We start from the raw sequence: 69403 nt of genomic DNA, 5'->3' as shown, positions 1-69403 counted from the left end.
CAATTGGTTGAGTGTCCAACTCTTGATCTCAGCTCAGGTCTTTTTTTTTTAGATTTTATTTATTCATTTGAGAGAGCACAAGCAGGGGGAGAAGGAGAAGCAGACTCCCCACTGAGCAGGGAGCCCAACGTGGGGCTCGATCTCAGGGTCATGAGTTCAAGCCCTGCATTGGGCTTCACGCCGGCGTGGATGCTACAACAGATTGATAAAAAAGAATTCCCAACCACTTAGAATATTTTGTCAACTATAAAGGCAATGTATTCCTTACTAAAAGAGGCAGAAAAAAAAAGATTAGAGGAAATAAACTCAGTCTGATCCATCCAGGATGACTCAGTGAGCAATCCAGTATATATGTTGGAGTTTTACTTTGAATTCACTAGGGACTTCTCGAAAGGAATCGTGTGGATGTGTCCTTTCCTGCAGTGAAATTAACACACACATACACAACGTCAACTTAGCGAACTTTTCCTAAGTGTACTTAGGATTGATTCTCGTGGAAAAGAGATGTTACAGTCCTAAATTTGGGGGAAATGCTGCCTTAAACAAGGGACATGCATTTCCAGCAATACTGCAGACCTTCTCAGAGCCCTTAAAAGCCTGTGCTCACTGGGATTCTTTAGAGGAAGGGAGGAACTTGTAGTCGTTCCTAAACTAACACATCCACACTTTTCTCCGGGTCTCATGTTCTCTCAGGCCCTGATTGGGAAAGGGTTACTGAGGGCCCTCTGCCCTGCACAGGCTGTCCTGCCAGAGGGCCCGGCCAATGGCCCTCATCAGGCCCCAGCCCACTCAAACCCCACGTGTCTCCTTCCAGATCTATGAAGACTCCATCGTCCTGCAGTCAGTTTTCACCAGCGTGCGGCAGAAAATAGAGAAAGAAGATGACAGTGAGGGCGAGGAGAGCGAGGAAGAAGAGGAGGGCGAGGAGGAAGGCTCTGAGTCTGAGTGTGAGTCCCAACGGTGGGTGGTTGGGCAGACCAACATCACAGCCAGGCAGCTCCCAGCCTCCCCTGACTCGGCTTGCCATGCTCTCCCAAGCTCACGTCTTTCTTCCTTTTTCCCCCACTTTCTGGTCCCTACCCCAGCCCGCTCAGTCAAAGTGAAGATCAAGCTGGGCCGGAAGGAGAAGGCACAGGATAGGCTGAAGGGGGGCCGGCGGCGGCCGAGCCGCGGTTCGCGGGCCAAGCCGGTGGTCAGCGATGATGATAGTGAAGAGGAGCAGGAGGAGGTGAGCCCCCAGGGCCCCGGCATGGGCAGGAGCAGGTGGCCGGTGGCACTTGGGTCTTTGGAGCTCTGTCCCCATGCCAGGTCTTGGACCCTTCTGTCATGGCGTGGGGAGGGTCGGTGCTCTTAACGCCCCACTCCACAGATAGGGAAACTCAGGCTCAGGGTTGTACACGGCATAACTCCAGACCAGGTCTGTGTGGCCCTAGTGGAACCAGTGCCCTGAGACCAGTGCCGAGAGTGGGGTCAGGAGGCAGCGGGATGGAAGATGCCACCAGACAGTCCCCCATCTGTCACCCCTGAGCAGACACAGCCCCCTCTAGGAGGATTTCCAAACAATGGTGGTGGATAAACACAAAACCCAAAATCCCGTGACCTGAAATTAGCGAAACGGTGCAGAACAGATCCCGTGAATGGTGCCGTGAGTGGTGTCTGGATGTCGCCTGTCCCCCGGAGCAGGCTGCCATCCTGGTGCACGGGGAGGAACTGCAGGAGCATCAGGCCCACGGTGGACATCGGGGGCGGTAGCAGACCCGCTTGCCGCATTTAAAGAAGCTTTGCCCTCTGGCTGGGGCCTGCGTGCCCGGCCCTTCCCTGCTGCGGGAGCTGGGCAGTTGACTTAACCTCTGAGCCTCAGTTTCCACTTCCAGAAAACAGGGAGGCCCAGTGGATTTCCTGGGGCCTGGCTCCTGGCAGAACCCGTTGAGTGCCGTCTCAGGGTTGCTGTTTTTCTCATGCAGCCAGTTGCAGTAATAGCAAAATCTGGCGCTTCGGAACAAACCTGACCGTACACATGATAACCTGATGAGGACATTAATGATGTCCTGGCCAACGGAGGGGTGGCCTGTGTTACAGAGAGGAGCGTCCAGGCTGTAAAGCTCCCCATCTGCCCAGTCCGGATGCAGCAGAGCGTTTTGTGGCCCTGGCCAAGCTGTCTAAAATGTTTGTGCGGAAGAGCAAACATCCTCCATAGTCCGGAATAGCCATGGTGGTGGTGAAGCCGCAGGTCGGGGGCACAGGGCCAGGCACGCCGCGGTGGGAGGACGCAGGGAGGGCCCAGTGAGTCTCCCAGGTCCAAGGAAGAGTCCGTGTGGGCGCAGGGGCCAGGCCCTGGGAGGAGAACGGCATTGGGGCTTGGCTCACGGCGCCCCCCTGCTGCCCGCTCACCGCCAGTGAGGGCAGTTCAGCCGGCCAACATGCTCAGCGCCTCGGTAGGCCCCAGTGGGGGGCCCTCGACGGTGGGGCTGACCATGCTCTCTCCTCCTGTCCCCCTCCAGGACCGCTCAGGAAGTGGCAGCGAGGAAGACTGAGTCCCAACATTCCAGAGTCTCGACCCCGGGCCCCTGGTTCCAGAGCCGAGGCGGCGTAGCCCTTAGCAGTAACGGGTAGCAGCAGATGTAGTTTCAGCCTGGGGGTAAAAACTGTATAAACGAAAAGCTTCCATATTTATACAGCAGAGAAGATGTAGGACTGTTTGTGTCTGGCCCTGTCCTGGCGTCAGTAGCGTTTGTAACAGCATTAACTGTTGAAAACAAGAATTAGGACTCGGGGAACACGCGACACCCGGTCGTCTCCTTTCCCGGCAGTACCGTCGCGGCCGCAGTTGGGAGTCACTGTAGTTTCAGCCGTGGGTGCACGCGTGTAGCCGTCCACCCCTCGTACTGTATTCTGCGGGACAGGTCAGACCCGCTGGGGCCGGGGGCCACAGGCCCGGCGGGGGTATGTCAGTGTCACTGGATGTCAAACAGTAATAAATTAAACAGACCACAAAGCTCACGGCCTTGCCTTCTGGTGGACTCATTCCAGGCTCCCTGCGGGGTCGCCGATGCCTTAGGGGCCCCGTCCTCCTCCCGTCCCCACATCCCATAGGGTCCATTTCACAGGGGAGGACACTGAGGCCCAGGCAGAGGAAAATTCGGACCTGCCCAGTCGCCACACCCTCTGATCTCCAGATCAGGCTCTTGGCCCTGCTGGGTGCCCTTGCCATGCAGGGAGCAAGCAGCTCGCTCCCTTCCCTGCCTACAGCCGAGGCGGGGTCGGGGAGACAGTCACAGAACCAGGCTCGTGCCACACAGAGATCTGTGTTGTGGCCTGGGAACCCCGGGGCACTGTGGGAGCCCACGGGACCAAAGAGAGCTTCCAAGTCCAGAATGTACGTTGCGTTCTATAATTCGTGTCTCTTCAATAAGATCTTCTTTTCATGACTTGCCTTTGATTCTCTAAACGCTGTTTCCTGTAGTTCTAACATATTAATAACAGCTGCTTTGAAGTCCAACATCTGGACCCTCTCAGAGAAAGGGTCTATTGACTACTTTTTCCCTCTGTGTCAGTCACGCTGGTTTCTTGGTGTGCCTTGCATTTTTTTTTTTTCCGTTTAAAATGGACATTTTAGGGGTGCCTGGGTGGCTCAGTCTGTTAAGCGTCTGTCTTCGGCTCAGGTCATGATCCTGGAGTCCTGGGATCGAGTCCCGCATCGGGCTCCCCCTGCTCGACGGGGAGTCTGCTTCTCCCTCTGACCCTCCTCCCTCTCATGCTCTCTGTCTCTCATTCTCTCTCTCTCACAAATAAATAAATAAAATCTTAAAAAAAAAAAAAAAAAAGAATTGCTGCTCTACAGAAATGGAGAAGGAAAAAAACCCAAGAGCTAATTTTCTGGAAGGACAAAATGCAAAACCAACTTTGATTAAACAGAGGATATATAAAAGGCAAGTTAAAAACCTGTGTACAGGGAAACAACAACACACACATTCAGCAACTTGTATAGTTTTCATTATCGTACTTCATACAACTGTAACAAAGAATGAGCCAGCTCTGTGTACTGATACGAAAGTCTCCAAGGTATGTGTATTTCTCAAATATATATCATTTAAGATGTATAAAGATGTGTCGATACACATTAAAAAAAAAAAAGAATTACTGATCTAACTCTGTAGGGTCTGCCTCCCCCACAGCAAGTAGCTGCTGATGTCTCTGCCCAGGTTTGGGGTTTTGTTTTCAGGCTGCCTTCCTCTAGGTATCACCCTTGGGTCGGCCTAGCTTGTGACGGCCAGCGACGGCCCGGGCTTTCTGCTCAGACACCTGACTTGCTGAGGGTCCGCACCAGTGGCCCTGTGCTTAGACAGCTTGCAAGTTGGCCCTGTCTCAGCTTCCTACCCCCCCCCTTTTTTTTTTAAGATTTTATTTATCTGACAGACACAGCGAGAGAGGGAACACAAGCAGGTGGAGTGGCAGAGGGAGAAGCAGGCTTCCAGCTGAGCAGGGAGCCTGACGTGGGGCTCGATCCCAGGACCCTGGGATCATGACCTGAGCCGAAGGCAGATGCTTAACGACTGAGCCACCCAGGCGCCCCCTACCCCTCTCTTACGTTTCCTCAGCGCGCGTGCATGGCCTTCCTTTGGGCAGGTTGCATGGAACTGTGGGTGGACAGGCCTCTCTCCACCTCTCCCAAGCATGTGCACAGCCTTGCGCATGCACCCAGCTATCTGGTCCCTTGCTGATGCGTGGGGTCAGCTGTGGCTGTGTTCTCTGGGCCTTTCGACTGCTGATTAGTTCACCAGTCTGTTGCAACCAGGATCCCAATCTCAGGCTAGTTAGGAGACCTTGACCTTCCCCGTTCATTCCACCCTGAGAATCCCTCCCCTTCCCAGTATGTTGCTATTCAGTTCCAAAGAAAGTACACCCGGTCAGGCAGTGACTTTGAGGTCCTGGCCTGGCTAGAGCAGCTTTAGGCAAAAGGCACCACCATCTCTCACCACTCCTACCTGCCATCCTGATTTTCCTCAATAAACACTTTTTAATTTGTTGAATGCCTTTGATCAATCTCAAGGATCCTGAAATGGTTGTTTTTGAGAACTCTGTCTAGTTTTATTTTTGCTTTTAGGGGGTGCATTTGCCAAGATCCTCACTCCCATCAGTTTGGAAGTCCACATGTTTTAGTGGCTTTGACTTTATTTTAATAGATTCGAATTTGTTTCAATGTTTGCAGCAAATCAGCTCACCGAACCCTTGATTTCAGGATATACAGGATGAGGCCAGTTTAAAAATGAGCCCCTTGAGGGGAAAAAAAGTACCACTGGAATTTTGGTATGACAAGATATCATACGATATATGTATTTGTATGATCTAGTTCATTGGCGAATGGCAGCAAAATACAACATAATATTGAGTTACTGGACACGAGTTAATATATTTCATGCAGAATCTAGAGTTGGTGCCTCACAGTGTTGGAAAACAGGTCCTTCTGGGTTGTTGCTTTAGTATGTGCCATCCCTATATCCAAGGTCATCTCATGGCCCAAGATGGCTGCTGGTACTCCGTCTATCCATTCCACCTTTCAGCCAGCAACAAGGAGGCGAGGGGGAAGAGAGGGGCCCACGCCACCCCTTAGAGACCCAATATGGAAACTGATCCATCCCTCCCTTGTGCCCCTTGGTCACAACAGTCACGTGGCTGCACGTGGCTGCCCTGGAAGCCCAGACATGCAGCCTAGCTGCCAGTGCCTGTGTGCCCAGCTGACGTTCTGGACCTGTGACTTGCCCACTGCCTGCTTGGTGGTGGTTATCCCCAGTTCGCAGGTGAGAAAACCGGCACAGAGAAGGCAAGTAATTTGCCCTGAGGCTGCCCTGCCAGTCCTGGAGCCAATATCTATGAAGCATTGCTCACCTTCCTCCCAGGTCGGGTGGTTGTGGGTTCCAATTGTGACCCACCGCTTCTGGGCTCTGTGACCTTGGGCAGCATTCTGCACCTCTCTGAGCCCACTGGGGGATGGGACAGCAAGAGGTACTAGGGAAGGTTGTACTTTCTTCAGGCATTTCTGTATTCTCTATGGTAACAATGAAAAGGAAGATAATTTGGGTGACACCTAGGTGGCTCAGTCGGTTGAGTGGCCGACTCTCGATTTCAGCTCAGGTCATGATCCTCGGGGTCATGAGTTCGAGCTCTGCATCAGGTTCCGCACTGAGCGTGGAGTCTGCTTGAGATTCTTTCTCTCGCTCTTCCTCTGCCCCTCCCCGCACTTGTTCTCTCCCTTTCTCTCTCAAATAAATAAAATCTTAAAAAAAAAAAAGGAAGATAATTTTTAAGCAAAAAAAAAAGAAACGAAGGTAATCAATAGGAGCTGGTGTTTGGCAGGACATCCACATATGGTAACCCAGGGACACATGGACCGTGATGAGGGTGAGAGGTCAGGGCTGCAGGCCCCCTGGCCTGGCTCCCACATTGACCTTGGCCTAAGGTCATAGAACCAGCTTGGTTCTTGTGTGGACACTGGCCCCGAACCAGGCACCTCCACCAGCCTGAACTGCTGCTCCCGGTTGCAGATCCTGTGCTCCCTTCCCACCCCCAGCTGGCCTTTGCTTTCACCACCCATCTATCTGGACAGCCCTTTCCCCTCCAACTCTGCCCTCTGGTCAGTGCCTTCCTCCCCCATTTCTCCCCACATCCCTAACAGGTGGAGGACTTCATTCTTCATTCCCATTTCACAGATGACACAGGTGGGGCTCAGAGAGGTGAGGCACTTGCTCAAGGCCACAGAGATCTGAGCCCAGGTTTGGGAAAGAAGAGTCTTCAGGGGCCAGGATGGGCCCTGGGTCTAGAGGAAAGTCCTCGGCTCTAGAAGGTGAAATGGCCCCATGGAGAAGGTGGGGTGTTGAGCAATGGGGGGGGGACAGACCTCTGTGTCCCCAGGGAAGCACAAGAGGCCTCAGCAAGGCATGGTTGAGGATGTGCACGGAATGGCTCAAGGCTGGAATGTCATATGGTCAGTGTGTGATGGGAAGCCATGAAATGCCCTGACACAGCTGGGACTGGGAGGGGGGCAGTCGCGACAAGTGTAGACCCAGGGCACCTGGCTGGCTTAGGCGGTGGCCCATGTGGCTCTTGATCTTAGGGTCGTGAGTTCAAGCCCCACGTCAGGCATAGAGTTTACTTTTAAAAACAAATAGGGATGCCTGGGTGGCTCAGTTGGTTAAGCATCTGCCTTTGGCTCAGGTCATGATCCCAGGATCCTGGGATCGAGTCCCACATCGGGCTCCCTGCTCAGCGGGGAGCCTGCTTCTCCCTCTGCCTGCCACTCCCCGTGCTTATGCACACTCTCTCTCTCTCTCTGACAAATAAATAAAATCTTTAAAAAAAATAAATAAAAATAAAAACAAATAAAATTTAAAGAATAAAGATGACAGACCCCTCCTATGTGACAGATGGCCACAACAATATCTCCCATCCCAGGTTCACTTCTAGAACCTTGCAACTCCCCCATTAGATTCCACTGGATACGTTGTCTAATACTCCTTCCCTGGCTTGAGACCTGCTGGTAAGTAGAATCCAGTGGAGGTGACACTGTGTGACTGCCGATGGCGGGGGCGGGTCATACAAGGTACCACAGCTCCCACCTTGCTCGCTGGAAGACTCATTCGAAGGCACCAGCTGCCTGGAGGCTGCCATGTTGTGAGGAAGCCAACACAAGCCCATGCTGAGAGACCACCAAGACCACGTGAGCAGAGATAGCTGGCCGGCCAAGCCCCAACTTCTAAGGCTGTAGTCCCTGGCTGGGCGCACATGCCCGGCTGAGCCCTTCCCATATTCCTGGCACATTGAAACCATAAGAGGGAACGAAAATGATTGTGTTTGAAATCACTCAGCTGTGGGGAGACTTCTTATGCACCAACAGTAACTGGAACATCCTAAAACAATGTTTCAAAGGACATGGGTATAATTAACACAGAAAGATCTTTAGAACATTGTTAAAGATAGAAAAGCAACCTGCACAATGAAGTGTCCAGCGAGGTGCTATTTTGGACACACACGGGATCCTAACCATTGCCTCTGGACATGTCATTGCCACATAAATGTTTAGAGAAAGGTCCCTCAGGATACGCTCTGAACACACTGCATCCCGAACAGCTGTTAGCCCTGGGGGCAGGGGACAAGTGGATGGACCTGGGAGCTTTTCCAAGCCGGTAAGGTCCCAGACACCTCTCCATTTTAACAACTATTTCTTTCTTTCTTTTTTTTTTTTTTAAGATTTTGATTTATTTATTTAACAGGGATAGAGAGAGAGCACAAGTAGGCAGAGCGGCAGACAGAGGGAGAAGGAGAAGCAGGCTCTCCGCCGAGCAAGGAGCCCGATGCGGGGCTCGATCCCAGGACCCTGGGATCATGACCCGAGCTGAAGGCAGGCGCTTAACCGACTGAGCCACTCAGGCGCCCCAAGAACTATTTCTTAATGCCTCACCAAGGTTTAATTCAACAGAAGGTTTCTAGTTGATGTCATGGTCTCAAAGATTTCTACCGCAATGAGGCCATTCATTTCTTCTGGAGCATTGATATTTTATGAGGTGGCTAAGGCCCAAATCTTCATGTTCCTCCCACACTGGACTGCTCGTATGGCCCCCTTCACAGGTGGTCTCATTGGCCCCCAGCGGTCCAACTCAACTGTCATCACTTTCCCTGAGGCTCTACCATCCAATCTCAGCTCGGCCCATTCTCCTAAGTAACTCTTCAATCCATCCACCTCTCGCTCCGCCCAAGGCCCTCACCTTGGCCAGCCACAGCCACCATCCCTGGTGTGATCAGCTCCTCCCTGATTCTCCGCCTTCCACCCTCATTCCCTGCCAGGCTGTCCTTCCCACAGGCCCAGAGGCATCTAAACTCCCAACTCCTCAGTGCACGTGAGGCTCAGATCATCTGAGCCTGGAAACTCTCCAGCCATGATCACTCTAAACCTAAGCCACACTGAAACTTTCCACCACACAGTCGCAGACATTTTGCTCATGCGCCTCCCTCCTCCTGTAATGGTTCACCTGGCAAATCTCCTTCCTCTGAGCCTCATCTCAATTGTCGCTTTCCTGCCACTTCTCGCCTTCATTGACATTCTAGGGGAGGAAGCAGGTAGGCCCTCCTTAAGAGAATCCTAAAAAAGGTTTCTCTCCAAAGCATGTTCCCATGACGCCCATGAAGCCTTGTTGATGAGTGACCAACAGGAGGGGATGTGATAAAGATGAATATGTCAAAACTGAAAAAGAAATGGTAGCTTGTGGGGCGCCTGGCTGGCTTAGTTGGTAGAGCATGCGACTCTCAATCTCAGCGTCATGAGTTCAAGCCCCACGTTGGGCATGGAGCCTACTTAGGAAAAAAGAAAGAAATCCTAACTTGCTGAAAAACACTTTGAGAAACTAACAGAAGTTTTTTGTTTATTATTTATCTTTAGAAGCCTCACAGAGAAACAACAAAGAAATATGAGTTCGTATATGGAAATAAAGGATTTAATCCTATGAACCTCCAAGTAAATGCAAATTAAAACAGTGATGAAACACTTCATTATTACTTTTTTTATTCGTTCGCTTAGCAAATTGGCAAAGATATGGTAAATGATAACACACCATGTTGGCGAGGTGGTGTGAAGGCAGGTTGTCGTAACAGCTACGATACCTGGATATGACTTCCTAAAATGAAATTTGATAAGATGGCTTACAAATATGTATACCCTGGGGGCGCCTGGGTGGCTCATTCGTTAAGCATCTGCCTTCGGCTCAGGTCATGATCCCAGGGCCCTGGGATGGAGCCCCGCATCGGGCTCCCTGCTCCACGGGAAGCCTGCTTCTCCCTCTCCCACTACTCCCTGCTTGTGTTCCCTCTCTCGCTGTGTCTCTCTCTGTCAAATAAATAAATAAAATCTTTAAAATATATATATGTATACCCTGGGGTGCCTAGGGTGGCTCACTGGGTTAAGCGTCTGCCTTTGGCTCAGATCATGATCTCAGGGTCCTGGGATCGAGCCCCATGTGGGGCTCCCTGCTCAGCGGGGAAGCCTGTTTCTCCTTCTCCCTCTGCTCCTCCCCCCGCTCAGGCTCTCTCTCTCTCTCTCAAATAAACAAATAAAAATTTAAAAATATATATGTATACCCTTGGGGCTCCTGGGTGACTCAGTCAGTTAAGCATCTGACTCTTGATGACTCTTGATCTCGGTTCAGGTCTTGATCTCGGGGTGGGTTGTGAGTTTGAGCCCCATGTTGGGCTCCACTCTGGGCATGGAGCCTACTATAAACACACACACACCTTTTTCTCAGGAATTTCTCATAAGGAAATTATTCGAGATACAATCAGAGAACAGGTATCATTTCCATTGTTTGGGTAGGAATGAAAGTGCTAAACAAGGCAATGGCGGGGCGCCTGGCTGGCTCAGTTGGTTAAGCGACTGTCTTCGGCTCAGGTCATGATCCTGGAGTCCCGGGATCAAGTCCCGCATCGGGCTCCCTGCTCGGCGGGAAGTCTGCTTCTCCCTCTGACCCTCCCCCCTCTCATGTGCTCTCTCTCTCTCTCATTCTCTCTCTCAAATAAATAAATAAATAAAATCTTTAAAAAAAAAAAGTACTTAAACAAGGCAATGGCAACACCCATTAAGGTTCATCCAGAAGATTCTGAACAGCCATTAAACATCATATCAGGGGCATGAAAAAGGGCTTATATAGGACACAAAGAGGGGGAAATGGGCTACAAATGGTATTGATCAGTAAAATTTGAGGTAAATCTATAGACTTATTAATCGTAATGTACTAATGTACTAATGTTAATTTCCAGGCCCAATAAAGTACTATGGTTATGTAGGATTTGTAATATTACCTACCATTGGGAAAAGCTGAGGGAAGGGTCCATGGCACCTCTCTGTACTGTTTTTGTAACTTGTTTGAGTCTGTGATTATTTCAAAATAATTAGTTAGGACAGTCTGCTGTAACAAACATCCCCATTGTCTAAGGGGTTTATATCAACAAAGGGTGATTTCTTTTCTTCACACGCTACCAGGTTGTGTTACTCAGGGACCCAGGGATATGGAGGCTCTGACTTGACATGGGCTTCTGTAGTTGCCAAGTGAGGAAAATGACACTTAGAGCATCTCGCTGAAGGTGACACGTGCCCAATATCCTTAGCCCAATCAAGTCATATGGCCACTACTAGCTTCACCTGGGGACAAAAGGAGCAGTCTTTTTGGGCCTAGAACAAGTTTAGTGAGTACCACACTGTGCAGAAAATAATCCCATTTCACAAAGATTTACATTATATCTATAGATCTATCGATCGATCGATCGATCAATCGGTAGATAGTAGATGACTGGAATAAATAAATAATACATACAGTGATGACCTTGAGTAGACTGTGGATGGCTCCTCTTGGTAATTTCTAAGTTTTTCTAAGTTTTCCACTTTCTAGAGTTTTTACATTTAAGCATGTGCTATAACCCAAGATAATGACCAAAATAGATGGAATTTAGATCAACCTCAAAGGAATAGTCTTTTTTTTTTTAATCTTTTTTTTTTTTTTTAAGATTTTATTTATTTATTTGAGACAGAGAGAATGAGAGACAGAGAGCATAAGAGGGAGGAGGGTCAGAGGGAGAAGCAGACTCCCCGCCGAGCAGGGAGCCCGATGCGGGACTCGATCCCGGGACTCCAGGATCATGACCTGAGCCGAAGGCAGTCGCTTAACCAACTGAGCCACCCAGGCGCCCCTCAAAGGAATAGTCTTAAGTAGGAGATGATGAGGATGAGAATTTGAGGAAGTAACACCCTTGTTTTTCTAGCTCCAGACATTTGTGATTTCAGTTTTAATCTCAGAGACATTTTATCAAGGGGGATTCTTGTTTACAAATGACACAAACCAGCCTGGGTGGTTTACGAATCAAAAGGACAATGGGTGTTGGATTCCTAGCCTGGCTCTGGAGTCAAATTCCTGGATGTGAGAATGTGATTGGCTGATTCCAAGTCACATGCTCATGTTCTTGTGCAAGGGATGCTGGGAAAGCTAATATTTAGCCTTTAGAATTTCAAAAGTTGGGCGCCTGGGTGGCTCAGTTGGTTAAGCGACTGCCTTCGGCTCAGGTCATGATCCTGGAGTCCCGGGATCGAGTCCCACATCGGGCTCCCTGCTCAGCGAGGAGTCTGCTTCTCCTTCTGACCCTCCCCCCTCTCATGTGTTCTCTCTCATTCTCTCTCTCTCAAATAAATAAAATCTTTAAAAAAAATTAAAACATTAAAAAATTAAAAAATTAAAAAAAGAATTTCAAAAGTTGGAGGTAGGAGAGAGATCCACAAATGCAGGAATGAGGTTCAGATGCTGAATAGACAAAATAAAGTTGGGGGGAGGGGACCATAGCTTGAGAAAAGGGAGATCAGCTCTACCACCAACTTGCTACGTGACCTTGGGCAAACCCATTTCCTTCTCTGTGCCTCCATTTTTTCGTCTCTTTGTTAAAGGGGGCCTGAGTGATTTTCCTGATATTCGCCTATGAAACAGACATTTTACATGTATTTTTTAAAGATTTTATTTATTGGGGCGCCTGGGTGGCTCAGTCAGTTAAGCATCTGCCTTTGGCTCAGATCATGATCCCAGGGTCCTGGGATCGAGCCCCATGTCTAGCTCTTTGCTTGGTGGGGAGCCTGCTTCTCCATCTCCCTCTGCCTACCACTCCACCTGCTTGTGCTCTCCCTCTCTCCCTCTATCAAATAAATATTTTAAAAATAATAAAATTAAAAAATAAAATTAAATGAATGAGAGGTGCCTGGGTGGCTCAGTTGGCTAAGCCACCAACTCTTGATTGCAGCTCAGGTCATGATCTCAGGGTCATGGGATTGAGCCCCAGCCTGGTCTGCACTCAGGGCGGAGTCTGCTTATCCCTCTCCCTCTGCTCCTACCCCCCCTCATTCTCTCTCTCTCTCTCTCTCTCTCTCTGAAATAAATAAAATCTTTAAAAAATAAAAATAAAATGGATGTTAAATGATGCAGCTGCTGCAGAAAACAATACAGAGTTTCTTTGAACAATTAAAAATAGAATTACCAGCACCTAGCTAGCTGAGTCAGAGGTGCCTGGAACTCTTGCCCTCTGGGTTGTGAGTTCGAGCCACATGGTGAGTGTAGAGATGACTTAAATAAAACATAGAAAAAAAGAAAAAGAGAGCGCTGTAGTTGCAGGCGACCAGCAGTATCCACTGCCCCTGTAGACAGGTGTGCTATTCCCCCACCGTCTACCCACTGCGAGCCAGGACCACGAGTTGCAGTGAGGTCAGCCAAGGAGGACAGAGCCCAGATTCCAGGCAGGGTGTTGGGGTCACTGAGCAGCCTAACACGCAGAATGGGAAGAGCAGACAGGTCTGCAGGCGCCCCACAGGGATTCTGATGGCCTTTTCCTCCCTGGATGCCTGGGGGTTCCTGGCAGCCAGGGTGTGGGCAGCTTGGAAGAGGGCTGGGAGGCCGTGCTGCCCTTGACGTACGTCCCGAGGCTACGGCTCACCATGGCTGACCAAGAAGCTGTGAGAGCCAAGGTCGAAAGCGTGGCTTGGAGGAGATTTTCACAATGTTGGGGTTTTTTTTCCCCTCTCACTTATTTATTTCCCCTCCCTCCTTACTTCCCTCTTTCCTTTCTTTCTATTGTTCTTTTCCTTTCTTTTTTATTTTTAATCATGGCAAAATACACATAACATAAAAGTTACCATCTTAACCATTTTAAGTGCATGGTTCAGTGGCATTAAGAACATTCACGTTGTTGTGCAACCATCACTACATCAACCATCAAAACATTTCCATCTTGGGGCGCCTGGGTGGCTCAGTTGGTTAAGCAACTGCCTTCGGCTCAGGTCATGATCCTGGAGTCCCGGGATCGAGTCCCGCATCGGGCTCCCTGCTCGGCAGGGAGCCTGCTTCTCCCTCTGACCCTCCCCCCTCTCATGTGCTCTCTCTCTCTCATTCTCTCTGTCTCAAATAAATAAATAAAATCTTAAAAAAAAAAACAAAACAAAAAACATTTCCATCTTCCCAAACTGAAACTGTCTTCATTAAATACCAACTCCCCCTCTCCCTCCCCCGGTACCCACCATTTTCTGTCTCCATAGATCTGACTCCTCTAGGGACCGCCTCTAAATGATTCCATGTCCTTTCGTCCTTTTGTGAATGGTTTGTTTCACTTTTTTCTTTTTTAAGATTTTATTTATTTCAGAGAGAGACAGAGAGAGCAGAGGGAGGGGCAGAGGGAGGAGAGAGCATGTCAAGCAGACTCTGCTGAGTGCCAAGGCCGACGTGGGGCTCCATCTCACGACCCTGAGATCATGACCTGAGCCGAAATCAAGAGTCAGACGTTCAACCCACTGAGCCACCCCGGCGCCCCTTGTTTCACTTTTTTCTTAATCACATAAGTAGTAATACATGCATAGGACACGTCCTGGTATGGGCCAAACACGGTAGGACACAGTGAAAGACACTTTCCCAGTTGCCTCCTCAGATTGGAACCCGGGGCTATTTGTGTCCCTGGATGTAACCACAAGCTGTGGACAGTGGAGTCCCAACCTCTACCCATTTTCACTCCTGCCCACAACTGTCAATGAGCCTCTGTTGTTCAGGAGTCCTAGAAATTCACGGACGCAGTCTGCTCTTAGCCATGCAGCTGACGTGACCACCCGGGAGGCGAGATGCAAGCCCAGCTCCGCCATCCAGGGGCTTGTGCCTGGGAGGCCTCGCACGCCAGGCCTTTGTACACCAAGAACAGACTGCTGATAAAGGAAAGCCTGATCTTGGCCTTTGGGACCCCCATGGTGTCTCAGTCATACCTCAAGTACCTTGCACCTGCTCTTCCTGCTGCCCACATCACCCTTCCTTCAGCTAGGTCCTTTTTGTTATCCAGGCCTTAGCTTAAATGCCTCCATCCTCAGAGAAGCCTCTCTTCCTTCCCCATCTCAGCTCAGCCCAGGGGTGTGAGGGACGCTGCTAATATTATCTATCTTGCTCAGGGTGGTGGTTACACAGACAAGTACATATAAGATAAATCTCTGGTGGGACACCTGGATGGCTCAGTTGGTGAGGCGTCCTACTCTTGATCTCAGCTCAGGTTTTGATCTCAGGGTTGTGAGTTTGGGCTCTGTGCTCAGCAAGGAGTCTGCTTGAGATTCTCTGTTTCTCTCCCTCTCCCTCAGCCCCTCCCCCTTGTGCTCTCTCTCTCTAAAATAAATAAATAAATCCTGGGCGCCTGGGTGGCTCAGTTGGTTAAGCGACTGCCTTCGGCTCAGGTCATGATCCTGGAGTCCCTGGATCGAGTCCCGCATCGGGCTCCCTGCTCGGCAGGGAGCCTGCTTCTGCCTCTGACCCTCCCCCCTCTCATGTGCTCTCTCTCTCTCATTCTGTCTCAAAAAAATAAATAAAATCTTAAAAAATAATAATAATAAAATAAAATAAAATAAAATAAATAAATAAATCTTTAAAAAAATCTATAGAGGGGCGCCTGGGTGGCTCAGTCGTTAAGCGTCTGCCTTCGGCTCAGGTCATGATTCCAGGGTCCTGGGATCGAGCCCCACATCGGCTCCCTGCTCAGCGGGGAATCAGCTTCTCCCTCTCCCACTCCCCCTGCTTGTGTTCCTACTCTCGCTATCTCTCTCTGTCAAATAAATAAATAAAATATTTTTTAAAAATAAAATAAAAAAAAAAAATCTATAGGGGCGCCTGGGTGGCTCAGTCGTTAGCGTCTGCCTTCGGCTCAGGTCATGATCCCAGGGTCCTGGATCGAGCCCCGCATCAGGCTCCCTGCTCAGTGGGAAACCTGCTTCTCCCTCTCCCACTCCCCCTGCTTGTGTTCTCTCTCTCTCTGTCAAATAAATAAAATCTTAAAAAAAAAAAAATCTATAGAAATGAACACATAAGCTTTGTGCACTTCATTGCATGTATGTTATATCTCAGTTTTAAAAAGCTATAAAAAAGGGCACCTGGGTGGCTCAGTCAGTTAAGTGTCTGCCTTCAGCTCAGGTCATGATCCCAGGGTCCTGGGATCGAGCCCCACATCAGGCTCCTTGCTCAGTGGGGAGCCTGCTTCTCCCTCTCCCTCTACTGCTCCCCCTGCTTGTGCTCTCTCACTCTTGCTCAAATAAATAAATAAATAAATAAATAAATAAATAAATAAATAAATAAAATCTTTAAAAAAAGTCATAAAAAGAGGCACCTGCCACACTAACCACTCCTTTTTGTGTTATCATGAATTTGGATATGGACAATCACCTCGTTGATATGTTTCATGTATCTAATCCACTGGAACCTCAGCTCCTGGAGGGGTGGGATCTTTGTTTTGTTTTTGTGGTGGACAACTAGAATGTTCCTGGGACAGAGTAGACACTCGGGAAAAGTTTGTTGGATGAGGAATAAATACAAGGAAGCGGAGACCCAGAAAGAAGTGATTTGTCCAGGGTCCCAGAATTTATGTAATTGAGACACAGAGCTGACTTCCCACTTCTGGCCAGATTTCCCATACCTGTGAAGCTTTCCAGTATCTTCCAGATTATTCCAGATATTCCAAAACCATTCAGAAAACTCTCCATCTGTGGGCAGGCTGTGAGCAATGCACTTCACGTGGATATATTGTAGAAACCATGACAGGGCGAGGACTGTTCATGACCGAACTTTTCATTTCAGGATTCATGTGGATTAATAACTGGTGTGTGAGTTAAATATAAAGTATAACCGAAGAGGTTTAATCCCCGCTCTTGCCTGCTCTCCCTGCCCTCACCTCAACTCTTGCCCAGGCCTCTCTCCCATCCCCATCCCATGACCTAATTAATGAGTCATCTGCCCAAATGACCATTGGAGCCTGCCGCTCTCAGCCTCCATGGCCTCGAATACTTCTGACTGCCCTGGAAATAGATTCCTTCATTCGAAGGGCATGCCAAGGCCTCGGGTGTCCATCCTGTTTTTACTTCAGCTTCCCAGCGTTCCACACATGTGCCCCAACCCTTCAGCTAACCTCTCTCCATCTCCACCTCACTGCCTGTCCCGCCATCTTTAGGCAGTTTTAGGTTGACAGAAAAATTGAGCGAAACATGCAGAGATTTCCCATATACCACAGTTCCCCACACTTGCACAGCCTCCCCACTATCAACAGTCCCACCAGAGGGGTACATTTGTTACAAAGGATGACACACTGACACGCCATTATCACCCAGAGTCCATGGTATACATTAGAGTTCACTCTCCAAGTGTTAACATTCTTTAAATTTGGACAAATGTATGACATGTATTCTATAATATAGAATAGTTCCACTGCCCTAAAAAACCTCTGTACTCCACATATTCATTCCCCTCCCCCCCGCCACCATGACACCTGCCAACCACTCATCTGTTTACCATCTTCATAGTTTTGCCTTTTCCAGAATGTCCATCTGCACAGTTGGAAGTGTGCAGTATGTTGTTTTTTCAGACCAGCTTCTTTCACTTGTTAATATGCATTTATGCTTCCTGCATGTCTTTTCATGGCTTGGTAGAACATTTCTTTTTAGTATGAATATTCCATTGGCTGGATGTATCACAGTTTATTTAGTCATTTACCTGCTGAAGGATGTCTTGGTTGTCTCCATGTTTGAGCCATTATGAATAGAGCTGCTATAAACGTCCGCATGCAGGTTTTTGTGTGGACTTAAATTCTCATCTCATGTGGGTAAATATCAAGGAGTGCGATTGCTGGATCATATGGTAAGAGTGTGTTTACTTTTGGAAGAAATGGCCAAACTATCTTCCAAAGTGGCTGCACCATTTTGCATTCCCACCAGCATGAGGATTCCAATTTCTCCACATCCTCACCAACACTTGTGATTTTCTGGTTTTGGCTTTTAAAAAAAATTTTTTTTCTTTTCTTTTTTTTTTTTTTAAAGATTTTATTTATTTATTTGAGAGAGAGAGACTGAGAGAGAGAGAGAGAGCATGAAAGGGGGGAGGGTCGGAGGGAGAAGCAGACTCCCTGCCGAGCAGGGAGCCTGATGCGGGACTCGATCCAGAGACTCCAGGATCACGACCCGAGCCAAAGGCAGTCGCCCAACCAACTGAGCCACCCAGGTGCCCGCTTTTTAAAAAATTTTATAATAGCCATCCTAATGGGGATGAAGTACATGGGATCTCGCTGTCATTTTGATTTGCATTTCCCTAATGGTTAGTAATGAATATCTTTTCATGCCCTTACTGGCCATTGTTTTAAAAAATTTCTTGGGGCGCCTGGGTGGCTCAGTTGGTTAAGTGACTGCCTTCGGCTCAGGTCATGATCCTGGAGTCCCGGGATCGAGTCCCACATCGGGCTCCCTGCTCGGCAGGGAGTCTGCTTCTCCCTCTGACCCTCCCCCCTCTCATGCTCTATCTCATTCTCTCTCTCAAATAAATAAATAAAATCTTTTAAAAAAAATTTCTTTAAAGATTTTATTTATTTATTTGACACAGAGAGAGCAAGAGCGAGACCACAAGCAGGGAGGGTAATACACAGAGGGAGAGGGAGAAGCAGGCTCCCCGTGGAGCAGGGAGCCTGATGCAGGACTCAATCCCAGGACCCTGGGACCATGACCTGAGCCAAAGGCAGACACCTAACTGACTGAGCTACCCAGATGCCCCTTACTGGTCTTTTTTTTTTTTTTTAAAGATTTTATTTATTTATTTGAGAGAGAGAGTGAGAGAGAGAAAGAGCACAAGAGGGGGGAGCGGGAGAAGGAGAAGCAGACTCCCCACCGAGCAGGGAGCCCGATGCGGGACTCGATCCCGGGACTCCAGGATCATGACCTGAGCCGAAGGCAGTCGCCTAACAAACTGAGCCACCCAGGCGCCCCCTTACTGGTCATTTTTATATCTTCTTTGTAGAAATGTGTATTCAAGTCTTTCGCTCATTTTTAAAATTGGATTGTCTGTTTTGTTGTCAAGTTATAGGGGTTCTTTATATATGTTGGGTGCTAGACCCTTATCAGATATAGGATGTGCAATTATTTGCTCTGATTCCATATGTTGCCTTTTCATTCTGTTGAGAGTGTCCATCTGATGCATGATAGTTTTTAATTTTTCTGAAATCCACCTTACCTATTTTTTCCTTTATTGCCTGCGCTTTTGGTGTCACATCCGAGAAATGATCACCAAGTCCAGTGTCATAAAGCTTTATCCCTATTTTTTTCTTCTAAGAGTTTTATAGTTTTAGCTCTTCCTTTTATGTCTGTGCTCCAGTTTGAGTTAATTTTTGTACCTGCTGAAAGTAAGACATGTCCAACTACATTACTGTGCATGTGAATATCCAATTTTCCCAACACCATTTGTTGAAAAGACCGCCCTTACCTCATTGAATGATCTTGGTGCCCTTGTGAAAATTCATTGGACCAGATATGCATGGTTTATTTCTGGGCTACCTATCCTAGTCCGTTGGTCTATGTGTCCGTCTTTATGCCAGGACCATACTGTTTTGATTCCCGTGGCCTTCAGTTTTGAAATCAGGAAGTGGAAGACTTCTGACTTTGTTCTTAAGATCGTTTTGGCTATTTGGGGTCTTTTGAGATTCTATATGAATTTTAGGGTGAATTTTTCTATTTCTGCTAATGGGGAATTTGATAAGGATTACATTGAATCTGTAGACTGCTTTGGGTAGCGGTGACACTTTAACAATATGAAGTCTTCCAATCAATGAACTTGTGATGTCTTTCCATTTATTTGTGCCTTTTTGAATTTTTAAAAAAGATTTTATTTATTTATTTGACAGAGAGAGAGAGTGTGAGAGTACAAGCAGGGGGAGCGGTTGGCAGAGGGAGAAGGAGAAGCAGGCTCCCCGGCTAAGCAGGGTGATGGAAGTGGGGCTCGATCCCAGGACCCTGGGATCATGACCTTGAGCCGAAAGCAGCCACTTAAAGACTGAGCCACCCAGGTGCTCCTGAATTTTACTCAGTAACATTTTTTAGCGTTCAGCGTGCAAGTCTTTTTCCTTTTTTTTCTTAAAGATTTTATTTATTTATTTAGACCCTGAGGGCAGGGGGGAAGGGCAGAGGGAGAGAGAGAATCCCAAGCTGACTCTGCACTGGGCGCAGAGCCCAACATGGGGCTTCATCTCACAACCCCGAGATCATGACCTGAGCTGAAGGCAGACGCCTAATGGACTGAGCCACCCAGTCGCCCCATCTGTTCTGTTTGAAAGGCGCTGTTCTGGGACACCTGGGTGGCTCAGTTGGTTAAGCGACTGCCTTCGGCTCAGGTCATGATCCTGGAGTCCCGGGATCGAGTCCCGCATCGGGCTCCCTGCTCAGCAGGGGGTCTGCTTCTCCCTCTGCCCTCTTCCCTCTCGTGCTCTGTCTCTCATTCGCTTTTCTCAAATAAATAATCTTAAAAAAAAAAAAAAAATCCCGACCAAAGTGGAATTCAGAAACAGTGCTGATAATGGCAGCCACGCCAATGATAATTTCTTTCATTTTCCCTTATTTATTTTTACCCTTACCACAGCCAGGTGCTGGCAATAGAAGCAATGATCTCAGCTCTCACTTGGCTGATGGGCGTCTTATGATGGAGATAACTGATGGCCCAATAGAGTCAGGTCCTTAATCGCACCTACTGGAAGGCTCCCAGGCACCCGTGATCGCTCACCTTCTCTCTGCAGACTGCTGGTCCAAAGGGCAGGCTGCAGCTGCCATGGCTCACTGCTGCCAAAAGGCCAGGCTCCTCTGGGCAGAGGCCTATTCTGGTCTGAGCCTCCTGATGAATCAGAAGTAAAAACCAGGACAAGGCAGGCTGTCCGTTAGAATGAGGACTATGCAAGCCTGGCCACTTTCAAATGAAATGGATTCTGTGGAAGGATTTTTGTTTGTTTGTTTGTTTGTTTGTTTGTTTAGGAAACTAACACTTATTGTTAGATTGAAGGTGTAATACAGGTTTCTAAAAATGTGGCAGTGAGAATACCAGCATAAAAAAAAAAAAAGAAATTTGAGGGGTGCCTTGCTGGCTATCCGTAGAGCCTGCGACTCTTGATCTTGGGGTTGTAAATTTGAGCCCCACATTGGGTGTAGAAATGACTTAAAATCCTTAAGAAAAGGGGCGCCTGGGTGTTTCAATCTGTTAGGCTTCTGCCTTCGGCTCAGGTCATGATCTCAGGGTCCTGGGATCGAGCCCCGCATCGGGCTCCCTGCTCAGCGGGGGAGCCTGCTTCTCCCTCTCCCTCTGCTGCTCCCCCTGCTTGTGCTCATTTGCTCACACTCTCTCTCTCAAATAAATAAGATCTTAAAAAAAAAAAAATCCTCAAAAAAAAAAAAAAAGGAAAAGAAAAAAGAACTTGCGCTAACAACAACCTGAATTCATCATTGGCAATATTATATAACAATTTTCATGGATTATTTTTTAGTGTCTTCAAGGAAGAAGGTCTTCCCTGGAAGAGGAAAATAAAAAAATGATGCAGTCACAGCCAAAAAAAAAAAAAAGGGCAAATCCATATATGGTGTTTATTGCGTGCCAAGCGTGGCTCCACTTTATACATTTATGTATTAATTTACTTCTCACAAGACCACTATGAGCCAATTGCAAATGGAGGCTCTGGTCAGTAGCAACAGAGAAATTAAAAGCATCATGACTCCATCCTTAAGGCAATATAGGACCATATTCTTGCGTGCCAGGAACAGAAGGGGCCTTGGGATTTCCATAGGCAGGTCAAAGGGAGACCCTGTCCAGGCCTGGGCATCCCTGAAATGTTTTTCACTGAGGTTTTATGGCCCTTTTCCAGGCCTCCCCTGACATCTCTGACAACTAGCTTTGAAGACATATTAAGCCGAGTCCCTTCCCAGAAGAGAGCTTCTTCTTGGTAACTTTTTCCAGGCCTAGTGGGGAAAAAGGGCCTCCTACCACTACATGAATAAGAGAAAGCTGGGCTCACAACAGAAACTGAGCTTGTTAGGTGTTGTGATTTTTCTGAAGGGAAATAAAACCTAGTGCTCTTAACGGACCCCCCCCCCCAAAAAAGTAGCATCCATTAGGGATGGACTTTGATGGTAACATTCATAAATGCGGCAAAAACTCCCAGACCTTGCCCATCCTTACAGATTTTCCCAGGTGAGGGGCGCCTGGGTGGCTCAGTCAGTTAAGCATCTGCCTTCAGTTCAGGTCATGATCCCGGGGTCCTGGGATCGAGCCCCGCGTCGGGCTCCTTGCTCAGAGGGGAGTCTGCATCTCCCTCTCCCTGCTGCTCCCCCTGCTTGTACTCTCTGTCAAATAAATAAATAAAATCTTTAAAAAAAACCCAACAACACAAGTTTTCCCAGGTAATTGCTAATTATCTCATTTGACCCCACAAGGAACCTGCCAAGTAAGGGAAGCAAGCATTATTTCCTCCCCTTTCCTTGTTGGAAAAGCTCATTTACTCACCCAGGGTCTGCCTGATTCCGAAGCTGGGGCTCTTAACTGCTCTTTCTTACTCTGATTAATCACCCTTTCACCCCCCCCCCCCCCCCCCCGCCCAGGGTTCAATTGTCCTCTTTCTGCCTCTTTTTTGCCTCCTCTCAGGGGTTTCCCCATAAGCCTGCTGAGAGGTTAGTACATTCTGCCAAGCTCTAGTCTGTAAAACCTCAGAGAACTCTGCTCATTCCTGGGAGACCCCTCCAAGACTGCCAGACCCTTCATGGGGTTCAGGCAAGATTCTCATACGTGCCTTTTTGGCAAGGGGCCTTGGAAACTTCATTAATTCCAAAAGAGACTCTGATATATATATATATTTTTTAAGATTTTATTTATTTGACAGAGAGGGAGAGAGAGAGAGAAAGGACACATGAGCAGGGGGAGCGGCAGGCAGAGGGAGAGGGAGAAGCAGGCTTCGCTCTGCGCAAGGAGTTCAATGCTGGGTTCCATCCCAGGACCCTGGGATCTTGACCCCAGCCGAAGGCAAACGGTTAACCGACTGAACCACCCAGGTGCCCCAAGATTCTTGATTCTTAAAAGCTGCTTTCCATCAGCCCTCTCTGATTAAGGCAATCAGGTTCAACTCTAAAAGGTGTTTTGTTTTGATTTTGCTTTGGGGAGAGGAAGTAGCCTGTTTAACATCTTCTCCTAAAAATATAAATCTGTATTTATGTCCAGACCCCGATTGGATCAATTGATTTTAGAGATGTTTTTGCTCGTATTCATCCAAGTGCGGGATCCCACAAAACAAGATCAGTTTGGGGCTGAATGTTTGTGAAGATTTTATTTAAATTCCTCACTGAGTACCGTTTAGACCAATTCTGAAGAATCGTCTCAAAACTATATGGGATTAAACTCAGTTAAAATCTATATACGATTCCTAGAAAGGAAAAGGCAAGTGGAGAAAGGAGCCGGTAAGGTTTCCGACATGTCTAGTTTTTCCTCTGGAGGCAGAGGGAAATTGGTCATTAGCCTATTAGATGATCTGGAAGCAAGTTTTGGAAAAGACTGGAATCCGAGTCAGGGCTTTACGGGTTAAATAGGCCTTGTCACATCGGCCGTTCAAAACTCCTCCTCTCGAAACTCCTCCTCCCGCAGTGAGGTGAAGATATTCCAAAATCACCCCACTGCAAACTCCTCCCCCTGCAAGGAAACACATAGAAATGCTGCAAATGACTGGGGCCCCGCACGCATTTGCCACCCGAGCGCTCGAAGCCCGGGTTTCCTGTGCGGACTTTAAGGACCGAAGCCCGGGATGGCACTTTCGCTGGCGGAGGCTGGGAGCATGAAACCCGCGGGCTGGGGGCTGTGCTGGGCCGCCGTCCTGCTTCTCGCAGCGACGGGGACGGCAGGTAAGGTTGGCTCCAGGCGCCCGCGTGCAGTGGGGCGACCCCTCCAGAACTCGGGGAGCCCCTTGGTAATTCTGGGAGCTGCGGAAAATCACCCCATCCTTGTACGATGGGTGGGGAAATGGCACGAAGTCCTTTCCAAACGGCTGGAGGGAGTGTTGAAGGGATTGCGAGGTTTGGGGTGTGGGGGAGTCACGAGAAGCGGGGTGAGGCTTTCCCCATAAGTCTCCGCCGGATGGGAGGACCCCCTTGTCTTCCTCAGAGCGGGACACGGGGCTCTCCAGCTCTCGGGAAGCAGGGACCCCCCACCGAGTTGTTCTGGAGTGAGGAGTACCAGAATCCCGGGAGCTTGGCCCGGGGGGCGGGTCCCTGCGGGCGCCCCCGCGTCCACCCGCGGACAGGAATGCCGCAGGCGGCTCAGGTGGCTTTGTAGCCTGCGTGGAGCCCTGGGTCCGACGCGGAGTTTCCTGGCGGGCACCGCACTCACGCTTCGGCCGGTGGCCACCGCCTCCAGCCCCGCCTCCGGCCCTGAGGGCTAGTCCCCGAGCTCCCATTGGGCGCGATTGGAACACGCGAGCCTCGAGCCACTCCCCTTGGCCAATGAGAGGCGGAGGATGCGGGGTGGGGGGAGCGCGGGGCGGGGCTGGGACACCCGCTGGGCGGGGCTCGAGGTGAGGCTGGGGACTCCCGCCGCAGCTAGTTCGGGTGAGGGTCGGCCGGCGTTCCCTCGCGTCGCCCGGGGCGCCTGTCACTACGCGTCCCGGGCCCCCGGAGTCGTCTCCGCGAGCCTGGGCGAGGTGCCCTCCGCGATCTGGGGCGAGCCCATTTAGTCCTGGAGGCCTCGCTCGCTGCCCCGGCCTGGGTCGTTCGCCTACGCGCCCCCCAGACCACCCTCAGGGCCTCTGTTCCTTCCCGAGCCGAAACGTGGCCTCCTCGGTCGCCAGCGAAGGGAAATTCGCGGAGACCTCCAACCGGGGCAGCGACCGGGTGGAGGCAACGTCGGACGGATCCCTCAGGGTGGCCTTTTTTGTTCAGAAGCCTTGAATGGGTTTAGTTGAGCTGTCCGCATGACGATGTTTCCTTTTAGGGGGGCTCCGATTTAGATTTGGTGAAGAGACTAGTGGGTGCGCGGTCCTGAGTTATCCAGTGGCTTTAAGTGAGTTGCCAGAGGCACTTGACCTCGCCCTGGATGTGAGCTAAATGGTTCTTTTCCTATTTAGAACCTGAGCAGCCCCTCAAAGAATTGGGATTATCTGATAACAGGATTGCAGGAAACTTTTTTATCGGCGGGAGGGGCGGGGCGGCTTTGTGCGGGCAGCTGTGAACTCTTGGAATTCCTATCGGTGACACGATCAGTTTTCTCGGAGGGGAGGAAGGAAGGCTGCGCCCTGTAGCTGAGGGTTATTGGATAACTCTGCCACCCAGTTGTGTGAAGAGGAGGGGGTGGGGCTTGCCAAGCGGCCTTTAATTGACTTGCATTTCAAACGCTGACTGACTCCCTCCCAAGAGGAAATAATGGCAGTCAAGTCTTGAGCAAGATGCGAGGTTTACTTCAGTTTCCTCTCCCTTTGGGGTTCTGATAGAACTGCAGGAGGAGTTGTTTCTGGGCAGTGTGACCGGGCTGGTTAACCCTTGTAGCCCTGACTCGGACTCTAGTCTTGTCCAGAGCTGCTCCATGGTCAGCTGCTTGATTTGTCCAGTTTTGGTATTCCTTTGATGAGCTGCGCCCCCAAATTTGGAAATGCACCTCCCGGAAGATCTCTTTCGATTCTCTCAACTCTGATTTTTTCATCCCTAACAGGAACTAATGACGGTGAAGTCTTGAGCAAGATGTGTTGCTTTACTTTAGGTTTCTTTATCACTGAGTAGCCTCCTATGTTCTCAGGGAGGCTCAGAGTCCTGATGTGTTCCCCAGACTCCTGAGAGCTAGCAGCTCCTTCTCCTCTGGTGTTAACAGGATGATGTATATTTGTAGCAGGCCTGGCTGCTGTCTTTAAAGCATTTTGGGGGGTCGAGGGGGCTGGGATTTCTTGTTCTTTTTCCTTGGAAATGGGAGTTGTTGGAATCTGAACTGCATGCCTTCACTTAGCCATTTCAAAACCACTTACCAGTCATGTGCAGAGCGTCAGGCATGCCCAGGGCACACCCAAATTCAGAAAAGTGGAGCATCTCCCTAAGAGCTGTGTCTATTTTAGCAACATGAGCCGGGGAGATTCACTGGTCATCGCTGGGCATATTTTTCTTCCCGGGCAACACTGGAAAAAGACAGGGAGAACTTTTTGTTTTGGAGACTGCAGACCTTTAAGGGGAGTTATGTGGATCATTCTGTCTTTCCAGGATATGTCTGCCTTGATAAGATCCAAATCTAGATGCCTTTATTGCTTAGTGCTTTGATGGCCCTTCGCATTCCTTGTTAAGTACATTAATAGAATCCATACTTTACCTGGATGTCAAGCACATGACATTTGTTGATAAAACACCGTGGAGGTAACCAGCAATGAACAATCACAGAAACAAACGTCTCCCCAAAGGAGCTGACAACAAAATCTTCCACTGAGATCACACCTGAGGAAAATGCCTTGGCATCACCTAGTTTGGAAAAACACACTGGTAAATTGATTTCTTGTTCATATTCAGCTGAGTCTGTTAGCACCACCCGTTTCTTTTTTTCAAGGAAACGATCCTGTCTATAATTTTGATTTTCCTGAACAACAACTACCTTCAGTAGCATGGGAAAGAAAACCTCGAAAGCATTTACCACCTCATTTGTGTGCTGGAGAGAAAGCAGAACTGGGTCTTCTCCTTTTCTGTTTCGATAACCTTGTTCCTGGCTTGTCTCATGTGACAAGAGCGATTTAAAGGCTAGAGTTTAGAGATTTGGGCACTGGGGTGGTGTGGGTGTGTGCGGTTCCTGGGTAATTTTAGGCATCCCCAGCATGAAAAGATACCGATGGGGTGCTCCAGTTGGCTTTTACTGGACTGCAAATGAAACTGACAGGGAAAACACAAACCTTGCTTCAGCAACAGGGAGGAAGCCCTGAGGTTTCTTTGGGCGGTGGTGCTTGGAACAGGACTGGTTCTGTCCCCTTGCTCAGAATGGTGTTGTTTGCTGTGGGGACTCCCATCTGATGTCCTGTCACTAGGTGCTTGCTGTTCCTGATCCCAGTCCCCACCAGCAAGGCCATGGGATTTATTAATTTCCCGGCTGACTATTGCCTGGCTGCACCTGTAACAGTAAAATCCATTAGCTTTTCATTCAAACATTGTCCAGAGCTGTCGGCCAGCTACTGGATGACCTGTCCTGATAAAAAGTAAGGATGGGATCTTCCTGTTGGTGAGGTCTTCAGCCATCTTTGCCTAGCAGATATTTGGAGAGTCGTTGCCAGGGGAAGACTGATGTCCAGGGAAGGGGTTTATTCTTCTTTATCCTGCTTTAAAGGGCCTTGAGGTGTTATTACTATTTCCAGTCTCTCCAATGGCATGTTTTGCTGGTAAAATAAGGCTTTGTGCAAAGGTTGGGAGGCCAGAGCAGCCGATTAGTGGTAATGGAAGCTGTGATCCCCTAGGGGATGAAGGTAGGACAGAAGCTCCTCCTCCAAGATCCTTATTGCGAATGCCCTTTGCCTGAACTTCCTTTTTAATTTTTTCTGAGAGTCCTGAAATTCCAATTGCTTTTTACCACCCACCCCGTGTGCCAGGAGCGAGAAGTGAGTCAGTGGGGTGTGGGGCGTACTTAGAGGCAGCTCCGAGGGAGTCGTCCTGTTCAGATCCATAGTTGGGCAATTTGATTATCAGTCTGTGTAACCACAGCACATTCCAAAGCTCAACGCATTCCCTTCTCTCTTATTTTCTCTCTCTTACTCATTCTCGTCACCTGGGCTGTCCACCATGGCCACCTCAAGCATGGCCTCCTTGTAATCCAGCTTCCCAGTCCTTTGATTCTTCTAAGCCCTCCTTGTATTTCTCTATTGTTATCACCTCTATTCTCCTTTCAACCCCCCTCAGATCTCTCCTGATATCACCTGACTGGTTTCCTAACCTCTGGCAGGAGCACGGGACTTGCACTTTGAAGACCCAGACTTTGTTGGCTTTTTATTTATTTATCTTTGAATTTTCTTTAAGTAATCTCTACACCCAATGTGGTGCTCGAACTTATGACCCTGAGATCAAGAGTCACCTGCTCTTCTGACAGAGCCAGCCAGGTGCCCCTGTTTGCTCTTTAAAATGAGGTATAACTGGGGCACGTGGGTGGCTCAGTTGGTTAAGCGTCTGCCTTCTGCTCAGGTCATGATCCCAGGGTCCTAGGATCGAGTCCCGCATCGGGTTACCTGCTCAGCGGGGAGCCTGCTTCTTCCTTTCCCTCTGCCTGCCGCTCCCCCTGCTTGTGTTCTCTCTCTCTCCCTCTCTCTCTTTCTCTCAATTGCTCTGTCAAATAAATAAAATCTTTTCAAAAGTGAGGTATAACTGACATACTATAAAATGGACAGATATTAAGTGAGTTTTGATAAATGTCTACCTCCATGTAACCACCTCCCATTAGGACATAGAACATTTCTAACTTCCTAGAAAGTTCTCTTGTGCCCCCTTTCTAGTTTAATTACCACCCCTACACACCAGATGCAACCACTAATCTGAGTTTTATCATTAGAGTTTGGTTTTACCTGAACTACAACTTCACATAAATAGCAGAATACATACTTTTTTTTTTTTTAAGATTTTATTTATTTATTTGAGAAAGAGCAGAGTGAAAGAAAGAGCATGAATGGGGGTGGAGGGGCAGAGGGAGAGGGAGAAGCAGGCTCCCCACCGAGCAGTGAGCCCGATGCAGGGCTCGATCCCAGGACCCTTGGATCATGACTGTAGCCGAAGGCAGACACTTAACCGACTGAGCCACACAGGCGCCCCCAGAGTACGTACTCTTGAGCAAAAAAAGCCAGACACATAACGTTTCAGAGATTCATCCCTGACCGTGCGTTCACCAGCCATTTGTCCCTTTTTATTGCTGACGTGTCCCGTTGGACAAATACTCCACCTGTCTGTTTTTAAGCTGATGTTTGTTACATCAGCATGTGTGCGGGGCTCCTTTTTGTTCTGATCCTTAATCCTCATAACAGTCTCACAAATAAGGACTGTTCTTCTCCCCCATTTTACAGATAAAGAACTGAGACCCGGAAGGATTAAGTCAGTAGCCTAAGTTGATCTACTTCAATGGCCCAGAAAGCCATTGAAACCTAGGTCTGTCTGACACCTCATTCCACAGCCTCTCAGGGAGTCTACATGAAAGGGCTGGGTGAGCCATTAAAGTAGGAATGATAAAGGGGCACAGATTTGAGAACTGCAAAACATGGATGCATACATACATAAATACAGACACTCCTCTTTTTAAAAAAAAAAAAAGTTTGATATATTTAAGTAATCTCTGCACCCAATATGGGGCTTGAACTCATGACCCTGAGATCAAGAGTCCCACGCTCCTCAGACCCAGCCAGCCAGGCGCCCCCAGACACACCTCATTTTATAGTGCGATATGCCTTTCTTTACACATGGAAGGTTTTGCAACCCCTCGTAGAGCAAGTCTACATTTTTCCCACAGTTTTTGCTCACTTCCTATCTCTGTGTCACATTTTGGTAATTTAGTGTAAACATAACTTTTATATGCACCAAGAAAACAAATTCATTGGGCTCGCTTTATTGCGATATTCATTTTGGTGTGGTGGTCTGGAAATGAACCTGCGATATCTCTACAGTATGGCTGTATGTAAATAATTAGATAATAAATTAAAAGTAAGTAAATAAATAGTTATTTGAATTAAAATAGCTTTTTTGGGGAGGGCGCCTGGGTGGCTCAGTGGGTTAAGTGTCTGCCTTCGGCTCAGGTCATGATCCTGGAGTCCCTGGATCGAGTCCCACATCAGGCTCCCTGCTCAGCACAGAGCCTGCGCTCTCCCTCTGCCCCCACCCTCCCACCCCCAGCTCCTGCTCATTCTATCCTTTCACTCAAATAAATAAATAAAATCTTCAAAAATGATAATAAAATAGATTTTTTTAAAAAAAGATTTTATTAAATAATCTCTACATCCAACATGGAGCTTAAACTCACCACCCCGAGATCAAGAGTTGCATGTCCCACGATGGAGGTGGCTGGGCACCCCTGGGAAGGTGGCTTTTAAACTGGGTCCCAACGTCCCTGGCCCTCAGGGCCCTCAGCCCAGGTTCCGGATCAGGTTCAAGCCTAGTGGAAATGTTCAAAGGGGCCTTGGCTACTCCCACGGGAATGACCAAAGACAGGAGAAGGCACTCGGAGCAGTTAGAGAATTGGAGTAACAAGCACGAAAGCCAGGGACGTACAGTGACTGGTGTTATGGTTATTTCGCTTAATTATTTTTTCTTTCCTTTTAAAAAATCTCAAACATAAAGCGTCCTTCGAAGAAAAATAACTCTGAAATGAATTGGCCACTATTCCCTATGCAGAAGCACAGATGAGATTCTGTTTCTTAAAAAATTGGATAATGTGGCATTATTACTAACTTTTCTGCACTTCCTTTTTCTCCCCAGTTAGAAAATATTGTGGGCAGCTTTCCGTTTTACAACATAGGATGATTGACCTCATCTTTTTCTTTCTTTCTTTTTTTTTTTAAGATTTTATTTATTTATGGGGCGCCTGGGTGGCTCAGTCGTTCAACGTCTGCCTTCGGCTCAGGTCATGATCCCAGGGTCCTGGGATCGAGTTCCACATCGGGCTCCCTGCTCCGCGGGAAGCCTGCTTCTCCCTCTCCCACTCCCCCTGCTTGTGTTCCCTCTCTTGCTGTGTCTGTCAAAAAATAAATAAAATCTTAAAAAAAAAAAAAAATCCATGATAGCTTCCTAGGATTTAAAATCTCAAGTGATGATGTACAGTTAGGGCAGGGAAGGCAGGTTTTTTGTTTTGTTTTTTTTTAAAGATTTATTTATTTGACAGTGAGAGACACAGCGAGAGAGGGAACACAAGCAGGGGGAGTGGGAGAGGGAGAAGCAGGCTTCCCGCCGAGCAGGGAGCCCGATGTGGGGCTCCATCCCAGGACCCGGGGACCATGACCTGAGCTGAAGGCAGATGCTTAACAACTGAGCCACCCAGGCGCCCCTTTTTTTGTTTTTAAGATTTATTTGAGAGAGAGAAAGTATGCGCGCATGAACACCTGCACAGGGGTGGGGGACAGAGGGAGGGAGAATCTCAAGCAGACTCTGCGCTGAGCATAGAGTCCGATCCAGGACTTGATCTCACATCCCTGAGATTACGTCCTGAGCTGAAACCAAGAGTCAGATGCTTAACCAGCTGCACCACCAAGGCATCCTGTTTTTTTTGTTTTTGAAGTTGTTTTTTTTTTTTTTTTTAAGATTTTTTATTTATTTGACAGAGAGAGACACAGAGAGGGAACACAAGCAGGGGGAGTGGGAGAGGGAGAAGCAGGCTTCCCGCCGAGCAGGGAGCCCGATGTGGGGCTCGATCCCAGGCCCCTGGGACCATGACCTGAGCCCAAGGGAGACGCTTAACGACTGAGCCACCCAGGCGCCCCTGTTATTGAAGATTTTATTTTTAAGTAATTTCTACACCCAGATGGGGCTTGAACTCAACCCTGAGATCAAGAGTCACATGCTCTACCAACGAGCCAGCCAGGCACCTCTGTTTTTCTGTTCTTTTTGTCTGGAAGCTTCTCCTAGCCATGGAATATCTTTCTGGAGATGTGGTTTCTGCTTCAAGTTATTATGCATTCATTAAGTACCTTTGTGCAACATGAGGTAATGATTAAATTTTGCAAAAACCATTAAACTATACTTTTGGTTATGGCCAGCATTCAAAATTAATTGATAAAAGGAAAAACAGAGTCACCCGGGTGGCTCAGTTGGTTAAGCTTGTAACTCTTGGTTTCCAGTTAGGTCATGGTCTATGTGTTCTGGGATCAAGTCCCACATGGGGCTCCATGCTTAGCGAGGAGTCTGCTTAGGATTCTTTCCCCCTCTGTTCCTCCCCCTTCTCGCATGCTCGCCCTCTCTCTCTCAAATAAAATGAACGAAATCTTAAAAAAAAACAAAAAGGAAAAACAATCTTCTTACAGGAATAATGGAACTTATAATAAATGCAGCCAACAGTCAAAACTTACATTTTACATGCTATTTGCCTACAGAACATTGGACTCAATAGGAAAATCCTGCTAGCTTTTCTTCTTCTTCTTCTTCTTCTTTTTTTGGTCTTATTTGCTTATTTATTCATAAAGCATGATGAAATAAACCAGATCATAATTTTTATTATGGCCACATTGTTTTAATTTACATAGGGCATCAGAATTTATACTTAGAGATTAAAAGTTTTTTTTTATTACCAGGTATCACTAATAATAAAAGTTTGCTTTATTCCAGTTCACATGGAACAATGCATTCTGAATCAAAGTATAATATTTAAGACTAAATTTAATCAACATTATTGTAATCTTTTTTCCAAAATGCAAAAATCAATGTTTTAGGAAATTTCCCAAAAATTTACTTGTCCTCATTTTTTTGTTTTTTAAAGATTTTATTTATTTATTTATTTGAGAGAGAGAGAAACAGCATGAGAGGGGATAGGGTCAGAGGGAGAAGCAGGCTCTCCAACGAGCCAGGAGCCCGATGTGGGACTCGATCCCAGGACTCCGGGATCATGACCTGAGCCGAAGGCTGTCGCTTAACCAACTGAGCCACCCAGGCGCCCCTACTTGTCCTCATTTTTATCTAAAAATCTGAGTCTTTGTAGGTGCTTGGGTAGCTCTGTCAGTTAAGTCTGCCTTCGGCACAGGTCATGATCCCGGAGTCCTCCCCCCTGCTCAGCGGGGAGCCTGCTTCTCCCTCTCCCTCTGCCTGCCGCTCCCCCTGCTTGTGCTCTCTCTGTCAAATAAATAAATAAAACCCTTAAAAAAAATGTTGAGTCTTTGCTTTCCTAGAAAGTTTCTCTTCTTACAGCTTTTGCTACTGTCTCTGTTCCGTTTCTTTTGATCTGACCTTCCAATATATGAGTATTTTTGCTCCAGCATCTCTGTTCTCTGACATCTACATTCACAGTTTCCTATAATTTTTTTTTTTTTTTTTAGATTTTATTTATTTATTTGACAGAGAGAGACACAGTGAGAGAGGGAACACAAGCAGGGGGAGTGGGAGAGGGAGAAGCAGGCTTCCCGCTGAGCAGAGAGCCCGATATGGGACTCGATCCCAGGACCCTGGGACCATGACCTGAGCCGAAGGCAGTTGCTTAACAACTGAGCCACCCAGGCGCCCTCCTATAATTTTTATCTCTTTATATTTCCTCCTTACCCACTGGAGATGGCCCCTCATGTTTCCTTCCGCTGAATGATTTCACACTATCAATTTCCCTCATTACTGTCGCCAGCACAGGTTTGTAATATGCTAAATCGTTTAAATCCTTTTCTTTTCTCATGTGCAGGGAAGTTGTGCTCTTTTGTTCCCTGCCTTAATGGGTCCATACACTGGATTCAACGACCTCTATGTCAAGTTGCACACATTGTTGGCAAGTCACTCTTCTAGATCTATTCTGCGCATCCTCCGCTGCACTTGTGGTTCATGAAATGTGTGTGTTGTATTTCCTGGGAACGATCGGATTCTATTTCTGGTTCATTCCTCAGCTGGCAGGAAATAGACACACACAGGTGGCGTTGTGAGTTTCCGATTCTGGCGCTGAATGGTCCTTCCTCTTCCCTTCTCTCTCAGCGGAAGACAAATGTGGGAGAAACGAGTTCCAGTGCCAGGATGGGAAGTGCATCTCCTACAAGTGGGTTTGTGACGGGAGCGCCGAATGCCTGGATGCCTCAGATGAGTCCCCCGAGACCTGCAGTGAGTCCCCTTTGGGCTTCCTACCCTTTTTTTTTTTTAAAAGACTTTATTTATTTGACAGAGAGAGACACAGCGAGAGAGGGAACACAAGCAGGGGGAGTGGAAGAGGGAGAAGCAGGCTTCCCGCCAAGCAGGGAGCCTGATGAGGGGCTCGATCCCAGGACCCTGGGATCATGACCTGAGCCGAAGGCAGATGCTTAGCGACTGAGCCACCCAGGCGCCCCTGGGCTTCCTACCCTTTTTGATGAGAGTGGGTGACAGATGAGATGAACATCAGCCAGGAGGCTGATGTGTTCAGCCATGAATTGGGCCTTGAGGGGAAGAGATATTTCTGGAGCCTTAACAGCTTTTACAAAAAAAAAAAAAAAAAGGTGAAATTCACATAACGTAAAATTAACCATTTTAAAGGAACCAGTTCAGTAGTATTAATATGGTCACAGTGCTATGCGACCATCATCTCTCTCTCCTTCCAAACCTTTCCATCACTTCATGTCTGATTTTTTTTTTTGTCCCAGAAAGGTGGGCTTGGCCCCCTCTTTCTGAAAATTGTGTTTTTGCTCTGCGAAGCTGGGGCTGGGGTCATCAGATTGGGCTTCCCTCTGAGGGAAGGCTCAGTCCTGTTTCTCCCACAGTGTCTGTCACCTGTAAGTCGGGGGACTTCAGCTGTGGGGGCCGTGTGAACCGCTGTATCTCTCAGCTCTGGAGATGTGATGGCCAGGTGGACTGCGAGAATGGCTCGGATGAGCAGGGGTGTTGTAAGTGTTCTCCTCCCCCCCCCCCCCCCCCCCGCAGCCCTGCGCTGGTCCCACTGGTCCCACCCTGGTCCTGGGCTGCACTTAGAGTTGGTGCCCCCAGGCAGTCCTGCCCCCAGCTGAGCTGCGGATTGGCTGCTCCTCAGTTGGCCCCGTCTCCTGGAAGCTCCTACCAAGCCTCCTCCCACTACTGGAGCCCCACTTTGCCCAGGAGGCTTTGCGGGGGGATAGGGTTGTGCCACCTCTTAGGGTCATCAGCATCCTCAGTGAGGCTGACCTTGCCAAGTGTCCTTCCAACCACATGGCGCATGCTCTGGTGAGCCACTGGGACCACCATCAGCCACCCCGGGAGGCTGAGCACCCAGTAGGTGCTCGCTGGCTGAGACCCGATCACTCAGCTGACCACCGAGAGGAGGAAAGCTTTACTGAGTTGCAGCTTCTGGGAAGAAACAGGGCCAAGAGTCCTGGAGGGGGAGGCACTTTGGAGAGCAGGGGGTCTGTCTTGGCTCTTCAATATTAGTTAGTTAGTTATTGTATAGTTTTTGTTTTTTTGTTTTCTTAATACTTCTTTACTTACTTGAGAGGGAGAGAGAGAGAGCGAGCGAGAGCAAGCATGAGCAGTGGGGAGGGAGAGAGGGAGAAGCAGACCCCCTGCTGATCAGGGAGCCCGACGTGGGGCTCAATCCCAGGACCCTGAGATCATGACCTGAGCTGAAAGCAGATGCTTAACCAACTGAGCCACCCAGGCGCCCTAGTTTTGGTTTTTTAATGGAGTTAAGGCTCTGAGAAAAATAACTGGGAAAAATTTAAATAACTAAAATAATGTCAGATCTTCAAGTTCAGAAAAATATAAAAATCCATGAAAAAAAGCAACACTCAAGTGTTCACATACATTCACCTGAGAAATGCATGTCTAACCTGGATTAGTGGTCGTCTGATGACCTCAGGGTCATTTAAAAATAAAATGGATTGTTGTTCTTTTTATAGGTACTTTTTTTTTTCCTTCCAGCTTTATTGTGATATAATTGACATACAACATTATGTAAGTTTAGAGAGTAGATGGGGGAAAAAATAATTAAAAAAAAAAAATTTTTTTAAGTTGCCAATTTCTTTTTTTTTTCCTAAAGATTTTTATTTATTTGAGAGAGTGAGTGGGGAGGGAGAAGGAGAGGGAATCTGAACATACTCTTCGCTGAGTACAGAGCCCCAACTTTAAAAAAATTTTTTTTTGGTGGGGGGCACCTGGGTAGCTCATTCGGTTGAGCGTCCGACTCTTGGTTTCATCTCAGGTCTTGATCTCAGGATCGTGAGATCGAACCCTGAGTCAGGCTCTGTGCTGGGTGGGCATGGAGTCTGCTTAAGATTCTCTCTCTCCCGGGCACCTGGGTGGCTCAGTCGTTAAGCGTCTGCCCTCGGCTCAGGTCATGATCCCGGGGTCCTGGGATCGAGCCCCGCATCGGGCTCCCTGCTCAGCGGAAAGCCTGCTTCTCCCTCTCCCACTCCCCCTGCTTGTGTTCCCTCTCTCGCTGTGTCTCTCTCTGTCAAATAGATAAATAAAATCTTAAAAAAAAAAAAAAAGATTCTCCCTCTGCCCCTCCTACCCTCCTCATGTGTAGACTCTCTCTCTAAAAAAATAGAGCAGGTGACGATCTAATACACATACATATGGCAAAATGATCACCACTGTATTGTTATAGGCAACACCTCTGTCAATTCCCATAATTACCACGTTTTGGGGGTGTTTCTTTTAATAATAACAGCAAACTCTTACATAGTGCTTCCCTTGGGCCAGGCCCATGTACAGATGACACAACTGAGGCACAGAGGGGCCACGGGAGCAGGCTGGGGAGGCTGAGCCTGGCTGGGGTTTCCAGTCCAGGGCCCCTGACCACTATCCTGGCTGCCTTTCCAGGGTCTCTGACTGAGGTCTGGCCTCTCCAGGACTCGGTGTCCTCATCTGTGGAATGGGCTGCTAGTGAGAAGTGGGGGCGCTCTGGTGACCGGGTTGTCTTTCCCCACCTGTCCCTGCAGTGCCCAGGACGTGTGCCCAGAATGAGTTCCGCTGCCGGGATGGGAAGTGCATCGCCCTGGAATTCGTCTGCGATTCAGACCGGGACTGTCTGGACGGGTCGGACGAGGCGTCCTGCCCCGTGCCCACCTGCGGCCCTGCCACCTTCCAGTGCAACAGCTCGTCCTGCATCCCCGAGCTGTGGGCTTGTGACGGTGACCCCGACTGCAAGGATGGCTCAGATGAGTGGCCGCAACACTGTGGGGGCCCCAACATGTCCGCCCTTCAACAGGACAGCAGCCCTTGCTCGCCCCTCGAGTTTCACTGCCAGAGCGGGGAATGCATCCACTCCAGCTGGCGCTGTGATGGTGGCCCCGACTGCAAGGACAAGTCGGACGAGGAGAATTGCAGTAAGGGCGCTGCGTGGTGGGGGGGATGGGGTCCTCTCCCCTGTCCCTGCGCTCCCCCGGGGGTGGGGCTGGTCGGCCTTGCGGTGCTTGAACGATGCCAAGTCTCACCGCAGGAATTTCCATCTCCTTCCGTGCTTCTTCCAGTGCTCCTGATCACATGGAGGAGAAAGCCTCTGTAAAAGGAGACCCTATCTTTAACGCCTGTAGAGTTTACCCCTTTTTTTTGACCAGGGGAGCAAGCAGCAAGCTGCAGTATTATTTTTTTGTTGTTGTTAAAGATTTTATTTTATTTATTTGACACAGAGAGAGAGAGAGACAGCTAGAGAGGGAACACAAGCAGGGGGAGTGGGAGAGGGAGAAGCAGGCTCCTGGCCGAGCAGGGAACCCGATGCGGGGCTCGATCCCAGGACCCTGGGATCATGACCCGAGCCGAAGGCAAACGCTTAATGACTGAGCCACCCAGGCGCCCCTGCAGTATTATTTTCATCCAGAAGGGATCCTGGGCTCCAGGCCTGGCGGGTGACCTCTGGCCAAGGACTCAACCTCACTGCCTTGTGTTCTCTTCCCCCATGGAATAGGGCAAGAGCATTGGCCTTTGCAGACTTTCGACTGGAGTCCAGCACCACCCCTCGAACTTTCCGGGGGCGGTGGAGACCTCCCACGTCAGCACTGCCCAGGGCGGCAGCTGCTACCCAGGGTAGCTCGTGCAAGCAAAGAAGGGACTGTTTTGTTTTATTTCACTTTTGTGAATTGAAAGTTAAATAGCCACACGTGGTGAGCGGCTCCTGTGTTGGAGGCCGAGCAGATAGAGGACTGTGCCACCCAGACCCTGGCCTCGTGTCAGTGCTTCCTGAACGGGGGGCCGATACCTCAAAGCTACGATGCAGAGCTACTGTGAATTTAGAACATGTTTTCGTGTCCCTGTTTCTTTGGTACCTTTGCCCCCGTGCACTGTTTTCCTAGAATTGTAATCTCAGTGTAGCTGGAATTAGACTTTTTAAGAGTCACTTTAAAAAAAAAAAAGTGACTTTTTTTTTAAGTTTATGTATTTTTATTTAGTAATCTCTACACCCAGTGTGGGGCTCGAACTCACAACCCCGAGATCAAGAGTTTCACGCTCTTCCGACTGAGCCCGCCAGGCGCCCCTAAAAGTCACATTTTAAAATAATGGATGATTTTGTATACAATGTGTACTAAAACTCAACACAAACTCCCTGAATTCTCATACCTTGAGCAGGCTTCCTCCACCCTTTACAGATGGGGAAACTGAGGCCCAGAAAGGCTGAGTAACCAGAGGACACACACCTGTGAAAATAAAAAATTCGTCTTTTTTCCTCTCATAAACATTTGTCCTGCTTAACAGCGTTCGACTGTGTTGTACGCAGGGGTACTGATCGAATTTGTCCCACTTTGGCCTAGATTGGGAACACGCCATTGCTTTTCCGCTGAGGGCAGCCTATTGGCTCTGGCAGGTTTTTAGCAAATTATGTGTTCTTGGGGCACCTGACTGGTTCCATCCGTAGAGCGTGTGACTCTTGATCTCAGGGTTGTGAGTTCAAGCCCCACATTGGGTGTAGAGATGACTGAAAATCTTTTTTTTTTTTTTTTTAAAGATTTTATTTATTTATTTGAGAGAGAATGAGAGACAGAGAGCATGAGAGGGAGGAGCGTCAGAGGGAGAAGCAGACTCCCTGCCGAGCAGAGAGCCTGATGCGGGACTCGATCCCGGGACTTCAGGATCATGACCTGAGCCGAAGGCAGTCGCTTAACCAACTGAGCCACCCAGGCGCCCCGAGATGACTGAAAATCTTAAAAAAAAAAAAAAAAAATTTGTGTTCTCAAAAATGCATATGTGGAAAGGTTGGGGAGAACTCCAGGGAAACTCAGTGGTTGTGTTAGGGGTGCTTCCCCCCTCACACTTTCTTATTTTCCAAACGTTGCTCTGTGACTTTAGTAATAATTTTCTGGGATTCGTCTTCATTGAGGAAAAAAGTACTTACTGCCATGAAAGAAAAGCTAAAACTACATCGGTTAGGGGGGTGCCTGGGTGGCTCGGTCGGTTAGGCGTCAGACTCTTGGTTTCGGCTCAGGTCATGATCTCAGGGTTATGAGATCGAGCCCCGCGGGGGACTCTGTGCTGGGGGTAGAGCCTGCTTAAGATTCTCTCTCCCTCTCCCTCTGCCCTCCCCCTACCTTTAAAAAAAAAAAAAAAAAGGGACTACATTGGTTAAAATTTAGAATGTGAAGACAGGTGTACCTGGGGAGTTTTTCCCCAGGTGGGAAGCAGGTAAAATGGATGAGCCACTGTCTCCTGCTTGTGGAGGTGGTAGGGCGTGTTCTTTTCAGCTCTAGAATCTTCCCTGTTACGTGTTGTCCCTGATGCCCGAGGCAGCCATGAAACTGCTGCTTGAAAGGTGGTAGTTGGTTTTGCTTCGCTGTTCCTTGAGAAAAACCAACACGTGCCCTGTCTTTCCCAGCGGTGGCCACGTGCCGGCCTGATGAGTTCCAGTGCTTGGACGGGACCTGCATCCATGGCAGCCGGCAGTGCAACAGAGAGTATGACTGTAAGGACAGGAGCGACGAGCTCGGCTGCATCAACGGTGAGCTCCTCTCGGGGTGGCCCCGGGCCCGCTGTGTGTCCTCAGGCCAGTTACTTGCCCTCCCTGAACCTCCCTTCCATTTATCTGACCAGCGTGCGTCATGGAAGCCTCTGTTTCAGGACTGTGACATTTGATGAGGCCAAAGTGCACGGGGCTCGTGTCTTCGAGCTTTGGGTAACGCATGCGGTACGACTCCGCGTAAAGCACTCTCCCGGGCTTACGGTGTGACACTTCCACTCCTGGGAATGACGCCAGGAGAAACTCGCACCCATAACCGGGAGACGGGCTCTGGAACATGTGGAGCAGCATGGGCCTAATGGCGAAACCCTAGAAGCAACCTAATTGTTTATCAGCAGAATTCATTTGTAAAATTGTTTTGTATTAAAATCGTGGAACATAAGGATATGAACTTTTATTTTTTTATTTTTTATTAAAGATTTTTTTTTAAGATTTTATTTATTTGAGAGAAAGAGCGAGAGAGAGAGAGCATGAGTGGGGGGAGAGGGAGAAGCAGGCCCCCTGCTGAACAGGGAGCCCGATGCGGGGCTCGATCCGAGGACCCTGGGATCATGACCTGAGCCACCCAGGCTCCCCTATTCTTAAAGATTTTATTTATTTATTTTTAGAGAGAGAGTGTATGGGGGGAGGAGGGAGAGGGAGATAGAGAATCTTTTTTTTTTTTTTTTTAAGATTTTATTTATTTATTTGACAGATAAGAGACACAGCGAGAGAGGGAACACAGGCAGGGGGAGCGGGAGAGGGAGAAGCAGGCTTCCCGCCGAGCAGGGAGTCCGATGCGGGGCTCGATCCCAAGACCCTGGGATCATGACCGGAGCCGAAGGCAGACGCTTAACGACTGAGCCACCCAGGCGCCCCGAGATAGAGAATCTTAAGCAAGCTCCACACCCAGCACAGAGCCCGATGGGGGGCTCGATCTCACAACCCCGAGATCATGACCTGAGCCAAAATCCAGAGTCAGACATTTAACCGACTGAGCCACCCAGGCGCCCCCAAAACAAACTTTTTTGAACAAGAAGTTAAATTCTGATAATGCACTTTTTGACAGTTGTGGTAAACGACACATAACACACAAAAAAACCAAACCAAACAAAAAAAAGACGACACATAACAAAATAATTACCATCTTTACCGTTTTTCAGTGTTTATTTCCATGATATTAAGTACATTGTTGTTTTATTTATCAATACATTTGCTTATCATCTTGTGTAAATGACCTATTCTATGAGTAAAGAGTAGTAAGGGGGCTCTTGCTTCTCCGAAGCACCTGACCCTCTCCTCTTTGGCTCCTAGTAACACTGTGCGACGGGCCCGACAAGTTCAAGTGCCACAGTGGCGAATGCATCATGCTGGACAAAGTGTGCAACTCGGTCAGGGACTGTCGGGACTGGTCGGATGAGCCCCTCAAGGAGTGCGGTGAGCCCCCCGGGGTGCTGGAAGCTCTCAGACTTAGGGAGAGCTGGGGGTGGGACCCAGATGTGGATATGCTACGGGGCTGCAAGTCTCCTGCCCACCTGTGCCCGTGGGTGCTTTAGCTCTGCAGCAACACAGAGATGGAGGTCCTAGGGGAGAAGCAGCTTTGCTTCCCGAGCCTCAGTGTTCACATCTGTAGGATGGGACAGTAAGGGTTCAACATCCGAGGGCTGCTGGGGATTGGCTGTTGCGATGCTTATAAAGTTTCAGCAGTGCTCTGTGACCTGTGGCCATGTAAATATTTTGGACTTGACAGCTGTATGGTCTGTCACAGCGGGTCAACAGGACCTAAATTACAGCAGGAAGACCGCATATGAATGCACATGCGTACATCAACGCGTGTGGCCGGGCTCTAAGCAAACCTAATTGTGGACACTGATGTTTGAACCTTTCATGTGGCACAAAATACCGTTTTTCTTTTCAACTATTGAAAAACGTACAAAGCATTCTGAGCTTTGGGGCCACGCAGGAACAGAGGGTAGGCTGGCATGGGCCAGAGCCCTGTAAAGAGAGCCAGGGCAGTCATGCTGGCGCCGAGCGCCCTGGGTCTGGTCCAGCACGGCGATCTTGGGCAAGTCGTGGAGCTTGGCCGTGCCTCGGTTTCCACAGCTGTAGTTCAGCTACCTGTATGGTTGTTGGGAGTTAGTACATGCAACTGTGGAACATGGTTTTTTAGTTTTTATAATCAAGAACATTTTCAGGGGCGCCTGGGTGGCTCAGTCATTAAGCATCTGCCTTCGGCTCAGGTCATGGTCCCAGGGTCCTGGGATCGAGCCCCGCATCGGGCTCCCTGCTCGGCGGGAAGCCTGCTTCTCCCTCTCCCACTCCCCCTGCTTGTGTTCCCTCTCTCGCTGTGTCTCTCTCTGTCAAATAAATAAATAAAATCTTTAAAAAAAAAAAAAAAAGAACATCTTGAAATGGGTCTTACAAAAAAGAAATAATAATGTAGAATTTACCATCTTAACCATTTTTAAGTGTCCAGTCCAGAGGCACTAAGCAGACTCGCGTGGTCGTACAGCCATCTCCACCGTCCGTCTCCAGAACTTTCTCATCTTCCCAAACTGAACCTCTGCCCCATGAAATGCCGACTCCCCATCCCCTCCCCCAGCCCTACTTCATGTCTCTGATTTTGACTCCACTGAGGACGACCTAGGAGTGAATCCTGCAGTATTTGTCCTTCTGTGCCCCGCCTAGTTCATTCGTTGGAATGTCCTCCAGGTTCCCTCCTGGTGCCACACATGACAGGGGTCATGTTAAGTCCTCTTAGGGGACATGGTAGTTCACGTCCCCGAGTCGTTGTGGCAATCATGATAAGGGTGATGATGAAATGGTGCAGGGGTGCCGACGACCAGAGTGTGACCTGTCTCTGCTCTCTCCCCCCCGCCCCCCGACCTCTGCACCCGGCACAGGGGCCAACGAGTGTCTGGACAACAAGGGTGGCTGCTCCCACATCTGCAACGACCTCAAGATGGGCTACGAGTGCTTGTGCCCCGAGGGCTTCCGGCTGGTGGACCAGCGAAGATGCGAAGGTGATCCCCCAGCAGCCTGGGCTCCCAGCCTCCTCGGCCCTTTCTCCTCATGGGGTGGCCAAAGCCTCGGTGCCTCAGTTTCCCCACCTGTTAAGTGGGCGTGTAAGCCGTGCTGACCTCACAGGCCTGTCAGGAGGATTTAATGAGGTGCCAGATGCACAGGACATCCAGCGCAGGCCTGGCCCTCGAGGAGCGCTCGGTTCTTGCCTTTGGGGATTAATAAGAAAGAAAGAAAGAAAGATTTCTTAAGAAAGAAATCTTGGCTGATGCAGCTTCACCCTGTGAGCTGCACCCCTGGGGTGAATGGTGAGGTCAGGGTCATTGTTGGAGACGATGCTTAGCTGTTTCTGGGTTTTTATTTCTGAACCTGCTGGTCACCAAGACCCTGGCTCTAGGGGTTGTCCCCAGAGGGCTTGGGCTGTCCCCATTTGCCACTGGAAGGCACCCCAAATCCCTTTCTGCACCCCATGAGGAAGAAGCCCCAAATCCCTTTCTGTGTCCCAACTTACAGATATCGACGAGTGTCAGGATCCCGACGTGTGCAGCCAGCTGTGCGTGAACCTCGAGGGCAGCTACAAGTGTGACTGTGAGGAGGGCTTCCAGCTGGACCCCCACACCAAGGCCTGCAAGGCTGTGGGTGAGCGCGGGGCGGGGCCGGTGGGGGCGGGGCCAGCGCCAAGAGCAGGTGCAGCGGGGAGTCTCCTCATGTGAACTTTGCATCCACTCCAAAGACCGCTGGGTGGGGCCGACTGTGTCCTCGCGAGACCTCTGGCAGATGCATGAGCCGCCCTGTCGGGAACTTGCCAGGAGGCTGCCCCCATGTGTCCCGTTGGCCTGCAGACACAGGTCAATTGCAGGAGATCCAGCTTGCAGCCCAGCCCTCCCCAGTGGCTTCACGGGACAAGAGGTTGAAAAGCTGCGGCCTGAAGGGCCCGCATGCCCACCAGCTGTTCTTTTTTTTTTTTTTTTTAAGATTTTTTATTTATTTATTTGAGACAGAGAATGAGAGAGAGAGCACATGAGAGGGGGGAGGGTCAGAGGCAGAAGCAGGCTCCCTGCTGAGCAGGGAGCCCGATGCGGGACTCGATCCCGGGACTCTAGGATCATGACCTGAGCCGAAGGCAGTTGCTTAACCAACTGAGCCGCCCAGGCACCCCCACCAGCTGTTCTTATTCACTTAGAGGAACCTATCCCCAAAAAGCAAAAATTCGCTTAAGAGAGACCAAGGTATAATCAATCGCTCATAAGAAAACCAAACCTCGGGGCACCTGGGTGGCTCAGACGGTTAAGCGTCTGCCTTCAGCTCAGGTCACGATCCCAGGGTCCTGGGATCGAGCCCCACATCAGACTCCTGGCTCAGCGAGGAGCCTGCTTCTCCCTCTCCCTCTCTCCCTGCTCATGCTTTCTCTCTCTCTCTCTCTGTATTTCTGTGTCTCAAATGAATAAATAAAATCTTTAAAAAAAAAAAAAAAAAAAGGAAAGAAAACCAAACCGCAGGAATAGTTGTGTTTCTTTTCTACCTAAACTGAAGATGAGCACGGCAGCCAGGCACTGATTCTCAGAAGCCCCGAAATGAAGAGATCCCATGGGTTTGGAGCTGTAGCCGTCCTTGGGGAGTTGACCGGTGGGCCAGACTCCCTTTGCTTTGTGTCCTGTTCCACCCTCCAGTGTGATTCCAGTGAGGCACAAACGTGCAGAAATATTTTAGATCGTCTTCTGTTTCCCTCCCCTGTTGTCTTCCCTCTTGTGATGGTTCCTTGGCCACCCTCTCTCACACCTCCATGTGTTCCCTGTTCTGGGGAAAACCAGGGACTGAGTTCACGAAACCCCCCAGGGTTTGAGGTTTCACTTTTGTTCTGATCTCTCCGGGCTGGTGTCTATACAGACCCCTTCCCAGGGGAGCGGGTGGTGTCGTGGGAAGGGCTGTTCTGAGTGAGGTCAGTCGTACACACGGTCAGCCTGTCAGTGAATACTGGTATTATGGTCACAGCACAGCCCCCAGAGTCGGGGCGGCCCGGGTTTGAATCCCGGCTCTGCCAGCTGGTGTGACCTTGGGCTTGTCACTTCCCCTCTCTGAGCTTCAGTCCCCTTATATGGAACGGGATTTTGACAACAGCCCTGGCCTCATAGGAGTGTGAGGATCAATGAGGGAAAACGTAATATGAAAAGCACTCAGAATTTCCTGCCCTAAGGAGTCGCTCTGTATTCCTGAGCCGCTAACGTTTCTTCATCTTTATGTTCCAAAACGGAAAATGCTGGGGCCCTAGTGTAGATTTTTTTTTTTTAAAGATTTTATTTATTTATTTGATAGAGAGCGAGAGCACAAGCTGGTGGAGTAGCAGAGGGAGAAGCAGACTCCCCGCTGAGCAGGGAGCCCGATGCGGGGCTCGATCCCAGGACCCTGGGATCATGACCTGAGCTGAAGGCAGATGCTTAACTGACTGAGCCACCCAGGCATCCCCAGGTTTTATTATTAATGTAGGTTTTATTACCATTCAAGTATGGTGGGGCCAACCCGGCAGGAGACGACCACCATTGAGAAGATCAGTTGTTACAGTTCCCCAGAAGAGGGGGCGTGGCAGCCGGGGGGTCACCCTGGGGAAGCACCAGGGTCGGTCAGGAGGCAGAGGGAGAGGGCCGGCCCTGAGAGGGGCCGTCCCTTCAGTCTCTACAAGGCCCAGGATGTCAGAGCATCAGAACCACATGGTTAATACACCCCATCCCGAGTGTCTCCTCTGGTTCAGCCCGACTCCGGAGGGTGACAAGCAGGAGTCGGGGGTCCCTTCTGCTCCCCTGAGCAGTCTTCCTGCATTCCCAGGCAACATCGCCTACCTCTTTTTCACCAACCGCCACGAGGTGAGGAAGATGACCCTGGACCGCAGCGAATACACCAGCCTCATCCCGAACTTGAAGAATGTTGTTGCCCTAGACACAGAAGTGGCCAGCAACAGAATCTACTGGTCTGACCTGTCCCAAAGGAAGATCTACAGGTGAGTCTTGGAGCCGATCCCAGCCCCGACCCTGGGTGAAATAGGCCCCTCACACTGACACTCTCCTCCGCCTCTCCCCCTGCCCCCCGACAGTACCCAAATCGACAGAGCCCCCAGCTTCTCTTCCTATGACACCGTCATCAGCGAGGACCTCCAGGCCCCTGATGGGCTGGCAGTGGACTGGGTCCACAGCAACATATACTGGACAGACTCCATCCTGGGCACCGTCTCCGTGGCTGACACCAAGGGAGTGAAGAGAAAGACGCTCTTCAAGGAGAAAGGCTCCAAGCCGCGTGCCATCGTGGTGGATCCTGTTCACGGGTGGGTATTCCCGTAGCTGACGGGTACGGAGGGAACGAAGAGCAGAGGCGGGGTTCTAGAACTGGTTAGGACTCAGATGGGGGGGAAGGCGTGTGCCTGAGCTGGACTGGCCTCCGTGGACACGGGGCTGTCCCCAACCACGGAGGCCCTTGCTGTCAGGAAAGAACAGGACCTGGAACGGTGGTCCTTCCCCGCCCGCCCTTTGGGAGCGAGGGGTTGGTCCCTCTTGATGTCTGCTGAGATGGAAGTGGACCCAGAAAAGTTGTGTGCTTAGGATAAGAACCCAAAATCAGGCACCTGGGTGGCTCAATCCGTTAAGTGTCTGATTCTTGATCTCCACTCAGGTCCTGATCTCAGGGTGGTGAGTTCAAGCCCTGTGTTGGGCTTTGTGCTGGGTGTGGAGTCTACTTAAAACAAAACAAAACAAAACAAAAAAACAGAAAACCAAAACCAGAAGTTAAAATATGAAGTTAAATTGGTCTTAGAAATGAATACTTATTTAAATTCTGATTTAGTATTTCATAGCAGAGAATCCTGTGCCAGGATAGGATTGGAGAAAGGTAAAAAACGCTCAGATCCAACAGCAGTTTCAGGGAGGAGGCCTCAGGGGGTAAAGGTCGCCACCCTGCTGAGCCCCCAGGAGGGTGTTTGCAGGGCTCATGGCTGACTCAGCAGCTCTGGGGCCCACAGGGACCTGTGTCCCCTTACGGAAGGCATCTCCCCGCCCCATGTCCGAACCCATTACACCATATCTGCCTGTGGAATTTCACAATTCTGGAGGGACAGTGGCAATCTCGGGATGGGCAGCTGTCCTGGTGGCAATCATCAGAAGGAAGGGGAATTTTTTTTTTTTTTAAGATTTTATTTATTTGAGAGAGAGAGAGAGATTGAGAGCACGAGGGGAGGGGAGAAGCAGAGGAAGAGGGTGAAGCAGGCTCTCTGCTGTGTGATCCCAGGACCAAGGGATCATGACCTGAACCGAAGGTGGACGCTTAACCCGAGCCACCCATGCACCCCAAAAGGGAACTTTTGAGATGAGCATGACTCACACGGGACAGACCCTGAGTTGAAGGTAGGCCTGGGCCCACAAACATTCTCATTTGGTAGAGGGACACTCGGTTGAATAAATTTAGCCCCCCAGCTGCCAGGAAAGAGAGAGGCTCCTAGAAATAAACCCTGAGATACAAGTCATGGGGTGGGTGTGTGTGTGGGGGGGGTCTACTGTTGTGTTTCATTTCCCCCCAGGTAGTAGCGTAGGATTGCCCTCTTGGACTCTGTTCTCCACTTGGCTCTGTCATTTGGCATATGGGGCTCATTCCCTGTTGACTAGATGAGCCATGATTACTTTGTATCTGGTCCATGGAAATTTAGTTTCCCCCCCATACCTCACACAAAGAGGCTGCAAATACCTCTGAATATCTTTGAAGGTGAGTCATTGCAGTTTCTCTGCAGGATTGACGATTCTAGATTCCTCATTCTAGAAGCTGGATTATATTCTAGAAGTTGGTCCTTGAGGCCATTATGCGAAATGCAAGAAGCCAGGCACAAAAGGACAAATGCTACATGATCGCACTTACGTGAGGTCCCTAGAGGAGTCCCATTCATGCAGACAGTGAGCCGAGTGGTGGGAGCCAGGGGCCGGGGGAGGCGGATGAGGAGTTGGTGTTTCATGGGGTCAGAGTTCCAGTCTGGAGTGATAGAAACGTTCTGGAGATGGATGGTGGTGATGGTGGCATGACATCGGATGTGTACTTAACTTCACCGAACTGGACACTTAACAATGGTTAAGATGGTAACTTTTATGTTTTGTATGTTTTACTACAATTAAAAAAACATTTTATTTTTTTTAAGATTTTATTTATTTATTTGAGAAAGAGAGAGAGAGAGAGAAGGAGCGGAGGGAGAGGGAGAAGCAGACTCCCCGCCAAGCAGGGAGCCCGACTCTGGGCTTGATCCCAGGACCCTGAGATCATGACCTGAGCCGAAGACAGACGCTTAACCGGCTGAGCCACCCAGGTGCCCCTAAAAAAATATTTTTAAAGCAAAAACAAAACAAAAACAAAAAAACAAAACCTTACAAAATAAAACATGTATAAAAGCCTTCAGAAAGCACTGTCAAGGGTGCAAATTAAGGGGCCCCGTCCAGACATTGGAATCAAAATCTCCCTTTGTTTTCGAAGGTTCTAAAATCCTGCCAGGCCTCACCAGGTTGCAAGCACTAGGGTAGCAGAAGAAACCAATGCGAGGTCTCTTTTGGGGCGATGCCTTAACATTTCCTGGCCTGGCTGCTTCAGCTGGGCACTTCCCCCACTGACACTCTGCTGTCCTTGCTGCTCTCCCACCAGTTTCATGTACTGGACGGATTGGGGAACCCCCGCCGAGATCAAGAAGGGGGGTCTGAACGGTGTCGACGTTTACTCGCTCGTGACGGAAGACATCCAGTGGCCCAATGGCATCACCCTGGGTACGTCCTTGGGACCTGGGTCCCTGGGGTCAGGCACCGTCTGAAGGAGAGCAGGCAGTGGCCAGGCCGCACCTGAATAAGCAGATGCAGCTTCCTGAGGTTTTTATAACCTGCTGCTAAACCGCGCCAGTGTGGGGTTTGGGCTCACACAGGGAGGTGGCCCGTTGGGGCTGCTTTTTGGGGCACCTGTCCGCCGGCTCCTTGGGCAGGGGGTGCCTTCCCGGGGGGCGAGTGGAGTGGCCAGGCCCAGGCCCCTTTGGCATCGGCATGTGATCTCTTCCTTATCCACCTGTGGGTTCTAGATCTTTCCGGTGGCCGCCTCTACTGGGTCGACTCCAAGCTCCACTCCATCTCCAGCATTGACGTCAATGGCAGGAACCGGAAGACCGTTTTGGAGGACAAGAAAAAACTGGCACACCCCTTCTCCTTGGCCATCTTCGAGGTAGTGCTTGAGGGAATTCACATCCCAGTGCCGGTTTCAGAGCGCAACTCATGTGCGAGGCCTAAGTGCTCGCGCTGACGGGTCAGCCCATGTCATCTGGCTTGGTCAAGCCAGGACCAACTTAGAAAACGGAAGTTATTTCCATTTTCTTTTCCTCAAAAGGGGTGTTTTTGTTGGTTTGTTTTTTTATTTTTATTTTTTAAAGATTTATTTATTTATTTATTTATTTGAGACAGAGAGAATGAGAGAGAGAGAGCACATGAGAGGGGGGAGGGTCAGAGGCAGAATCAGGCTCCCTGCCGAGCAGGGAGCCCGATGCGGGACTCGATCCAGGGACTCCAGGATCATGACCTGAGCCGAAGGCAGTCGCTTAACCAACTGAGCCACCCAGGCGCCCTTATTTTTTTTTTTTTAAGTAAACTCTGCCCCCACCGTGGGGCTCAGACTCACAACTCTGAGATCAGGAGTCTCAGGCTCTGCCGACTGAGCCAGCCAGGCACCCCCTACTCACCCAAAGAGTCTTAAAGCAGCAGTTCTCACTTGGAGGCCATCTCGGGGCCCAGGGGACATTTGGCACTTTCTGGAGACTTTTTGGTTATTGCACTTGGAGGGGAGGAGGTTACTCCTGGTACCTAGTGGGCAGAGGCCCAGGAGGCTGCTAACTGCCCTACAGAGAGAAAAGGGGGCCAACCACTGCGGGGAAACCTGCTCTGAGGAAACGTTGTTATATTCGTGCACCCTTGTTTGACAGGCATGAGTCACAGTAGCCGAGCGGTGGAAGCAAGTTGGTGTCCGTCAGAGATGAAGGGCTAAACAAAATGTGTATCTATACAGTGGAATGTGATTCGGGAAACAGGGAGGACTTTCTTTTTTTTCTTTTTTTTTTTAAAGATTTTATTTTATTTATTTATTCATGAGAGACAGAGAGAGAGGCAGAGGGAGAAGCAGGCTCCCCGCTGAGCAGGGAGCCCGATGCGGGACTTGATCCCAGGACCCTGGGATCATGACCTGAGCCGAAGGCAGACGTTTAACCATCTGAGCCACCCAGGCGCCCAAGGGAGGACTTTCTAACACGCACTAGAACATGGAGGGACCTGGAGGCAACTAAGCCAAACACAAGAGGACAAATCCTCTCTGATCCCACTTCTGTGAGGTCCCTAGAGGAGTCCCATCCACAGAGACAGGAAGTAGATGGTGGGAGGCAGGAGTGGTGGGTGGGGAGTCCGTGTTTCCTGGGTACAGAGTCTCAGTTTGGGGAGATAGAAAGTTCTGGACACGGATGGTGGTGATGGTTGCACACCAACGTGAATGTACCTAATGCCACGGAACACTCTTAAAAAGGATTAAGATGGTCGATTTTAGGTTGTGTATATCTTACACAATTAAACATTTTTAAAAAAGAAAAAAGGGCGCCTGGGTGGCTCAGTTGGTTAAGCGACTGCCTTCGGCTCAGGTCATGATCCTGGAGTCCCGGGATCGAGTCCCGCATTGGGCTCCCTGCCCGGCAGGGGGTCTGCTTCTCCCTCTGACCCTCCCCCCTCTCATGTGCTCTCTCTCTCTCATTCTCTCTGTCTCAAATAAATAAATAAAATCTTGAAAAATAAAAAAAAAAGAAAAGAAAAAGAAAGAAAGAAATTAGGCTCGTACCACCCAGTACCACTTTCTCCCAGAAATTCGGGTGTCCTATGCCCTTGACTAATGGGATCTGCTGTCTTCTTTAATTGCTCATATAGGATAAAATATTTTGGACGGACATCATCAACGAAGCTATTTTCAGTGCCAACCGCCTCACAGGCTCAGACATTAATTTGGTGGCAGAAAACCTGTTGTCCCCGGAAGACATTGTCCTTTTTCACAACCTCACACAACCAAGAGGTAAAGATGGGGTGACCGCCTCCCCCCCTCCACTTCCCTGCTGGTGTTCTGGAATTTTCTAGAATTTTCTAGCATTGTTCTTCCCCTAACTTCCTGCCTCTTCCCCATCAGGGGTGAACTGGTGTGAGAGGACCGCCCTCCGCAATGGTGGCTGCACGTACCTGTGTCTCCCGGCCCCGCAGATCAATCCCCACTCGCCCAAGTTCACCTGTGCCTGCCCTGATGGCATGCGGCTGGCCAAGGACATGAGGAACTGCCTCACAGGTAGGAGCACCAGCCGGCCCGGGCGTGCGTCCTGCTTCTGCCACCCTTGTGGCTTAGTCCTGCAACTTGACCTTCCCGATCTTGTCTTTGCTCCTCTGTCAAATGGGAGACTGAGTCTCCAGGAGGCCATCGTAGGGGGTAACCGTAGTTTGCCTTTGTCATGTGGGACACATGAGCTCTGTGCCAGGCTTTTACACAGACGCTCTTCACCTTTGATGTCTGGTTCGCTCTCTCCCAGCCCCTTTGGGAGGTGACTGATTTTAGACATGGGCATCGAGTGAGGAGATAGCCCCCTGTTCGACTTTTCTCATCCTCAGAGAAAGTCTCAGTTTGGGGCCAGTGTGTCTGGAATACTTGTAAATCTCCCTTTCGAACTATAACAAATAACAACAACATAGACATTCGTGTGTTTCAGTTATTTTCAGTTTTGTTTTTTTTTAAGATTTTATTTATTTATTAGAGAGAGAGCATGAGCAGGGGGAGGGGCAGAGGGAGAGGGAGAAGCAGACTCACCGCTGAACAGGGAGCCCAGCACAGGGCTTGATCCTAGGACCCTGGGATCATGACCTGAGCCAAAGGCAGACGCTTACCGACTGAGCCACCCAGGTGCCCGTTTTCAGTCATTTCTTTGTGGCCAATGGCATGTGCTACTTACCAGCGGGACACTCAAGAAATGCTTCTTCTTTCAGGGACTGAACCTCCAGCGACCACCCTGGGCACCTCCACAGTCCCGGTCAGGCCGACGACGGTCCGCTCCACAGCCAGCCCGTGGTCCGTGGCCAGCCCTGAGTTCACCACGGCTGAGACGGTGACGATGTCCCACCACGGTAAAAGCGGGGGCTACCCTGGCCCCTGGTTTATAGCTCGAGCCTCTAGGCAGGCCCCTTCAGGGACCAAGAGAATCTTGGGGAAGGGATCCAGTGGGTTTAGTCTTTGCCCCTGCACTCTTTCTGATGTGGCCTGTGCATCTCGGAAGCCTCCGCTTCCCTACCTATAAAATGGGACTAATGAGCCTGCCCGCCCACCTCCTGGTAGTAGTGAGGACTATGTGGCCCCAGGTTTGCGGAGGGCTGGAGTGCGTGGCGGCGGCTTACCCAAGAGTCCTCCCCGACCAGAGCCCCGGGAGCCTGAAATGTTATCAGGGCCCGTTTGATGACCTGCTTTCAGGTGTCTGCCCAGCAGGGCCAGGGCTGGGGTGAGGCAAGTGAGGCACTGCTCAGGGCAGCATCGGAAGGGGCACCAAAAACCCAGGACTTAAAACGTATTTTACTGCATTATTGTTTTCAAAAATCAAACCACCAAGGGGCGCCTGGGTGGCTTAGTTGGTTAAGCGACTGCCTTCGGCTCAGGTCATGATCCTGGAGTCCCGGGATCGAGTCCCACATCGGGCTCCCTGCTCAGCGGGGGGTCTGCTTCTCTCTTCCCTCTCGGGTACTCTCTATCTCATTCTCTCTCTCAAATAAATAAATAAAATCTTTAAAAAAAAAAAAAATCAAACCACCAAGCTATGGGTCATGGGCCGAACACCTGGTCTTGTCAATATAATTTGATCAGAGCCAGGGTCCCAGTGAGGCCGGGTCAGGCAAATGTAGTTACAGAGCCTGTCTTCCTAAAAATCTGACACTTTGTTATCATGGGATACTGGCCTTCATTTTTATTTCTCAAAAAATAACACATTCAAATATTACTCAGTTACTAAGTGTTTTTTGTTTTGGGGGTTTTTTGGCAAGGGGGAGGGGCGGGGGTCAGGCTTTAAGTTCTTTTTTTTTTTTTTTAATGATTTTATTTATTTATTTGACAGAGAGAGACACGTGAGAGAGGGAACACAAGCAGGGGGAATGGGAGAGGGAGAAGGAGGCTTCCTGCGGAGCAGGGAGCCTGATGCGGGGCTCGATCCCAGGACCCTGGGATCATGACCTGAGCTGAAGGCAGACGTTAACGACTGAGCCACCCAGGCGCCCCAGGCTTTAAGTTCTGTGCTTGGGGCTAATGCTTGGCTGTCACTGGCTTCATGGAAGAACCGCCATTTATCTCTTTGCCCACCAGAGGGCGCCTGCCCTGGAATTTGAGTGGCCAGAAAAATAGAGCTCATAGATTTTTCTAGCCAGAAAAAAAAGGTGGGGGGGCACATCAGCAAGTTTCAGACATTTCCCCCCCCCCCTCAGAGTAGGTGAAGTCTGTGTCCAGCCATAAACAAGGCAAAGCAGGAACTGCTGTGGTTGAGGGAGGCCAGGAAACCTGTTTGCTTGGGGCGGGTTGAAAATCCATTTCCCAGACAGGCCACCCAGGGCTTCTTGCTTTGGGCAAAGGAGCCCTTTTAAAGGAAGAACTTCTCAAGGACCCTGTTGCTGCCTTAGATAATTTTTGTTAAGAAGTTTTCTTAAATACGTGCAAATGTGAGAAAAGTCTGTATAAACTCCCTACACACACGCACACACCAGCGGGATGGATGGATGTCAGTCACTGCTCACCTGCGTCCATGTGGTCCAGGTGTGGCTCCTCAGTCCTCCCAGTCTGTCTGCCTGTTTGGAGGACTTTAAACTTTGGTTTGCATGGGGCCCTCACAGGGCTCGGGGGCACATGCGTGCTTCCATAACGAGGTCCCCCCAGGATTTCTGAACTGGGGACAGCTGATACAGGACTGTGGCGCTTGGTGCAGTCCACGCCAGGCCCTGGAATCGCTGAACGCTACCGAGTCAGGTGGTTCTTGTCCCACGCAGACCTGTCTCGTTTCCATCAGACGCACAACCAGGGCGAACAAGTCCACCAGTGACCTCACCAACTGCTGGGAATGTCCCTGCATGCTTTCTTTTTTTTTTTAATATAAAGATTTTATTTATTTATTTGAGAGAGAGAGAAAAAACATGGGAGGGGGGAGGTCAGAGGGAGAAGCGGACTCCCTGCCGAGCAGGGAGCCCGATTCAAGACTCGATCCTGGGACTCCAGGTTCATGAGCTGAGCCGAAGGCAGTCGCTTAACCAACTGAGCCACCCAGGCACCCCTGTACCTGCAGGTTTTTGTCTCAAAGACTGGGGTCCTCTTCCCCAGAGCCTCATAACGCTTGACTAAGGAACCCTCTTAAATCTGCTCTGAGTCACATAACCCTGACTGCTAAGAATAAGGCCCCAGCATGATGCCTCTCAAACCCGGGAAATGCTCCAAGTTCCTTTGAACTTTTTTTTTTTTAAGATTTATTTATTTTAGGGGCGCCTGGGTGGCTCAGTTGGTTAAGCGACTGCCTTCAGCTCAGGTCATGATCCTGGAGTCCCAGGATCGAGTCCCACATTGGGCTCCCTGCTTGGCAGGGAGTCTGCATCTCCCTCTGACCCTCCCCCCTCTCATGTGCTTGTTCTCTCTCATTCTCTCTCTCTCAAATAAATAAAATCTTTAAAAAAAAAAAAAGATTTGGGAGCCTGGGTGGCTCAGTTGGTTAAGCAACTGCCTTCGGCTCAAGTCATGATTCTGGAGTCCTGGGATCGAGTCCCGCATTGGGCTCCCTGCTCGGCGGGGAGTCTGCTTCTCCCTCTGACCCTCCCTCCTCTCATGTGCTTGCTCTCTCTCGTTCTCTGTCTCTCAAATAAATAAATAAAATCTTTTAAAAAAAAAGATTTAGTTATTTTATAGAGAGAAAGAGAGCGTGCAAGCGGTGGGGAGGGGCAAAGGGAGAGGGAGAGAATCCCAAGCAGACTCCGGGCTGAGCGTACAGCCTGATACGGGGCTTGATCTCACAACCCTGAGAGCAGGACCTGAGCCGAAATCAAGCGTCCAACGCTTAACCAACTGCGCCACCCAGGTTCCCTGCCCTTGACCCTTTAAGGACACCAGGAAGCATCAGGCGTTTCCCTCTGCGTGTCGGTTGTCCTACACCTGCTGTTTTCCCCTGGCCCTCACTGTGGATCTGAGCCTCGCTTTGTCCTTTCCCTCCTGCAGCCCTGGCTGATGCTGCCAGCAGAGGAGACGAGGAGAGGCCCAGGAGCGGGGGGGCTCTCTACATCATCCTTCCCATCGGTAAGCCTGCCGGCCCAGCCCACACCTAGTCCCGGCTTCCTGCAAGATGACCGCCTTGCCCGGCGAGCTGGGCTGGTCCACCTTTGCTCCCAGCCTCGGGGCGGCCCCTTTTCTAGCTTCATTCACTCAAATACAGTTGAGCGCCTACTGTGTGCCAAGCCCACTTCTGGGTCCTGGGGCCGCACCCAGGTGAGGATGAAGCCTCCCACCCGCTCCGAACGACCTCTGATGTGTCAGCTGGGGCGGAGGGGGGGGGGTGCGTCCCTGAGGGAAGCCTCCTGGTGAACGGCTCTCTTGCAGGGGGAGTTTAGGGAGTTCTACGCCCCTACCCCCCACCTCACCCCTGTCACTCACAACTCTGTTAGTATCACACCTGTTACTCCTTTTCTGAGCAAATCGTTTCGAGGGGTCCCTTCAACACCCAGCCTGCTCCGGAGACCTGCATGTTGGTGCCTTATGGTCATCTGGCTGTGCGTGGACCGTCATCGCAGTGGGACCCTCACCTCCCTGCTGGCTGCCCGAAGGTGGCACCCACCCCCTGTCTTCCCAATGGAGCCTGAGTCTCTCCCACCCTCTGGGCCCTGGCCAGAATTTTTTATTTTTATTTATTTGAGAAAGAGCAAGAGAGAGAGAAGGAGCAGTGGCAGGGGCAGAGGGAGAAGCAGGCTTCCTGCTGAGCAGAGAGCCCGATGCGGGGCTCGAATCCCAGGACCCTGGGATCATGACCTGAGCCGAAGGCAGACGTTTAACCGACTGAGCCACCCTGGCGCCCCCTTGGCCAGAATTTTTTACAAACCTGGGCTGGGTGAGCGCTTGGCTATCCCCTGGATCGTGGAGGGTCTGGGAATGCCACCCCGGAGGCCCACTAGAAGTGAGGCAAAGAGCACCCGGACAAAAGAAAAGAGTTTTGGCCCTGTTGATAGAGAACAGTCCCATTTCTGAAAGGCGGGAGGCCCCATGTGTGGTGACTCGCAGAGGAAACCTGGAAGCATCAACCCCCGTGGGGTGTTTCTGGGGCGAGGCAGTCACAGTGGGCTTCGAGTTAGAGATTTGTTACGCACATAGGTAGGCTTTTCTCCAGTGGACAAGTATGTATGCCTTCAAATTTGGAACCAAAAAACCCCTATATACGTCAAAAGGCCCAGAGTCTGCTGGCGGTGTCACTTGGGGGGCTGAGCTGGGCGGCCTCCTGACCAGGCTCCCTTCTCCCCTCTCCCCGCCCCCCCCGCAGTACTGCTCATCCTCCTATGCTTCGGGACCTTCCTCCTCTGGAAGAACTGGCGGCTGAAGAACATCAACAGCATCAACTTTGACAATCCCGTGTACCAGAAGACCACGGAGGACGAGGTCCACATCTGCTGCAGCCAGGACGGCTACACCTACCCGTCGGTGAGTGCCCGGCCCCGCCCAGGGGGCAGGGAGATCCTCCAGAGCCCTTCTCAGGGTGGGGGATGGACAGTACCAAGAAAAGTGGGGGGGGGGAAAGTGGGGGGGAAGCAAGCCAGTGGGGGCTGGGAGGGAGATCTTAGATAAGGAGGCTGGGGCAGCCTTCCCCGAGCTGAAGGCACAGCCTCCGCATCAGTCCTGAGGCTGGTGTGGCTGGAGCTGAGAGTTGGGGGAGGGGGGTGTCGAGGGAGGAGCCAAGGGAAGGGACCAGGCAGCTGGGGAGGATTCTGGCTTTGCTCTAACAAGGTGGGAGCCCTGGAGACGGTTCTGGGCTTGGCCTGACTTGGGGCTCACGGGCGCCCTCCGGTGGCTGTCGCGGGGGAAAGACTGGGGCCAAGGTCGGGAGACCAGGCTGGAGACCGCTGGTCCAGGCCAGCTATGAGGGGGGCCAGCCCCGCTGCGGGGGGGCGCGGAGGGAGTGAGGCGTCTGTGGCCTCTGGCCGTGTTTACCGAGCGTTGGACTGATCGCTTCCGGCGTTTATCTTTCTGTTGACAGAGACAGATGGTCAGCCTGGAGGATGATGTGGCGTGAGTTGCGGCCTCTAGTCCTGTCCTTCCCCGGAACCTGCCGCCGCTCACGGGCAGGAAGAACACTTTCTCCCCGGCCCCTTGACCTGCCCCAACCCCTTCCTGAGACCTTGATGCCCTCCCGTTTCATGCAGAGAGAGAGGTGAACCCAAAGCACTGTTGGCGGCCGCAGCCGCTTGGCCTGTCCTGCCAGAGCTTTGTTCTATATATTTATTCGTCTGGGAGGCAGATCGGGCTTCGAACAGCACACGCGCAGCGGGTTTAGGTTGGGATTTTTTTTTTCTTTCTTTCTCTATGAATAGTGGAGAAGAGAAGGCCGAATGAGCTGGGGGGGATGGTGCGCATTTCTGCCCTCTCCAGGGACTGCTCACTTCTTCCACCTGAGGGACTGCCGGAGGGACCCAGAGGGAGAGAAGGCAAGGGGCTTGGGACTCGAGAGAACAGGTCCTACCCTCGAGGTCCGGGGTAGCTGCTCTACCCACCCCCCACTCTAGCCCGAGCCCCCCAACTCAGGAGTAAACGTGCTCACCTCTGCTTTGCTAGACAGCCAGAGTTCACTTTTGCTTTGCTATCCCTCTTTCCAAGCGAGGTCTGTGCCCTCCCTCGACGCCAAGACTCTGGCATCTGTCTTGACCTGATCGAATCCAGCATCCCGGGGGCGGGGCCCAGCGACCCCCAGTCATGCACCAAAACCTCCACGGTTCCCAGGGAAACCTGAGCCACCGGTTGCCCTTAATATTTATTAAGTGCCTGAGATACGCAGTTAGCTGATGCGTGAAGACAGTGGCCTCCAACCTCTAGGAGCATCCTGTGGTCGGGTGTGGTGGTCTGGACCCCCGCCCCGGCCCCCTCCAGGTCCCCCTGCACTTTTTTTTTTTTAGTTCAGGGCTGTATCTTGTGTAACATTGACGTTGTTACTATTTTGCACTGGTTTCTGTTCCGGTTGGGATGGGCTCCGGGGTGGGCGAGAGCCTGTGTGGATGAATGTGAGATCCCCGGGGCCTCTCCCCCCACCAAGCGCCTCAAAGCTGCCATCATGAGACTATCCAGCTAGTGTTTCGGCTTCTTAGCAGATGCCCCCGAGACATTAATTTCCCCAACAAGATGGTTGTGGTTGACGAGTATCCGCCGAAAATGTGCATGGCGTTTTAGCCCTGTAAGACGGCCCCCGGGCTGGGTCACTTCATGGGACCTCTTCAACAAAACGTCTTTCCTATCCGATCATCCGTGTCCCATTTACGACCAAAGAGAGAAGAGGCAGCCTTCTGTGGCTTCCCGCCTGATGTGGCCCAGGGCCTGCCCATTGCTCACCGCATGACCACTGAACACTGCCCTACCCTGCAGGAAAACTGTGAAAGCCTTTTCTCCTTCCGAAGCATGTAAATAGTCCCCTGTACAGATCATGGGGGGCGGGGGGGGCTTTTTTGTTATGTTTGCACTTTGTATATTTGTTAAACATGTTTCACTTATATATATATGAAACAAAGATCTATTTATTTTTGCAAACCCTGGTTGCTGCATCACTGACCCCTCTAGGGGCTCTGCATTGGGGGCCATCGTCTCTGAGATGCCTCTTCTTTTTGTACAAAGATTAGCACAAAGCTCTTCAGGTGAATCGTGTCTGTGTTGTATATATGGTGGGTTGCTTTGGGAGGATGGGTATCGCTTTTTAAACCACTGTACAGAATGTTTTTATAGCCTGAATGTCTGTGATCGATTAAATTTCTTAAATGAACTGCTTGGCGAAACCTGGGCCATTTTCTTCCTCTGGTCTCTGGGCTCCTCCGGGTCTGTGCATGGGTGGGACTCCACTCCCCAGGAGATGGATCTGGAAAAGGGAACATTTCCCCAGAGCTCAGGATGGGCTACAGGCTATGGGGTGCTTCCCTGATTTGGGGTTTTGCTAAATCTCCCACATGCTCATTCACAGAACCAACATCTACTGGGCGCCTGGTCTAGGCATGTGGGACACTGCAGTGAGTAAAAGAATAGAAGTGAGTAAGAGTCTGCCCTTGAGCTGACATTTTAGAAGGGGGAAATAGATACAAACAATGACTATTTTGGAAGAATATTCTAGAAGAATTTTAAACAGGGTAATGGGACAGAGAAGTGACTGGAAGGGAGAGGACTCCTTTCAGGAGGGTTCAGGGAAGGATTCTCTAAGGAGGTGACACTTGAGCTGAATCCAGAAGCATAAACTGGGGGAAGAGTGGCTGGCGCTGAAACCTTCCCACCTGGTTCAATCAACACATGATTTCCAAAGGAAGCTTCCCTTCAAACCCTTTGGGCTCCTGGAGTGGTTGATGTGAGGTTTTCTTAAAGGATGAGACAAAGGATAAACACTTATGAAATTAATTGCTAAGAAATAAAGCAAGAGATTTCACAACACAAATCCAAATAATCATGAGTTCTGGCGAATTCTCAAATTCCATAGTGGCAACATTTGGCTAGAGCTGTGGGCGTCCAGCTACATATGTCCCCATTCTTTTGTGCACCCCGGCTTTACTGGAGTCTGGACCTGTAGGCAATTTAGACCCCTTTCCTTGAGCATGGCAAATCAAACCACAAGTAGTCTAGGTGGATCTGTTGGGGTAGGGTCAGGAATAGCAGGTCAACGGATAGAACTTAATATGGGGAACTAAGTGTAAAAAGATCCAATGGGGCAAACCATAATGACATGCCACCTCACACTCTAGGTCCCTAGAGAAGTCAAATTCATAGACATGGCAAGTAGATGGTGGGCGCTGGGGGCTGGGGGAGCAGGGTGGGGAGTGAGCGTTCAGTGGGGACAGGTTCAATTTGAGAAGACTAGAAAGTTCTGGAGACAGATGGTGATGGCTGCACAACCATGTTATTGTACTTGATGCCCCTGAAGTAGACGCTTAAACACGGTTGAGCTGGTAAATTTGATGTTATGTGTGTTGGAACACAATTTAATACTAAATGATAGTTTTTTTAAAGACCAAATCGGGGAACAATGAGGCAGCCAGCCCTAAGCAACAGTGTAGGGTGGGGCTGGCGTTACTGGAACCCGGGAGGGAGCTGGTGGGAGCCTTGCAGGAGACCCTGTGTACGGCAGAAAAAGGGGAGCGTCAGCTTCTCCCCTCCTCCCGGTGCCCTCTCCCACCAGCGGCCCCCGTTGGCTGAACCCAGCAGGACCTGGGGAATGGGGTCCCCTGCCTTACAGGGCAAAGGGAGGGAGAGCAGGAACGGGCTGGGAGGGGGCTACCCAGAGTGCCGGACAGTGGGGCCAGGCCACTTAGGTTGAGATGGGTGACCTCGGGCCCGCGAGAGCCTCAGTTTCCCCCAACCGAACCGGGCCAGCGCTAACCCCCGCTCCCAGGCTCGGAGCGTGTCGGCGGCTCTGCGCATGCCCGGAACGCGGGCGCGGAGGGCCTGTTATCTCTTCTGTGTCCACAGGGTGGCACTTCCTTCCTTCCTTCCGCCTTTTGTCTTGGGAAGGTTCCAAAATGCCTCCGGGGGTGAGAACTGAACTGACCGCACAGGAAGCGGCCCGGGCCCGCACGCGGGCGGTCGATAATTGGTTGATTGACTGATTCCATGCTCAGCCGCGTGGCAAACGGGACAAATGAGCGTAAATGGCTTGGCAAACAGAAGGGGCCTGGAGGTGGCCCGAGGATGCAGCGAGGGGAAGGTGGCAGGACTGGGGGAGGGGAGGTCCCTGGGCCAAGGGCACGCGTGGGAGTGGCCAGAGGTGATGGAAGCTTCTGGTGTCTGGCTTCGGGTGCTTTCTGTTAAAGGACTGATGACTGAAATCCTTCCTCGGTGCCTGCAAGGCGCCCCCTGCATGTAGCCTGCGCCCATTTCACAGATGGGAAAGGGGAGGCTCGGGTCACTGGGCTCAGCTCAAGCAGCTCCGGGAGGCGCCTAGTTGCCACCCCGTGGCTTTCCCTACTGGCTACGAGGGGTGGAGGGGATGGATTCGTAGGGCTCAGAACCGGGTCCCGTATCGGAAGGCCCCAAGTCGCGCTCACCGGTCTGTGGGCTCAGCACCAGAGCTCCACGCCGGTGCTGGTTGTACGGGGTGGAGGCATTCTGCAGCTTGGGGGGCTGTCACCCCAAGGACAAGGTGGGGGGCTGGCGGTCCTGTCCTCCTCGGCTCTGAGGGCTCAGTAGCTCTGGCCAGGACAGGGTGGGTGGTGGGAGAAAGCTGCTCCCCTAAGCTTGATACCCCCAACTCGTGTCCTCTGCTGCCCCCCACCCCCACCCTTGGCAGCCCCAACCACAGCTGCCTGCGGTGAGTCAGGCTGGAGCCTGCGGGGCTGAGCCCAGGTCTGAGGGGGGGAAGGGAAGGGGAGGGCTGCCCGCACCCCACAGCTTCCCCAGCCAGCTCCTCCCCCACTGCGGGGGTCAGTGCTTCCTTCAGTCCCCCAGGAAGTGAATTCTCCGATGCAGGATGAGGGAGAGGCTGAGGGCTCTGACTGTGGGTGAGCCCTGGTCACATCAGCCACCCCACGGAGCAGGGCAACCGAGTTGGGGGGTGTTGGAGGCGGGCAGTCCCGGGGACACCTGGGTCTGGTCCAGCCCCCACTCCCAGCGGCTCGGGTTCCAGCCCTGCTTCCTGCCCTTGGGGGAGGGGCTCTCTCCTACTGGAGCCCCACCCTCCCAGGCCCAGCTGTTCTGCTTATCCTGGCCTCTGCTCCCACGCTGTGCCTGGGATGGAGGGAGGGTAGCTCTGGGTTCACAGCAAGACCAGCCCCCTAGAAACGCTGGGCTACTGCAAGGTGGCCTGTGCAGCCTCCCTTTTCCTGGGCCCCAACTCTGGTCTTGCCTGTAATCTGAAATCCTCTCCAGATCTTATGGGGGGGGGGGGGGAGTGCAGGCTCAGCAGGATCAAGCAACCACTCCCTACTCCCCACCCTCCCTGTGGGATCAAGCCCCCTGTTTCAAGGTTCAGGCCTCACAGTTTCCACAGGCCGCTTGGCTACCCCTGAACACTCACCTTTGCACTTGCTGTTCCCTCTGCCTGGATCACAGTCTCCACACTTTTGTCCCCTGGATGCTTAAGTCTGGGCTCCAAGGACCCCGCCTCCCCAGAGCCTCCCCCAACAGTAACAGCATTTATCACTAACTGAAAGTTGGAATTCAGTGCCCAAACTCTGGCTCCCTGGGGGGGAGGGGGGGGAGTGCAGGGGAGTGGCCTGCTGGGTCACAGATGCCCAGTCCACATTTCTGAGTCAGTTGGGGAGGCCACGGGAGGTCCCGGGACCACACTCAGAGGGTCCCCAGGAACCCAAGCACTGTCATGAGGATGCCCTGCGACTGGTCTTTCCGGCCTCTCCCCAGCCAGTCCAGAGAGATCAGGTCACGGCCTCACATCCAACAACGGAGGTTCAAATCCAGCCCTGGACCCCTGTCCTCCAGGCACATGCACTCACCCGCCCCCTTGATCTATAAGCTAGGAAGAGCTCTGAGCACCGCTCACACCGGGCCTGGGGGTGGGGGACACTGGGTGGCCCCACCACGGCGATGAAGTCCTGGGGGTTTAGAGGAAGAGGTCGAGTGGGCCCCTCGGGGCAGTCAGCCTTGGGACGACCCGGGACTGCCCAGTGTGAGGGCCTTAGGTCTCCCTCGCATTCCCTGGGCTCTTTCCCCAGAAACACCAATTACAAGCCAGGTCAGCTGGGCCTTCGGATGTCTGACTCGCGGCCACCTATCCGTGATGACTTTATCTGGAACGTCAGCTTTGCAGCTCCAACACAGGCATGGGTTCGTCATTGCTTGGCCTCTTTCTAGCCAGGTCACCTTGAGAAAGGGGCCGCCACCTCTGAGGCTGTTCCTCCATGGACCCCACAGCTTCATTGTGGGGGCTCAGACTCCCGGGGTGTCACTGTCCTGTGACTTTGGGCAGGTGACCGAACCAGTCCATGCCTGTCACCCCATCTGTAAAATGAATACTCTTTACTGGCTTGGGATGGCGCTGGGCCCGTGCTGGCCCTGAGGGGGGTCAAGCCTCAGCCCTCCAGGCGCAAAGCCAGTGGCCTAGCTCCCCACTCCATGGGCCTGGGGACACGAATCTCGGTCCTCCCTCAGCAAGGCTGGGCCAAACACTCAGCAGGCCTGTGGCCGGCCTCCAGAATTCAAGAGCGGGTGACCACCAGCGCCGGGGCGGCTCTCAGAGGAAGGCCAAGCAGGAGTGGGATAGGGGTCCACACTGGAGGCTGTGGGCCTGAGGCTGTCCCGCCGGCTGTCCCAGGCACCCAGCCAGCACCGGGCAGTGAGTCAGGGCCCAGGCATGCAGAGGGCCGGGGCCTCTCCAGGCCCCTGTGAGCTCAGGCACCTCCCTGAACCCGCCCGCCAGGCCACGTTCCTTACCCGCTTGCTCATTCCTTCGGCCAGTCCCGGGGGGCTGCCTGGGTAGACAGAGGTACACAGCCACTCTGAGCCTGGGTTCATGCAGCCTCCCCGAGGGGACCTTCTTCCTCTTGGAGAAACTGAGCTGCAGGCAGGCCAGCACCTCCTTAGCCTCCTCCCAGAACCAAGCGAAGCGATTACCTGGAGGGAGAGCAGGCCCATGGAGGGCTTTAGGGCCTGGGCCTGGGCCAAGGGCACTCACAGGCTCTGGTCTGTAACAGCCTCCGCCCCCCACACCTGCTTTGTCTCCCAGGCGCTCGGCGTGATCCGCTACAAGGATGCGTGCCTCATCGCCTGCCCCGCAGCTCAGCTGGGCTGGGTCGATTCGCACATGATCTTGGGGCCCCCCTGGGCGGGGTGCACTCCCGGCACCTTCACCCGTGCCCTCGAGCAGGCGGAGGCCGGCTGCGTTAGCGGGAACGCCCGTCAGGGAGACAGCTATTCAGCCCAGCACGTGTGGATGCCTGGCTGGTTCTTGGCTGAGGCTGCAAGGTGTGGGGGGGGGGGGGGGCTGCTGCCTCGTGCGCGTGCTCCACGTTTGTCATGACCGAGGGGGTGTTCCTGGCATCTAGAGGGCGGTGGCCAGGAATGCTGCTAAATGTCCTGCGATGTCCAGGACAGCCTGTACCAGAGAATGACTGGCCCCGATGTCCCTAAGGTGGGAAAACCCTGGTCAAGTTCAAGTCTTTTGCCCTTTGGAGACCGATGGTACAAGCAGGAGGCTCTGCGCCCATTTCATGCCATAAAAGACCCTACCAATCTTGAAAATGAAAACAGCTCAGGAGGGCTTATGAGAACATTTACTTGAACACGTAAAACTGAGGAAGCCCTTGGCATAAAAACAGGGCCTCTGAAGTTCTAGGAATTTTTGTGAACCGAATGAACTGGCCCATTTCCCTAGAGCCTGACAGGCAGTCTTCCTTGCCCCGGAACCTCCAAGGGTGACCTGAATGGACTGTGTCTAGTGCCCATGATGTGCTCAGATGCTACTAGAACTTACTGCTCCCTCTGCCTAGAATGCCGCCTCACCACTTAAAAAACTTACCGTAACATTGCACCTACTAGAAACAATTCGGTTATACAGACGTGCACGAAACCCCAGACCAAAGGACCCAGAGGCTCATGCGACCGTAACAAATCTACCGGCCAGGCTTTATGTTAGAAGGCAGCCAGTTAGGTTTGAGGGGAACCCACTTCCCGTTCTCTACCCTCAGGCAGGCAGGCTGGCCGTAAGCTTCCCATTCTTAGTGGTACCCCAAATCACTGAGGATGGGGGGTAGGGGGACACATAGATTGGCCTGGGTTGTATGCTGCATCAGTTAGATTTACTTTAGTTGTGGGGCACCTGGCTGGCTCAGTCAGTGGAGCATGCGACTCCTGACCTCAGGGTCATGAGTTCGAGCCCCATGTTGGGTGTGTAGAGATTATAAATAAACTAAAAAAACCCAAATCAAACCAAAACAAACAGTGGCACACACAAGATAACTTAGTCTCCCCCCACATAAAGTAGTCCAGTACTGGGGCGCCTGGGTGGCTCAGTCCATTGAGCGTCTGACTCTTGATCCCAGCTCAGGTCTGGATCTCAGGGTCGTAAGTTCAAGCCCCATATCGGGCTTCTACGCTGGATGTGGAGCCTACTTAAAAAAAAAAAAAAAAAAGTCCAGGGGTGCCTGGGTGCTCAGTTGGTTAAGCATCTGACTCTTGATTTCGGCTCATGTCATGACCTCAGGGTCGTGGGGTTGAACTCTGCGTCGGGCTCTGCGCTCAGCCCGGAGCGTACTCGTCCCTTCCCCTCTGCTCCTCCCTCTGCTCGCACCCTCTCTCTGAAATAAATAAATAAAAAAAATCTTAAAAAAAAAAAAAAAAAAGTCCAGCGCTGCTGATACCCGGTTCCACGGTCATCAGGGAACCAGGCTCCCATCCACCGCAGAGGACCGCATCCCGCCCCACGTGTGGCAATGGCACTGCCAGGGCTCCAGCCTGCACCTCCAAATTCCAGTTCTGGGCACACAGTGGCACTCAAGGATATGCCCCGAGTCAATACAAAAGGGCCCAACTCGAATCACAAATGACAAAGACGCAGGACATGTCCTCATGCACTACAGCGTCGTTCCTACAGTGTGGCCATGACGTGAAGCCGCAGGTCTAGCCGCAAGGGCAGTTCTCCGAGGTTACCTAGCCAAGGCCAGGCCAGCACTGAGGCCGAAGGTCCAAAGAAATCCAGTAACAAACCGCACTTGTGTGTAAACATTTATTGTTCAGCTCATCTCACCACTGAGGCACCGACCACCCACCACGGCTGCTTTGTGCTGTGGACGGACGTGTCCCCGAGGCTCCCGGCTACCAGTCTGTGTCCACCAGGCTCCAGAGATAGTCGCTGATGAACTTCTTGGAGAGCTGGGTGCTGTCCAGGTGGATGGGCTGGGCGACGCTGGGGCCGTGATGGACTGAGGGCACAGATGTAAGGAAGCCTGACACACACAGTGCCCCCCCAACCGCGGGACCCCAGGAGCAAAGGATACTGCCTCTGAAAAAATTGTATGATGATATTTAGAGACCAAACGAGATTTCTGTGAACAAAATTTAAATTCTGATAATGTACTATCTTTTTAAAAAATTGTGGTGAAATACATGTAAAATATACCACTTTAACCAGTTTTTAAGTGTAGAGCTCAGTGGCATTAAGTACATGCACGGGGTTGTGCAACCACCCTCGCCATCAGTCTCCAGAACTTTCCATCTTCCCGAACTGGAACATGGACTCCCCTCCCCCTCTCCCCAGCCCCTGCCATCTACTTCCTGTCTCTGTGGCTTTGACTCCTCTAGGGACCCCTCCTGTTCGTGGAATGAGACAGCAGTTCACTTTTTGTGTCTGGCTGATTTCACCTATCATGTCCTCCAGGTACATCCATGTTCTAGCATGTGCCAGAACGCCCTCCCTTTGTAAGGCGGAGTATGACTTTAAGGCATGGATACGCCACAGCGTGCTCACCCAGCAGTTTGCCGAGACATCACTGGGTTGCTCCCACCTTTCGGCCGTTGGGACCAACACAGTCATGAACACAGGTGTACAAATATCCGTTCGAGTCCCTGCTTTCCATTTGTTTGTGTTTATGCCCAGAAGCGGGACTGCGGGGTCGTCTGGGGATTCGGGGGACCTGCCGGACTGCTGCCCACAGCGGCTCAGCACCTCACATCGCACCAGGCTCCACTTTCTCCACAAAGGATACTGCCTTTGACCATCCCCGGCTCACTCTCGTAGTCCCACTCAATTTTACTAATTCGGTGATAAAGTTGAGCCACATACCTGAACGAGAACACAAAAAAACAAGATGAAGAGAGAGAAAAGAAAGTCACTCCCGCAGAGACTCCAACTCAGCTGCGGGACCGCGCCCAACACCTGCCACGCCACCCCACGCGCGCTGGAGGGACCTACACGGCCGAGGGGATGGTGACAGTCGTGTCTTCGTCAACTTCCCTCTCCTGTCTCTCCAGACTGGCCTCGATCTCCTTGAGCTCCTCCAGCTCTCGGGTGAGCTGAGTACAGCAGGCAGTTAAGGTCACCTCGCTCTGGAGGGGGGCTGCCCGCGCGAACCCCAGCCGCGGGGGGGCCCAGGGCCCCCGGCTCCAAGCCCGGTGCCTAGCGTCCACGAGCTGGCGTCTCCGGGGTGAGCCCGAGGCCCCGCCGCCACACACACACGGAAGGATATAGGAGGCTGGCCTTCAGACGGGTGTCCTCCTCGCCGGCCTTCCGAAGCTCGGCTTTGAGCTGCTGCAACTCGACACCCCCCTGGTGCGCCCGCTCCTTCGCATCAAGAAGGCTCTGGGCCACTTCTTCCTCCATGGCCAGAACCTCTGGGGGAGGGGGGGTGGAGAGGAGAGAAGGTGGAAGCCCTTCAAAGCAGTTTCTCCAGGGTCTGCCCTTGCCCCAGAAGAGCCCGAGGACAAAGGGTAGGGGGTTCATGCACCTGAGGTCTCGGCCACTCCTCACTTCCCTGTCTACGGCTCCCCAACCTGCGATCCTATTTCCAAAAGCCCACCACTCAGTTCCACCCGGACCTTGCAACAGTGCTTCCATTTCACCAAAACACATTTGAATCCGCCAAAAAAAACGAACGAATGCATGAATAAAAAAATCAATCAACCAACCAACCAACCAATCAATCCAGTCCTTCTTTGCACACCTGGTCTTAACTTACAATGTCACGGTCAACCTTGTTGCCCAAGCAAGAAGCTTGGCCCTCACTTCCCACATCCCATTAGTGATCCAGGTCTGGCCAGTCCCCTCCTCCTGGCCAGCGGCAATCCCCTCACAGGTCCCTCCAGGACCACCGAAACAGCCTCCCCCTCGCTCCCTGTTTGCCAGTCCCTTCTGCTCTCTGCCTCCAGTGTGGCTGTCTTAGAGACCAAATGTAAAGTCACTCCCTGGCTCAAAGACCACGCATGGCTGCCTAGTGTCTCCCCGATAAGGTCCAGGTCCCTCTGAGCACCTTCAACTTCCCCGACAGCCTTTCTCCCTGCTTTTCAGCCCACCATGTACTCTTCCCTCTGCTCTGGCCACAAAAACACCTCATCATTCTTCAAACAAGCCTCATTTTTCACAGGCCTGGGCCTCCACCTGCCTGTCCTCTGTGGGATGCCACTGTGCTCCTGCCCATTGCGTACTCCTGGACTCAGCCTTCAAGACCTCCTGGGCAGTGCACAACTCGGGCAGCCGGACACTCTCCTCTCCCTCCTAGGGCACGGCCATGCTTCCATGACAGCCCCTCCAGCACTGAATGATTCACTCCTCCTCCTTCTCCCTCCAATCAGGCATTGCATCTTACATTCACCGTAGATCGCCAGCACCTACTCAGAATAAACATGCTTTGAACAAAACATCCAGAAAGATCAAAAACACCCTAACAAGGTTACCATGTTTCTTCCCAGAGAGCTGGAGAAACCCGCCAACTCAGAGAAGACACAGATGGAAATGTTTCCCAAAGGGCTGGCGTTTAAGTGTTTACAAACTTACATTAAGTTAATTTTTCATCAAAATAGTACATGTATATGGCTGTGAAAACTTAAAAACACACAGGAACACCCCCCTCCCCAAGCCTCTCCAACCCTCTGAAGCAGCCACTTTCAACTCATCACTGTTTTCTCTGGCATTGACCTTCACATTTCTAAATAATTTGCTTATGCTGCTATTTCTTGATTTGTCTGTTTTAAACAGTGCCTGCTGATTTCCTGTTAGGATAGCTGAGGGACTGGCTCTCTTCTGCAGCCTTCCTGCCCCTTCTCCCCTCACCCTCCCCACAGACAACCGAGTCACCTTGGATTCTTCCCTGGGAGTGCCCTCCTCCCTCACAAGCCTCTGAGGGAGGTGGCTTAACCCCTGCCCCCATGGAGAGGTGAAGGACAGAAGCCCCAAGATGTTCAGTGACTTGTCCACAGGCACTTAGCTCTGAGGCCTGGATCTGAACTGGATCCCAGAGTACCAGCTCCCTGGTACACCGACTCTTGTCTCGCCAGCCCCAACTCCATCCGTTGGGCTAAAACCCAGGCAATCTGGGTGATGCCATCTGCTCCCCAAACCATCAATGGAGGGGGAGCGAATGCAGTGGGGAGGAGAGAGAAGAGAGAAAAAAGAGAGAGGAGGAGGAGAGAAGGGGAAGACTGACTGGGGCATGCACCACACTTAGAACAACCTCCAAACACCTCCTGGGGGGCTCACTGCCGGCAGGGTCTGGCTGTGGCTGACCTCACCTGCACCACTTTCTCCGGGGTCTCTAAGTTCACTCTCACCTCAGGACCTTCGCATTTGCAGTCACCTCTGCCAGGAACATGCTTCCCCCAAGCCATCCCCTGCCTAGCTCCTAGGTCATTTCAGTCTCAACCTAAACAGTATCTCCGCATAAAACGTAACTGTAAAAAGGCATTTAAAAAAAAAACAAAACAAAACCCTGGGGGCGCCTGGGTGGCTCAGTTGTTAAGCGTCTGCCTTCGGCTCAGGTCATGATCTCAGGGTCCTGGGATGGAGCCCCGCATCGGGCTCCCTGCTCTGCGGGAAGCCTGCTTCTCTCACTCCCACTCCCCTGCTTGTGTTCCTGCTCTCGCTCTCTCTCTCTGTCAAATGAATAAATAAAAACTTTAAAAAAAAACCCAACCAACCCTGGCACCGAAACCACTGTGGAAAACTGGATGACAATTTCTCAAAAAGTTAAATATCAAATTACCATGCGATCTAGCAATTCCACTTGTGGGAAAATACAAAAAAAGATTTGAAAGCAGGGACCCAAAGAGATATT

General features: G+C 51.0%; 3 protein-coding genes across 14 annotated transcripts in view; 2 read left to right on the top strand and 1 right to left on the bottom strand.

Annotated features, from left to right (window-relative positions):
- The window catches only part of SMARCA4 (SWI/SNF related, matrix associated, actin dependent regulator of chromatin, subfamily a, member 4), an 89133-nt gene extending 86133 nt beyond the window's left edge, over positions 1–3000 (top strand). For 9 of the 11 annotated variants that reach the window (XM_034997901.1, XM_034997902.1, XM_034997903.1 and 6 more), the window contains 3 exons: positions 815–947; positions 1086–1228; positions 2502–3000. In XM_034997901.1, coding sequence (XP_034853792.1) covers positions 815–947; positions 1086–1228; positions 2502–2534 — 309 coding nt within the window. In that variant the 3' untranslated portion in view covers positions 2535–3000. The remainder of the gene's footprint in view (positions 1–814; positions 948–1085; positions 1229–2501) is intronic. The other 2 variants (XM_034997908.1, XM_034997907.1) reach the window with 1 other exon arrangement.
- Positions 3001–23545: 20545 nt separating this feature from the next.
- Positions 23546–58475, top strand: LDLR (low density lipoprotein receptor). 2 transcript variants are annotated; one of them, XM_034998465.1, is made up of 18 exons: positions 23548–23758; positions 33488–33610; positions 34243–34365; positions 36394–36780; positions 39258–39380; positions 40692–40814; positions 42281–42400; positions 42912–43037; positions 45219–45390; positions 45484–45711; positions 48057–48175; positions 48478–48617; positions 50351–50492; positions 50604–50756; positions 51446–51583; positions 54687–54764; positions 55996–56153; positions 56707–58475. In XM_034998465.1, exons 1-18 carry the CDS (start codon positions 23662–23664, stop codon positions 56740–56742), a joined length of 2586 nt encoding a protein of 861 aa, XP_034854356.1. In that variant the 5' UTR covers positions 23548–23661; the 3' UTR covers positions 56743–58475. The 2 variants fall into 2 exon arrangements, with proteins under 2 accessions (XP_034854357.1, XP_034854356.1); XM_034998466.1 differs by lacking the exon at positions 40692–40814 and having other exon boundaries at positions 23546–23758.
- Positions 58476–65350: 6875 nt separating this feature from the next.
- SPC24 (SPC24 component of NDC80 kinetochore complex) overlaps positions 65351–69403 on the bottom strand; it is a 5746-nt gene continuing 1693 nt past the window's right edge. Inside the window, exons 2-5 of the mRNA XM_034996424.1 lie at positions 66824–66968; positions 66550–66654; positions 66344–66420; positions 65351–65560 (exon numbers count right to left, since the gene is read on the bottom strand). Of these exons, the coding sequence (XP_034852315.1) occupies positions 65454–65560; positions 66344–66420; positions 66550–66654; positions 66824–66968 (434 nt within the window). The 3' untranslated portion in view covers positions 65351–65453. The remainder of the gene's footprint in view (positions 65561–66343; positions 66421–66549; positions 66655–66823; positions 66969–69403) is intronic.

Source organism: Mirounga leonina, unplaced genomic scaffold (assembly GCF_011800145.1).
Source record: "Mirounga leonina isolate KUSES-001 unplaced genomic scaffold, KU_Mleo_1.0 Mir_94, whole genome shotgun sequence".
NCBI classification, from domain to species: Eukaryota; Metazoa; Chordata; class Mammalia; order Carnivora; family Phocidae; genus Mirounga; species Mirounga leonina.
Note: the sequence above shows the minus strand (reverse complement) of the source record. Positions and strands in the feature narration are given on the sequence as shown.

Coding starts and splice junctions, on each gene's coding strand:
- LDLR (XM_034998465.1), top strand. CDS start 23,662: ATGGCACTTTCGCTGGCGGAGGCTGGGAGCATGAAACCCGCGGGCTGG. Junction 40,815..42,280: donor TGAGCCCCTCAAGGAGTGCG/GTGAGCCCCCCG, acceptor CACCCGGCACAG/GGGCCAACGAGTGTCTGGAC. Junction 50,493..50,603: donor CAACCTCACACAACCAAGAG/GTAAAGATGGGG, acceptor CTTCCCCATCAG/GGGTGAACTGGTGTGAGAGG.